General features: G+C 37.1%; 5 protein-coding genes and 2 pseudogenes across 5 annotated transcripts; 5 read left to right on the plus strand and 2 right to left on the minus strand.

Moving 5' to 3' along the window:
- The first annotated feature begins 3,410 nt into the window (after positions 1-3,410).
- LOC140615274 (olfactory receptor 52A5-like) lies at positions 3,411-8,280 on the plus strand (annotated as a pseudogene).
- A 6,262-nt stretch (positions 8,281-14,542) lies between these two features.
- LOC140615275 (olfactory receptor 52A5-like) lies at positions 14,543-15,493 on the plus strand. Its single transcript, XM_072795192.1, has one exon. The coding sequence runs from the start codon at positions 14,543-14,545 to the stop codon at positions 15,491-15,493; it is 951 nt and encodes a 316-aa protein (XP_072651293.1).
- An 8,299-nt stretch (positions 15,494-23,792) lies between these two features.
- LOC140615276 (olfactory receptor 51V1-like) lies at positions 23,793-24,734 on the minus strand. The gene has a single exon (XM_072795193.1). The coding sequence runs from the start codon at positions 24,732-24,734 to the stop codon at positions 23,793-23,795; it is 942 nt and encodes a 313-aa protein (XP_072651294.1).
- A 4,115-nt stretch (positions 24,735-28,849) lies between these two features.
- LOC140615277 (olfactory receptor 52A5-like) lies at positions 28,850-30,018 on the plus strand (annotated as a pseudogene).
- A 6,134-nt stretch (positions 30,019-36,152) lies between these two features.
- Positions 36,153-37,091, plus strand: LOC140615503 (olfactory receptor 52A1). Its single transcript, XM_072795367.1, has one exon. The coding sequence runs from the start codon at positions 36,153-36,155 to the stop codon at positions 37,089-37,091; it is 939 nt and encodes a 312-aa protein (XP_072651468.1).
- Positions 37,092-49,557: 12,466 nt separating this feature from the next.
- Positions 49,558-50,511, plus strand: LOC140615278 (olfactory receptor 52P1-like). The gene has a single exon (XM_072795195.1). The coding sequence runs from the start codon at positions 49,558-49,560 to the stop codon at positions 50,509-50,511; it is 954 nt and encodes a 317-aa protein (XP_072651296.1).
- A 6,918-nt stretch (positions 50,512-57,429) lies between these two features.
- LOC140615504 (olfactory receptor 52A5-like) lies at positions 57,430-58,481 on the minus strand. The gene has a single exon (XM_072795368.1). It carries the CDS (start codon positions 58,479-58,481, stop codon positions 57,531-57,533), a length of 951 nt encoding a protein of 316 aa, XP_072651469.1. The 3' UTR covers positions 57,430-57,530.
- Positions 58,482-68,604: the final 10,123 nt, after the last annotated feature.

A 68,604-nucleotide genomic window follows, 5' to 3' on the forward strand; every position in this document is an offset into this window, starting at 1 on the left:
TGAAATATATCTAACAAGGACTGGTCCTGACAGTGATTCTAAAAATAGACAGAATAGGAAATCAATAGGGAGACAGAAGATGAAACTGGAAACCTTTTACACCATCCTCAACTGTCAATATGCCATAAAATATCTAGTCTAGAGTCCAGATTATCCTAGTATTGTGGCCTCCAAATCATCAGGACCAGATCCAAACTGAGACCTGAAAAAGGAAAAAAGAATATAATGACCCTTATTTTTTTTTTTTTTTTTTCTCTCTTCCCACCCGCAGCCCTTCTGGGCCTGCCCAGACAGGGCCTTTCAAGCTTTTTTTTTTTTTTAATTTATTTTTTATTGGTGTTCAATTTACTAACATACAGAATAACCCCCAGTGCCCGTCACCCATTCACTCCCACCCCCCGCCCTCCTCCCCTTCCACCACCCCTAGTTCGTTTCCCAGAGTTAGCAGTCTTTACGTTCTGTCTCCCTTTCTGATATTTCCCACACATTTCTTCCCCCTTCCCTTATATTCCCTTTCACTATTATTTATATTCCCCAAATGAATGAGAACATATAATGTTTGTCCTTCTCCGACTGACTTACTTCACTCAGCATAATACCCTCCAGTTCCATCCACGTTGAAGCAAATGGTGGGTATTTGTCGTTTCTAATGGCTGAGGAATATTCCATTGTATACATAAACCACATCTTCTTTATCCATTCATCTTTCGTTGGACACCGAGGCTCCTTCCACAGTTTGGCTATCGTGGCCATTGCTGCTATAAACATCGGGGTGCCTGTGTCCCGGCGTTTCATTGCATTTGTATCTTTGGGGTAAATCCCCAACAGTGCAATTGCTGGGTCGTAGGGCTATAATGACCCTTATAATGGGTCATTATAAGGACAGAGGATAACCAAGACCCTCTATCCTCCCACACATTCTCCAGGATGATTATAGAGAACCTTCTTGGACAGGAAATTGCCTGAAAAAGAAAAATACATTTTGTAGAGGGTCATTTTAATGATTTCTAGAAACTTCAAACTGGATTGCATCAAGTGCAACAATGACTAATAACACTTGTATCTCTGAATCCTCAAACACTGGTTATGATTGAGATTTTTAAGCTTTGACAGTCAGCTTGGTGAAATATGATTCTTTTTATAACTAGTATTCACAAAGAGTGCAATAACTGTTGCTTTTTCTGCTAGCATATCCTTCCCTTGAAGTGCTTCATTGTTTCCTTTAATCACCTGCTGATTTGTATTCATTTCTTCTTTGTGCGTTTAAAATCTGATAAATAAGCTTTTCCATGATCCCCTCCTCTCTGCATGGTAAGGACTATCATTTTACATCAGACAATTCCACAAATAGTATAGGCATGGCCAGTACCCACTATTTGGTGTTTCCCATAATTCATGTAAACCTGGTATCTTCTCACTTGATAAACTTTATCAACCATTGAAGTAAAAGCCATGCAACTCCATTCTTAACACTGTTGTAATAAAATTAAACTTTTGTTTCTCGTTTTCTCTGGAACACGTGTAGAATGAAGAGCCACTGATGAATACCTGCACCCTATATTTCCTATTACATTACAGTAAGATAATTATTCCTATTGATATAAGGAGTTCTAAGGAACTGTATTTGCCACCAAAGGAGTCATATTGCTTCTAAAACCTCTTATTCACCTTAGCACTAATGTTTTTTTCTTTTTTAAGATTTTATTTATTTATTAATGAGAGACATAGAGAGAAAGAGAGAGGCAGAGACTTAGCCAGAGGGAGAAGCAATCCCCCTGCTATAAAATTCACCCCTTCACATGTACAAAACACTATTTTGTATTTTCAGAAATTTATGTTACTGTCTCTTCTCTAATTCCAGAATACTTTTGTGACCCAGATGCTGAGTTCATGATCTTAGCCAACGGCAGATGCTCAACCACTGAGCCACCCAGGTGCCTGCCAGCACTAATGGCGTTTAACTAAGCATTACCTAAGAGTAATTTTTTCTTTAACATTCAATAGCATTATGATTCTGTGAGGTTCAAACAGTTTTTGCATTTCCCAAAAATATCTTGTGGGTCATTCAACATGCTTCTAATACTCCAATTCTCTATAGAGAGAGTAGTGTTTGAATTTCAGAACCTGCTGGCCTCATAGCAGCCTATATCATATTCTATGTGCAAACTATTCTTTTGTTTTCTCTGAAGATATTTTATTTTATTTTGAATTCATCAGATGCTATTCTGTTGGGTGGCTGGCATTCTGATATACATTGTTTTCTGGTGTACCTATTTCTACTATGGTTGATTTGAATTTACCATGTAACTGAGTGCAGAACTGGGAAGAGATGCACACAACCAGCTCCCCTAAGCCCCTGTGAGGTAACCCAGCCCATGAAGTAGCCGTATTACAGGATGAAGATAACTTTATGGCAATTTAATGACAAGATGGGAGTCAGAGAGTCTCTCAGTACAAAAAAGAACATGTCTGCTAAATGCAGCCAGATGCAATCAATGACAAAAACCATGTAACTCTAAGTGAGGCTATCATGTCTGTCACATAGATGCATGTAACACAGCCTTGTTAGATATTTTTTTGTACCACGCAGATTCAGAATCTTTTCCTTTCCTCTTCTTGATCCCAAAGCTTAAAATCCTGTTTAAGTCACAAACTCCCCCTCAACCCCCCTCTTTTTTTTGTCAACTAAGTAAACACCAGCCATAAAAATAATTCATAGTTGGGAAGTTGATATATATATGGCGACTGGCAGTAAAATCTAAAAACACATAACATCATTTCATGATAATTCTAAAGAAATAGAACAATTTCTATATCACATAGATATATTCCATTTAGTTCTCTGTTATCATGTCTACATTGATTACTCTGAATACCTTTAGATGTTTTTATTTCCCTTCATTTGGCTCATTATTTAGTATATAAGTGTCATTGACTGCATTATCTTGGGGTACTATTTTCTCTTAAAAGCTTCTGAAAGGACAGTTGTTTTGGTTCCCAGTCCTCCCAAGGACAGCAGGAATGGAGAATTTTTATTAGATGCAGATCTGCTATGAGACAAGTTCTCCTAGGGTTTGAACCATATTGTGCCTGCTTTTCACCTTTGTCTGAAGCTGATTTATAGCTCACCAGTGATTAGTGCAAAATAGTCCCCCAGGTGGCTCCTATAGTACAAAACATCCATCCTTACTATATGAAACACCAAAAGAGTTTCACCCTGTGGCTTCTATGTATGTTATCATGGAGGATTCCAGGTAAATCTTTGGGCCTTAGATTCTGTACTGAGTGTGGGAAATGGAGGACTGGTTTCAAAGAGAACACAACACCCTTATGAGCTAAGAAGATGCCAGGATCTTAAAAAAAAAAAAAAAAAAAAGCCACAGAATCTTGCAGTAGCTGATTGCTCAAACATGAAGATTCTGTTTCGTGTTGCCCTTCAGAATATTTCTGAATCACTGAATCACACAATCGGTGACAGATTATAAAGTAGGCCTGAGAAGAGGAAGACCTGAGAGAAGAATATGGGTTAATAAATGTGTAATAATTTTGTTTCTGAGAATCTACCCCTGGGGGCTTGAGACAGAGATCAAAGGATGAATGTCACAAACTCTGCATAGGGTAAGATTTCCTGAGATTGTAGGGAGAGTAGCTTTAGACCTCAATCCCTTCATTCTTTTAGGTTTTGAGAATCAGCCCGAGTCAGAAATGGGTTGTAAGTAACCCTAAGAGTTCAGGGTTGATGCTGAAAATGAGAACCCCTGATTGTTTACCTGGCCCACACATTTCAAGGTTTAAGATATGTCTCCTTCCTCTTCTAAACATGTACATATCTGTACACACACAGTTGTTTCAAGCTTGTCTTGTGATCTAGTGCCGTTACTCTCAACCCAAAGGTATCTTAGTCTCACCTCCCATGATTTCCATCCATCAAGTCAGTGAGCAGCACAGACATTGTTCCCATGTTAGTCTTCCAATGAAGCCAGATCACTTCATCCTACCCCATCTGGACTATCACAAGTATCCTTCTAACTTCATTTCCCTATGCCAGATCTCATCATTGTAAGCCATTTATCATTCTGCCAACAGAATGGATTTTTAAAGGCAAACATAAACCAAACTTGTTATTCCATCTAAGGTTTTGAAATTATTTTGCTTAATAAAATTGTAACGACATTTGTTATTCTTCCCTTTTGCTTAGCCCCAACAACCATCATTTCTGTTTATGCATCAATTCATATGTGAAAATTACTTATTGATTTGTGATCCCACTGTACATTTCACGCTTCTTTGATTTTGTTCAACGTATTTCCTCAGGGAATGCTCTTCCATCTCCTTTATTTGGTGAAGGCCTATTAAAGAATGATTCCCCTGCCTAGTCAGATTTATTGTGCCCATTTTGATTAAAGCTCCAAAACGTTAATTTTCATTTAATTAAAGACTCTTTTTCTTCAATGAAAGACTCTAGAACAATAAGTAGTAACCAGGTATGTTGTGTCCCTCCCCACACATGCAGGTGACATTTGGCATTGCTTGAAACATTTTTGATTTTCATGATAAGAGAGAACAATTGGCATAATGAGTAGGAGTGGGGATACTGCTAAGCCCCCTACAATATACAGAGTTACCACAGAACACAACATTTATCTGACTAATAAATGCCAGTTGTTGAGATCTCATGAAGTTAGAAATGTAAAGCTATCAGGAAGAAAACTAACTGCTTTCTTCATACAATTTTTGGCCTCTTAGATTGAAGGAATGTTTTTCAATTTCATTTACCTGCTCCTTTGTTTACTTTCTTCCTTCCTCTTTTTTTTTTTTTTGCTTTCCTTCTGATTACTCATGATATATACTGCTATTGAATTTCAGTTTGCACATTATCCTGTAAAGATTCTCTAAGACAATAGTGACCCACATGGCCATGATAAATCTCCCAAGGGATAAATATCCCGGGGATATTCCTGATAAAGATAGTAGCACACAATTTTGAGCCAAAAACTTAGTGCTATCTATTATACAGATTCATGGCATAACTAATGTGGTTTTATATCAGACATGTAGCATATAATAAGAATATGTGTAATGTATATGTTACGTCCATTTAGTAAAATAAAGAAAGATATGTGAGTTGTTTTCATCACAATCTCAACAGGCTCAACCAATTAAAATTTGTTGTATGTTTTTACACAACCCCATTTCATGTGGTTACACATTGATATATATCCCATATCCTTACTGAAGTATAATTATAAAATCTCAGAGTATACAAATTAACTTTTGTTCTTTCTGGGTCAGTATGCCATGGAATTTGGATCCTAGTAGATTTACTTACAAGTTAATTATTCATTAATATAATATACGGTAATAATGTCAATATCAGAAGTTAACAAGATAAAATATGCAAAACTATATGAAAATATGAAGGTGAATCATATAGTACATATTTAAGAAATGGTGGATATTAGCTTTGAAATTCAATCACTGAGCACAATTAGTTATTGAATAAATATATTTTACTTATTCTCAAATTACTTCAAAATACTTGGAATATAGTGAATTCTTAATTATTGTGTATTGAATGAAATCATCAGGATATAAATTTCTGATTTTGGGGTAGTAATGTTATTTTAGGAAGATTTGAGGAAGATCTAGTTTGGCATACTGTATATTTGTTAAAAGGAAGGGTTCAAGAACAAAGAGTCTCAGAAAGGAAATCCTTTCTTAGAGTTGAATACTTTTAAAGAAAAGGAGGCAATAAATGCTCCTGCAGTTGATCTGAGGTGCATACTAGGTAATCTTACATGGTTAGAGGTAATCTAAGTTTATAGATAATCTATGTTACATAAAATACTGAAGAATCAATGTTTTTTCAGGATTAGGAAGGTAAAAATGTTTATTAATGGGAAGAGAGAGAAGAGCAGAGGACACAGATTGGCACTTGGGAATAAATACAAGAGATGTGCAAATAGCAGGTCATAGTAAGAACAAGATCTGACAGGGACTGCCAAAGAAAACAGTCACGATTAACTTATTTTCTGAGAGAATAAGTTGGAAAACTTGCACATTTTGGAAAAATATGGAAACTTTGACAAATTAGGTTGCAAACATTCTGAGTCTATGGGAGAGAGATTAGGCTATGAAGACACTATTCTGAGATGTTAAGCTTGTGAGCTGCAAAACCGAAAAATATTCTGTTCAAATTGTCTTCGAATTATGAACAGCAGAATTGTCTACCACCACTCTGGTTGCTTTATGTCATCCCATTCGAATCCAGTTTTTGAAATGTGTATGCTCTGTATCTAATAAGCATTCTTCACAGTCGCCAAAATAAGCACAGGCGATGAGGAGCAAACATGAGATAAAAAGCACTCTTTGGTCCACTAGTCAAAGACTAAAAAAGAAGCAATCTCATCTGCTTAATTTTTGTCTTTGATGATTAAGGCATGTAGAAGCATAGAACCTGATGGTTGTTCTTATAATGACTTTGTGAAAAGAGAAAATTTGAAAGGAGTCATTCAAAGAAAATAATAAGATGGTTAATATTCCATTGCATATATATGTCACATCTCCCTTATCCATTTGTATGCTGATGGGCAATAAGGTTGTTTCCATGTCTTGGCTACTGTGAATAATGCTGCATTAAACAGAGTATTGCAAATATTTCTTCAATTTCTGTTTTCCTGTCCTTTGGCTATATACCCAGAAGTGGAATTGCTAGATTATATGTAGATAATTTTTTCAAAATTTTCATTGAAACTTATATTGCTTTCCAAAGGGGCTGCATTCCCACGAATTATGAGCAGTGGTTCCTTTTTCACTAAATTTCCTAAATACATATTATCTTTTCCCTTATTGAGGATAGGCCTTCTTACAAGAGTGAGGTGATATCTCATTGAGGTTTTGACTTACATTTGTCTGATTATTAATTTATTAAGCCACGAGAAAGAAGGAAATCCTCTTATTTGTCACAATAGTAATGAAAATTGAGAACATTATGCTGTAATATTAGTCAAAGACAAAGACAATGTGTATATATATATATATATATATATATAAAATGTGTGTATGTGTGTGTGTGTATATATATATATATATATATACACACACACACACATAAACATAAGACATCTTCTGGTTTCATTTGGCAGAGATTTCCTTTGCAGCCTGCCTTCTACAAATGTGGCTTATTCACTCATTCCAGGCAATTGAATCAGGCATCCTACTGGCAATGGCCCTAGATTGTTATGTGACCATCTGTGACCTCTTGAGACACACCACTGTCTTCTCCCAACAACTCTTTTTAAAAATATTTTATTTATTTATTCATGAGAGACAGAGAGAGAGAGAGAGAGAGAGAGAGGCAGAGACACAGGCAGAGGGAGAAGCAGACCCATATAGGGAGCCTGACATGGGAATTGATCCCAGGTCTCCAGGATCAGGCCCTGGGCTGAAGGCGGCACTAAACCACTAAACCATCCGGGCTGCCCCTCCCAACAACTCTTGACTCACACTGGAGTTGTGGTGACACTCAGGACTGCCATTCTTATTTTTTTTTAAATTTGTTTATTTATGCACAAGAGACACACAGAGAGAGGTAGAGACATAGATAGAGGGAGAAGCAGGCTCCCTGAAGGAAGCCTGATGCAGGATTCAATCCTAGGACAGCGGATCATGACCTGAACAGAAGGTAGATCCTTAACCACTGAGCGACCCAGGCATCCAAGGGCTGCCATTCCTGTAACACCATGCCTAGGACTCCTCAAATGTCATCTTAAACTCTACCGAACTACAGTCATCTCCCATACTTATTGTGAGCACATGGCCATTGTGAAGGTGGCCACTGAAGATATCTGTCCGGGTCAACAAGATATATGGTCTTTTTGTTGCCTTCAGTATCTTGGGGTTTGACACAATCTTCATCACCTTGTCTTATGTTCAGATCTTTATCACTGTGCTTCAATTGCCTCAGAAGGAGGCACGATTCAAGGCCTTTAATACCTGCCTTGTCCACATCTGTGTCTTTTTACAGTTCTACCTCCTTGCCTTCTTCTCCTTCTTAACACATAGGTTTGTTTCTTACATACCACCTTATATTCATATCCTCTTATCAAGCCTTTATCTGTTAGTCCCTCCTTTCCTCAACCCGATAGTCCTGGTGTGAAGACCAAACAAATCTGTGATCATGTCCTGAAAATATTTTTCTCCAAAAAGCCATCTGGATTATTGTTGAATATTTCTATAGGCATTTTAAGAGGATTCAAAGGAGCAACATCAATATGTTAAATATTAATATCTACCAAAAATATCTGTGTTCCAAGATATTTAATTTTATATGCTTATAATAGAATGAGGAGTTCAATAACCATAGATGTCTTAAGAAATTTGGTTTGTTGTTCATATTAGAGCAAAAGAATGCTGATATTTCAAGGTTTTTCAGTTATTTCTGTGTTTTTGCCCTATTTCTTTAAACCTAGAGGTACCTCTCTGGCAAAACTTAGACGTACATAGAAGCCAAATTACACAAATTACACAAATTATTACAGCACAATTCCAGGTAACTTCCAGGGACCAGGTCATACATCAATATTCTCAAACTGGTAACCCAGCCCAGAGCTATATTTTTCTGACTATATCTCATTTTTAATATTTGCTTGTGTATTTTATTTTGACAACTTTGGAATCACCTATGTTTGATTATATTCTGCAATACTGAAAAAAATAAAAATAATATAAAACCAGTGATAAAAATATTAGCAACACCAAAAATATATAAACATAGACTATAAATGGTGATGAGTTTGCTAAGAGAGGTATACTGAAAAGATTTATGGAAAAGGTAAGCATATTCACTAATATGCTTTTTTAACAGTTTATCATGTATAATAACTGATTCACACCTATGAATCCATCACTACAATTAATAATAAACTTAAGCATCACTCCCAAATATTTCCTCATGCTCTTTGTGCCAGAATTCTACTGAACCTCCTTACACACTGGACAAGCCCCATCAACCATTGATTTACTTTCTGTCACTACAGAGCAGGTTTTAGTCTCAAGAATTTTATAAAAGTTGATTCATAAACTGTATAACCCTTTTTGCTTGTCATCTTCCACTCCCTAATATGCTTCAGAAATGAAAATATAATCAATACTTTCACAAAGATAATCCTTCTATACACACAAGTTTCATGATTTTACCTAATTCGAATTTTGTACAAATTTGAAGGTGGAAGATCTAAAAACGAACATACAAAACGGACTTCCACTACTGCATGAGGTAATTGCCTAATGCATGTATCTTGAATATAAGAACTGTGTCAAGGATGCATGGGTGCCTCAGTGGTTGAGCATCTGCCTTTGGCTCAGGTCATAACCACAGGTCCTGGGATCGAGTCCCATATCAGACTCCCGGCAGGGAGCCTGCTTCTCTCTCTGCCTGTCTCTGCCTCTCTTTTTGTATCTCTCATGAAAATTAATAAAATCTTTTAAAAAGAGACTTCTATTGGATTTATACTTGTTATCAGCAATGCATAGGGCAATCAATGCCTGAGGCTTCTGAGAATCTCAACAAAATGAGAATAATGAACAATTTGAACATTTTGTTGATCAATGGTTTTCAAAAGGAATCAATGTGATGACTTAAGGTAATATGTGACATCATTACCTAGAATATCTGCATAGAAGGGAGTTTATTCTGATACCGCCAAGAAAAACAAAGATGATGACTTGAATGAACCATGATGAGACCCTGAAATAAAGTATGATCCAAACACAAAACTGGCATATGAGAGACTGACTCTAAAGAAGTGATTTCAGACCTTCACTCTTTGTTGTTCCTCTGCCCACCTACCTTCCACCACTTTCAGGATGCACCAACAACAGATATCTGGTTAAATTCTATTCATTCAACTTTCGAGACTGTGAAACAATAAGATGATTATCAAAAAAAGAAATGAGTATACAGAGAGACATAGCTTCTTCTCAAATTTTGGACTTCTACATAGTCAGAGGAAGAAAACACCCAAGAAAACATAGCATTACAGAAAATGGAAGGGACAAAGGCATTCAAAAGGCAGAGGTGGTAGAGGATATTTTTTTTAGGAAAAAAGTCTTGTTGAATAAAGCAAATAAATTTGAGCCTTGTTGTTCTTGATGTTTAATAAAATGTATGTGAACATGAAATATATACAAAGTAAGAAATGGCAAATACCATGACAAAAGGAATGAAACATATTGGTGGATATTAGAGAAGGAAAAATATGATTTTTGTGAGATAATAAGCATGGAATTGACACATTTTGATTCTGTTTAGGGGATTAAGTGTTTCAGGAAGTTGTGGCAATCATAGTACATACTGAATAATTGATGAGGACATTATCCTTCCAGGAGAAGACAAAGGCAACCATATGAATTTTAGAGATTATATACAAAAAGGATGATTAATGGATATAACTGTGTGATATTTCTGAATAAGAAGTCAAAACTAATACAATATGATACTATTGCTATAATCTGGACCTGTGTACACTGTTGAATAAAGGTATTGACAAAGAGGCATCCTGGCATCTCTCTCAATCTATGGAGAAATTTTAGTTTTACACTTTTAAATATGGTATTCAATAGATTTTTCATGGATATATTTAATCAGTTGAAGAAGTTTTTTATTACTCCTAGTTCTCTGATGGTTTTTACTTTAATTGGATATTGAATATTTTCATATGCTTTCTCTGAAGTTATTGAAATCATGGCTTTTTTCCTTCCTTTTGTTTACAATGTTAGTTACATTGATTGACTTTCTTTGTTTTTATTTACCTAATATTTAATTGACACATCTAATTATAACAACAAACATAGCATGCATCAATTGAGATTTAGAGGAAAACAGCTGACTGCTGACCAGCTCCAAATTCAGCTGGTGAGGAAAGGAGAGAAAGACTGAGGGGAGAGCAGTTCAGCTCCCTGGAACATCAACTGGCATGTGTCTGGCAGGGGAGAGTGGCAGTGAGCTGCATCAGTCACTTCAGAAGTCAATGAAGAGCTTCTGTTGTTGTATTCTTATCTTACCGATGATGGCAGTGAGGCTTGGAAGAGGTAAAATAAGTATTCAGAAGCACAAACAGCCCAAGTTTGAGTCCTGGCTAGGAAGGAGCAGAGCTGTTTCCTTCCAAAAGTTGGCTTTTAACCACCACATGCTGCTCAAATAACCTCACAGTATTATGTAAAGTATACTTTTGCCTCTGGCATTTGGTTTCTCTCAGGTAGTCAGTGGAATGGTCTGCACCAGGTAGCACATGATCCCAAGAAGGGTAATTAGCAATTGGTATTGATCAGGACTTGAGAGTCCTGCATTTTATTATATCTAAATCTACTTCCACTCTCCCTAGAGATGGTTTTTGTGACCTCCTTGATGAACAAAGACCAGGCAGGCTACTGAGACCAACTGATTGAGTCCCCACGTGGATCTGTTGGTATTTTGGTTGCCACTTAGTCCCCTTTTCAGGTGAAATCATTCCAAGCTGCAGATTCAGGAACATATCAACTTTTGAAGGTATAAAGAGGACCTACCCCCAGAATCGTGCTGCATGTATAGTCATTGAAGAGCTTCTTCACTCCCATCTTGGGGGTCCCCTTGAACTGGGTATTCCAGCTAATTAGGTGCCGAGTCCAGGGTAATAGGAAAACACATGTATAGGTTAATGGGTTGAGATATGTGTCACATTGACATAGGCCCTATGTATGATGCAAGGAATGAGGGACTTACTCCAAAAAGCTTGCTATGAGAGCATGAAGGGAATGTCCGAAGATAAAAAAGGACAAATGGTATAGCCCAGGAGTCAGGCAGATGGACAAGAGGCTTACTATACAATAACTCCCTGCAACTTCTAAACTTCCTCCTACAACTCTATAACACGCGCCTCCCTGGGATCACTGAACTGCATCTGGAAATCCTCTGAATCTCCATGGGATGGTCAAGACTAAGTAAGTGGGATAAATAGGAAGAGGCTACCATTTGTGTGAAAGCAATTTCCTTTCCTTAAAAAGCCTGGGATAAAGCTGGCCACTTTACTCAGGCAAGACTTGGAGTTCCAGCTTTGGAGTCCCCATTTTGTGTTCCATTTCTCCATCATATAAGTAAGTAAGAACAAGGAATCACATATGTGGTAGTGTGAAACACACTACACTGTTTGAATTAGAGAAGATGCTTCAACAGTACCAGCTCCTGGCTGCCCTAGATATAGCAGGTCTCCTGGGAATTGAGTAAGATGTTGTCCTGAGAAATGATGGTTGTTCCTGTGGCTCTAACCCTCCTTCTTTGCCACAGGGAGTAAAAAAAAAAAAAAAAAAATCTCACGATATGCAAGAAGCTTATGAAGTTTGGTCATAAGGGAAAACTATGTTAGAAAACCCAGACAATCCACTCCTAGGAAAAGCAAAGATCAACCTTCTCCTGATCCAGTCACCTCCCACTGCTGCTTCTGGATACTAAGTAAGTATGACCATCATGAGGAAACTTCTCCTGTTCTAGCCACTTACCTCTGCTGCTTCTATATACTAAGTAAGTGAGTAGCAGTTTAGCTCAACTTGAAATTCTAAAAGTTGAAGTATAAACAAAGTACAATCAATGAATATAGACTCCACAGCAAAATTGCTAATCATTAAGGAATACAAATAAATTTTTGGTAGACTCTTACTTTGAGATTTAGAAAGTACAATTCAAAAGCACTCATGATAAACTGGAAAATCTGTGTTACAAAATAGAGAGGTTAAGGAAGTTAGCAACATGCTGCCGGCCAAGATGGGTAGAACTGCATATGTTTTAATTGAAGGAGAACAGATCATGAGTAACTTGAATCTTATGATATTTTTACTGAATATCTGTAATTCAAAAAGGGGGATGGTGGTTTCAGAAAGTTTGTCTCTTCCACACGAGGATAAGTCTTTCTAAAAATGAGCATTGCACAGTAGACAAACAGGCATGAAAAGGCAAAAGCACACATAAAGTCATCTCCAGGATTCCCTACTAAAGAATTCTCCTTTGGGAGGGTGATATAGTGGAATAATATCCACATCATTCCAAATTTGAATTTTTAGAGGAGTCATTAGGTTGTTGGGGGCCAGGGAAAAGCTCAGATTAATATTGGGACGTCAAGACTTAATTTATGGGCTGATGTTTCAAAATGCTTCAGGAAAGAATAATTTAAAGATACACAGATCAGCTTCATTTAGATCTCAACAACTGATCACTTAGGCAACCTCTGTGTCCTCACTTAAAAAAAATGACCAATGTGTAGTCTAGTGAGCCTCACATCTGAACTATACTTCATTGCTGGAATGCAGTTACTGGAGAGTGTGAAGTGTCCCCAGTAACAGTCTGCAGATTGCAATGAGAATTGTTTTTGGAAACTTCTCTTCCCATCTCTGGTGCCTCCCCAGGCACTTCCACATGAATGTACCTATATGTTTGTTAACTATTATCCATGGAATCTCTTGATTAATTTTGAAAAAAAAAAAAACCCCACTTCTTCATCTTCTTCTTATGTCGGCTTCTGTAGGAGATAAAAACTAGAACTTTTTACTTGCCCTCACTGGTATGTACCCCCAATATCAATGCAAGGATCATCATCTCTGCTGACACTAGGCTCCCAATCTCATTCACTTAACCTTATCCTACATCAGTCACTTCAGCTTCTTCCTTCTGGCTGTCTTGGTGAGACACCCAGGATTTCTCTTTTATACCAGGTACCCTTTAACCCTTTTAATTTTATTTAATATTGTCAAACTGTCCTTCCTCTATAATATGTGCAAAAAAGAGTGTGAGAAGCTATGGGCGCCTATTTCACCAAACTATTTGCATTGAGCATTTGTGTCCTGAAACAGAATTGCCATAGAAATTATGCCGCTGCCATTGTCTTTCTTGATAGAGTCTGGTTCCACAGCAGTGTCATATTTGCAAAACTTTAGTGAGGAGGAAATTCAAGATCATGAATGGTTATTATATTTATGTATGATGGGATCTTCAATTGATACTTTATCAAAGAAAAGTTGGTATATTCCATAGAAATACCCAGATTTCTAATCTAGGTTGTATACATGATAGAAAGGAGACAAAAGATGAGAGAAAAATGAGGCTCAAGGTACAGTGGATTTTGGTGTTTCTCTGTTTACAGTATCATTCCAATTTTTTATTCTCTGATTTCTATGACCAGGTTAAAAGGGGGAGAAGATGGAATGGGGCAGGAAGAAGAACCCCACTAAGAAGCGTGATTACCGTGGCCCCATCATAAGGATGTTGCCCAAATACTCAGTTTTCTTGCTGTGGGTATCACTTAGTGTGGGTGGCTGATTTTGGTAAACTACACACTGTTAACCTTTCCCTTGACTTTTTCTAACTCTTTAAAAAATGATAACTAAGCTGTTGAATTGGTTCTCCTATTCTTCTCATTCAGTAATTTATGACTGGATAAAAAATAGGACATATTAGAATACACAGAATTATTTTTGCTAAAGCTAGCCTCTTTAACAAAGAGACCCCTGGACTGCCATGCCTATTACAAATGGCACCATGTTCATGCCCTCTGTGCTGATCTTCATTGGGATCCCTGGTCTAGAAAGTATACAGTGTTGGATTGGGATTCCATTCTGTGCTATGTACGTCATTGCTTTGGTGGGAAATTCTCTGCTATTGATCATCATCATATCTGAACCCAGTCTCCATGAGCCTATGTATATCTTTCTGGCCATGTTGGGAGCCACAGACATTGCACTTAGCACCATCTTTGTCCCCAAGATGCTTGGAACTTTTTGGTTCCACTTGCCAGAGATCTTTTTTGATGTTTGCCTCTTTCAGATGTGGCTCATCCACACATTTCAGGGTATTGAATCAGGAGTCCTGCTGGCTATGGCTCTGGACCGCTATGTAGCAATCTGTTACCCTCTGAGGCATGCTACCATATTCACTCGACAACTAGTCACTCACATTGGAGTTGCAGTGACACTGCGGCCTGCCATTCTGGTCATCCCATGTCTGTTGCTCATAAAGTGTCGTCTGACACTTTATCGAACCAAGTTAATATCCCACACTTACTGTGAACACATGGCCGTCGTGAAGCTTGCTGCTGAAGACGTTTACATTAATAAATTCTATGGTCTCCTTGGGGCTTTTATTGTTGGTGGCCTGGACTTCATGTTGATCGCCCTCTCCTATGTACAAATATTTATCACTGTCTTCCGCCTGCCTCAGAAAGAGGCACGTCTTAAAGCATTTAATACATGTATTCCCCACCTATGTGTCTTCTTCCAATTCTATCTCCTTGCTTTTTTTTCCTTTTTCACTCACAGATCTGGATCTTATATTCCATCATACATACATATCACCCTGTCCAACCTTTACCTACTGGTTCCACCTTTCTTCAATCCTCTTGTCTATGGGGTGAAGACCAAACACATCCGAGAGAAAGTAGTAAAAATGTTCCATTGCAAAGACCAGGTTTGACATTTATGGAAACAGTTCCTCCTACAGATTTCATGGCTCGTTTATTGGTCCTGTGTGATGTGAAAGTCCAGCCAATAGATAGGAATATCATTATGCTTTGTAAATAAACAAACAAACAAACAAAAATCATATAAACAAATACATTATTGTGTTAAAAAAAAACCCAGCCAATATCAACTTTAAGTTAGAAGGCAGTTAGAAGAAATAAGGGAAATAGAAGATCAGATAAGATACTAAAAAACTCTATGTTGGCTATAAGACAGTCAGAATTCATCACTCTCCTGATTATCTGAGATTGCTCTGAATGGAGTAGATAAATTAGAGATCCTTTTGCAAACTGTAGTGGCACATAATACAATGACTTTTTTGTCCTTAGAACAGCAAGATCAGCCCCCTTTATATACTATACAAGTCCCAGTACATTCTTTCTCCAGTTCTTCTAAAATCTTTGGTGTTTACTTTATCCCATAAAAATACATCCTTTGAATATCTCTTTGTTAAATATAATCTGAACTTTGAAAGAAATATCTATAAATATCTCCTTCTTCTCAAAGCTTATCCCTATTAAATACTTTGTTTTTAATCAAACTGGTGCTTCACATGACCTAAACTATGTTTGCTCCAACACATCTATGATGAAGGCATATAATATCATGCTACTGTTCATTATTATTAAGTTTTAATTTAATTTATTCATTTGTATAAAGAGGAAATTGATAAAAGCTCTAGTATTTGGTGATTTTTTTTTTAAGATTGTGAAGACAAGTTGTAGAGGTACTGTAAATGAGTTATTCTAAACATCAGGAACAATCATTTTCCTGATTCAACCAACGATAACCCTTTGGTCTAAGAAACCTGGACAGAAATTCTGGAGGCTAGGATTCATGATATACTAGTTTTCCAAAGCATCTTTTGCTTTTTAATATAAGCAAAGTAATTGCATTAAGATTTTGTTATGCATGAAGATGCTCATACACTAATGATAATATTTCATAAAGAAGCTGCATTGCGCAAGCCCATCATATATGAGGGCAAGTCGCCAAATATAGGTCAAGACTCTCTTATAGCAAAAGCAGATTGCAGTATGGTAGGCAAAAAAATCATTGTGGAAGCTGTTACTTGCATGAGTTCTAGAGTCAAAATGAGCTTGGTTCAAAATTTTGTTTTTCCAATTCCTAACTACATGCATTGGAATACAATTTGTTGTCATAAATTCAGCCGCCTAAACTATCAGCAAGGAAGAACAACATGCATTTCATTGGGAACTGGAGACAGTGGTGGGTAAAACATAATGGATATGCTTATGTAAGGCCCTTCACATTGGGTTTCATAACTGGTAAGCACTCAGGAGATATTACCATGGCCATGATGGTCATCATCATCATCATCCTTTTCTTGTGAAATCCACATCACTACTATTAAAACTTAATAGCTTAAGAGCTTAAACTGAACTGCTGGGCCATGACTTTCCAAATAGTTTCTTAATATCACACTGAAGTTAATTGTAAAAATACAGATTAAAGCTTTATATGCCTCAGTTTGTGTTATGCTTTATTCACTTGTACTTATTGTTTGAAGTGCTATTTATAAGTCTATCTATATCTATATTTATCTAGCTGTATGTGCATAGTCAAGTTTGTTAATTTTAAGTGATCTTATTTGTTTCCTTATATTAGTTTGCTTGCATTTTCAGCTTTTCATAGAGGTGTGTTAAAATGTTCCATTACAAATGTGCATTAGTCAATTTCTCCTGTTAGAGCTGCTGATTTCTTTGATTTGTGTATTTTTAAGCTATGGATAGTTAGACACTTCCACTTATTGAGCGCATAAAGATCTAAAGTTAAGGGATTTTCCTTGCTGACTGACCTTTTTGTAACCATGAAACCCTCCTATTTCCTTAGAAAGGCATCATGCCTGAAAGTCTCAGGTTTGTTATTTTCTACTAACCTTTAGTTTAGCTCCATAATCTTGTCTTCTACTCTGTAATTCTGCTTTCCCGAATTATTAGGTTTGCCTCCTGTGCATTAGTGTTTTCTAATGTCTATCTGCTCATTCTTCCTATCTGTCTCTTTTTCTTTGAATTTTAACTTTTAGTATATTGTATATTTTTGGTAAAATTTCCCATATTTTTGTATTTTAAAAATATATACTTTTTTTTATCATCCAATCCTCTATTTCCTGGAATGCATTAAACATTGTTACTGGCAAATCTCTGACTGCTATTTACAATAAATACATTTGTGGGTAGGTCTGTCTCTTCAGGTTTTCTCTCTGCTTTTGAACTCATGTTCTTGTCTCTTGCCATGTCTACTAATTTCTTATTGAGTATTTAACATTATTTTGAAAAATTATGGAGGGCAGATGAAGTTATATTTTCCTCCAGTGATAATTCACTTCTTCCTCTGTGATAAGCACCATATAGGATTTTTACATTGATCTAAAGAAAACTCTGAGTTGAAGCTTATTCTATCACTTTATTGACCAGTGGCACTTTTGAACTCACTTATGGCTTGATCTGCTCAGGCTTTCAATTGTGAGACGTGGTGTCAAGGAAACAAAGACTGCCCAGAACTCCCTCTTATTTTTCAAATGCTTTCTGCATACTCTTTTGCCCCCCATTCCATGATGTCTGAGAGTTTAGTAAATGTCTCCTCTGAAAACTAACACGTCATCAGTGTCAGGTCTCTGTTCCTCCTTTCTTACCTGGAATGAGATCTTTTAGTTGTTTACTTTTGTCTTTTATGTTCTGCCACAATCCCAACATCTGTTTTCTGACCCTCAGAATTGGCTTTGTGCAGGAAAATCTTCCCTCTTGGCCAGAAATAGTTGATGGCTCTTGGCAAATGTGGCTTCAGAAAGTCAGCTTTGTATGACCTCTGAAATACTCCTTCCTGAAATCTTATTGCTTCAAAATGTCTCTGATGTATTTTTTTTCCATCTCTGTATACCTTCATTACTTGTTAATTAGGTGTACTTTTGTCTCTAATTTTTTTCTTCTTTGTCCTTTTGGAAGGTAAGACAGAATTATAATTTGATTTCATGTACAAAACATTTTCATTTCCCTTAACACATTTGTGATTATGCTTAGAAAACTTTGCCAATCACAAAATTTGTATAGGCGTTTAGTGTATATGAAATGGTGCGTGATGCCTATGTATCGGTTAAAATGCATCAAGGCAACAATTAAAATTATTGCATATCTCAAGATAATTCTCTTTTGATAAATATATATGTTTTAAATTGAAACAATACCATTAATTGTATATAACTCTAAGACTGTAAAATGCTTTTGTTCTCTCCTCTCTCTCTCTCTCTCTCAGTAGAGTTAATTAGTGAGTGTATCTTCAGATTTTTATATATTGGAGACTATATGTAGAGTTATTTTAAATAAAAATAGATCATATAATAAATTCTGTTCTGCAGTTTTCCAACTAAATAGCTAATAATGAAGGCAATTCTCCAAATTCTGACTTATGGACTTTTTCACTTTAAAAATGCCTATGGCATTGAATATTCTAGCAGTGCCATAATTCAATTAGCTTTTTCTCTCAATAAACATTTTCTGAAATATATAATGATGTAATAAACATTCATGTGCATTTACTTATATTTTCCTAGCCAAAAGTGATTTTGCACTATGCGTTCAAGAAAGAATTGCAGTGTAAGTATAGATATAGCCTATAGCCTATTTTTATTATTTGCTGCAGTTATGTTCTGTGAAGTCACTGCACACATTGCAATAATAAATTCTGAACCACAGCATTAAGTTGCTTTTCAGCCTCTGATCACAATTTCAATAAGAAGAAGGAGAAGAAGAAGAAGAAGAAGAATAAGAAGAAGAAGAAGAAGAGATAATAATATAATATATTATCTATAATATGTAATAATAATATAATGAGATAATTGCATGGTCCTTCTGTTCAAAGACACATTTTAATATATAGTTCTTACAAATAATGAATTTCATAAAGGATCTCATTGTAGTGAAACACTAGCTGAGATGTGTTTGACATTTCCTTAGCCCTGGGTGATGTGTCTATAGATTCCTTTGAATTTCACCCTCACAATCTGCTACCCATTAAACTTTTCTTTTTCTTTTTTTGCTACCCATTGAATTTATTTAATCCCTCATAATCCCTTGAATTCACAAATTGTTTCACTTTTCTTTTACATAGTTTCATCGAACACCTTAGATGTCACTATAGCACTTGTAGAATCAGCCTCATACACAAATTGCTAAACCTCTGTTCTGTTTTCCGGATGTACAGTATTTTTATCTCCTTAATATTGATCTCACTATCAAAGAAGCTATAACTCACACCTATGGGCAGCTTAACTGCCACACTTATTTACTGGATAAAATAGATCACAGCCTTGTGTTTAGGAGCCTGGACAGCATTTCCATAACCTGATTAGGGGGCTATCTTCAACAGTCCCCTTCATCATACGACCAACAACAATGAAATGAGAAGAATAAGACATTAAATAGATCACAAAAAGGGATACTGACTGAGTCATATAGGAGATGACACCTAAAGGTAGAACTTCACCTTGTCTAAACTCAGCTGGGAACATATGTTAGGCACCTCAATTTTTTTTGTGCTCTGCACATGTCCACTGATGGTGACAATACTGGGATACTGATTTTAAGGTTTCAAATACATTTAAACAATATGGTGAATTCACACAGAATCTGTAATAATAAGAATCAACTAAATATATATATATATGTAGATATAAATATGCATATATAGTTATATATCTGTATACACATACATAATGCATTAATAGCTAATTTCTCATTATGTTATCAATTAGTTACAATTCTTAAAAATAAAGTATAAATGTGTAAATGCAGAATTTTGACCCTAATAGTTTATGAATCACCACTTGAATTTTTTCCCTTTCACTAGTATTCACTTCGGCTCATTTAGCTTTTTGTATCTTGTAGTCAGCACATAGAGGGAAGAGTTTGAAATTTTATAAAAAACTGTAAGAAAACTAATTTTCTTAGAAATATCCTATGAGAGGGCAGCCCAGGTGGCTCAGCGGTTTAGCGCCGCTTTCAGCCCAGGGCCTGATCTGATCCTGGAGACGTGGGATTAGGCCCGCATCAGGCTCCTGCATGCAGCCTGCTTCTCCCTCTGCCTGTGTCTCTGCCTCTCTCTCTCTCTCTCTCTCTGTTTCTCTCATGAGTAAATAAATAAAATATTTAAAAAAAAGAATTATCCATGGAGAAAAACAAAAGCTCAACTTATGCAAAATTCAAGTTCCCAAACCCATTTTAATGTTGTATAAAATGGGCATAATATTATTGCCCTTGGATAACTCAAATAGTTATTCTTACTTCAAAATCTAACTTATAATATCTATAAATGTTTCCATTTAATGTCAACCTTTATGCATATATAATAGGGATCATTTATATTTTTATCATCAATCAATAGTATAATTGAATGTAAAGCTTCTTCCACATCCTATTTCTCTAATTCTTCTAACAAGGAGAAGAAATAAGACATGTTTTTCCCACTGTAACTAGAACAAGTCAATTACCAATGATTTGCAAGAAGAATCTTTACGAAATGAGCTACAGAGGAAATGACTGATGGGAGAGCCAGGCACTCTGCCATAAAGAAGTACCACCACAGAGAGCCCAACAGAAAGGAGCCATCAAGGTAAAGTCATCTGACAAGGGCAGAGCTGTTTAGGCAGGCAGACTGTAGGGATGCATGGGTTTATACAGTAACAGTTTGAACAGAAGAATAACAAACATCAACTTGATGGCTTCTAATTTAAAAAAATCGTATTGGGGCACCTCAGTGGCTCAGTAGGTTAAGTGTCTGCCTCAGCTCAGGATAGGATCTCAGGGTCCTGGGATCCAGTCTTACATCCTGACCCTATGCTCAGCAGGGAGTCTGCATGACTCCCTCCCTCTGCCTCCTCACCCCCACTCATGTGGTCTCTCTCTCTCTCTCTCTCAAATAATTAAATAAAATATAAAAAAATCAACTTAAATTTCTAATAAAACACTAAAAGACAAAGATAACCAAACAAACATTGTTTTTCAAATTGAATTCTCCCATTTGTTAGAATATTGATGATGGAACTTCATACACCTGAAGATACATGTGCAACAATTTGCTTCCTCCTATCTCTAGAGTTTAACTGTAATTAATCACTGCTGGTAACTACTGCCATAGGCATTGCTAGTACATAGCTCTGAGTAAGTGATAATATTCAAAGAAATAAAATAAATATTGAGACTGATACTATGGGTTGTGTTTTTTTTTTTAATTTCCTCTTTTTTCTATTTTGAGAAGTCAGTATTTTTTAAAGGTGAGAACCAAAAAATATATATCTGGATTTTATGATTGAATTGAAATTCTTAATTTTATCTATGAAGAGGATAAAAGCTGGAAGTGAAATATACACTGAAAAAATTCTCAAAAGCACAACCCCATGCCCAGCTGAGCTACTGATATTTTACAGTCTGTACCTCTGCATCCTCCCTTCAAAATAAAGAAGTTGATCAAACTCTCTTTTAAAATGTCACATAGCCATTAGAAACGACAAATACCCACCATTTGCTTCGACGTGGATGGAACTGGAGGGTATTTTGCTGAGTGAAATAAGTCAATCGGAGAAGGACAAACATTATATGGTCTCATTCATTTGGGGAATATAAAAAAATAGTGAAAGGGAATAAAGGGGAAAGGAGAAAAAATGAGTGGGAAATATCAGGGAGGGAGACAGAACATGAGAGACTCCGAACTCTGGGAAACTCAATTTATAAAAAATAAATAAATAAAATAAAATGTCACATATGGAGACATCAAGATTATAGTCAATTGACAAATCTCGTGAGTACCAAAATCTATGTAGATTTGGGGGTGCACAGTAGAATATGTAGGAGTGTGATAACTGACTTCATCACTGTTCACCAAATCTTTTGCACTAAACTATGTAATCTAACCTACCAGTCCTGCATTCTGTTAGGTCAGACAGAATGGGTTTTCCAGATGCTTTTGTTTAATTATAAGCAGAAGAGGTGTGAATGACCGTGTGAGGGTCAGGAAAGGCCACCCTCAAAGTGTGACATAAGGTCATAAAGACTATTTTGAACTAACAGCTTCTGCAGAAAGACTGACTCTTCTTTGTCTCCAGAATTCAGTAAAAACATCTCCCCTGTGAAAGGTCCCCTCTTTCCACCAAAAGGTAAAGAGACATCCTTATCATCAGAGGTAGGAAATGCAGGGCCAAAGTAGCCTATATAAATAAGCCTTGTAAAAAAAAACTAAGAAAGAAAAAGCTAAAACTGAATAAACTTTGTAAATATTACTAATAAATTACTCCAGCCTGGATTCTAGTCAAATTTAGAATTCCTTACTAAATGAAGCTGGTAAGCATAAGATTTATTTGTCTTGTAAATTCCTCACAGCTTTGTATTTCTTTGTCTAAAATCCATAAAACTTTCATGCCAAGGCACCTGGAAGGCTCCGTTGGTTAAGTGTCCACTGTTGGTATCAGCTCAGGTCATGCATGACCTTTCAAACAGGATGGAGCCCCACCGGGGGGCTCTGGTGCACAGCCAGGGATCAGCTTCAGAATCTCTCTCCTTTTCTTCTCTCTCTCTTTCTCTCTCTCTCTCTCAGATAAATAAATAAATAAATAAATAAATAAATAAATAAATAAATAAATAAAATCTTAAAAATAATAACAGCTTCATGCCTTGGCCATTTCTTTAGGTCTTTACCACTGTGCCTCTGTGTGCATTTAATTAAATTATGTTTGTTTTCTCCTGTTAATCTTTCTCATGCCAATTTAATGTTTAGACCAGTTTAGGAGAATCTTGAAGAATAGAGTAAAATTTTCCTTCTCAACAACCTCAACAGACTCAACTTGTGACACCTGATGCTAATAAGTAAAGGCTACTTGTCTCATAAATATACAGATATACCAGTTACATGAAAAAGTAAAATCATACTGTAAATTAGAATTCAAAAACATGGATAGGACTGCAAACTTAGTAATTACCCAAGCAAGTGCTCATTAACACACTATGGAATATAATTCACTGCAGTTAACATTATACTTAACTTTAAAATTAGGAAATGAGATCAGCAACACATGCTCTGCTTATTTCTCTGGCTTTGCCAAACTGTATTAGAAAATGATGATCATATGGCTTTAATCTGTTAAATATTACATATAAATGTATTACTTCTGCTACAAATTGTCATTAGTCATTCCTCTTAAAAATACTACTTTCCCATCGTAAGGACACAAGGACCTCTAGTACTCAGTTTTGTTTGGTGAACCATCTCTGGAACCTGCTGCGTATTTGTTGGGTTTTGACACTGTAGATGATGGGGTTCATCAAGGGTGGGAAAAGGATATAGATGTTGCCCATGAGAACATGGACCACAGGAGACAGATGCTTTCCAAAGCGGTGCACCATGGTCAGACCAATGATTGGGATATAGAAAACTAGCACTGCACAGATGTGGGAGACACAGGTCTGCAAGGACTTGAAGCGCTCCTCCCGGGATGCAATAGTCAAAACTGAGTGCAGGATCAAGACGTAGGAGATGAGAATGAGCACTGAATCCAACAACAGTGTGCAGATCACCAGGGCTAAGGCATAGAAGCTGTTGAAGCGAATGTCAGAGCAGGCCAGCCGAAGTAGGTCCTGGTGCAGGCAGAAAGAGTGGGAGAGGATATGAGGACGGCAGTAATGGAAGAACTTTAGGCGGACAATGGGAGCAGTGATGAACAGGAAACTCCTCCCTACGATGGCCATGCCCATGTTGATGATTCTGGTATTGGTGAGGATGGATGTATACCTCAGAGGATTGCAGATGGCAGTAACGCGATCAAAGGCCATGGCAAGAAGGACTCCAGACTCCATGCATGACAGACCATGAACAAAGAAGGTTTGAGCAATGCAGGCATCCAGACCTATCTCCTGGCTGAGCCCCCACAGGATGCCCAGCACCGTGTGCACTGTGGACAGCCCCATGCACAGGTCAGTGAGGGCCAGCATGGCCAGGAAGTAGAACATGGGCTGGTGCAGGCTCGGTTCAGTCCGGATCACATGCAGCACCAGGCAGTTCCCAGACAGTACCATAGCATAGATACAGGAGAAAGGGATGGACAGCCAGGGATATTCTTGCTCCAGTCCAGGGAATCCCGTAAGTAGAAAGGTGAAGTTATTGACTTTGGAAACAGATTGAACAGACATGGATCTATAAAGACAGAAACCTCTCAGGAAAACAATATAGTTAACTGTTCATTTAGAATCCTGTGTTTCCCATTGTCTTAGTAGAAATTTTGAAGTGACAGCTATGAAAGAATGACTGGATTTAGCACCATGGCTCATTACATAATAGACCAAGGCTTGTATTTTTTCGGGAACTGCTATTTGCTATGAAACTGGTTTTATGCCTGCATGTGAAACCTCTTTGTTATTAGGTCTACATCAAAGTTTCTGTGTTCATATCCACAATCTCACTGTCACTTCCTAATTCAATGCTTCATACTATAAATAACAGGGAAAAAATGTGATTTCTGGCTTGTGAAAGTATAATAGTGAAGTTTACGTATACCTAGTAGAGAAAGAAAAAACATTTGAATCCTTGCCCCTAAAACATGGTAATTCGAATTGCTAATCACTGCCATGGAGTGGAAGATTAACCTGCTTCTTCCAAAAGACACTCAGTCACTTGTAGAATTCATCTCTCAGCCATTGTTGTCCATTCTGATATGTCCATTTCATGGAACTTCATAAAGACCTCATCAGTGGAAATGGTCTCACCAATCTTGCAATGAACTGTTTCTTCTCTCTTTTGCCCCAGCGGCATCAATGTTCTAGGACTAGCATGATTTATGCAGGTGTGAGAGTCACCAGAGTAAACCCCGAATCCTGGGAGGTGCTGAGTGAGTGATGCAACATATAGTGGCTGTGTTCCTTTGGGAGAATGAGGGCAAACACAGGGTTAGTGTCTGCACACTACACTCTCCATTCTATCAAATTCTGAATATCTTACAATTGCAATTTTTAAAATATAATTCCTTTACCCAGGGAGATTTGGAAATGAACTTTGGACTTACAGATTAAGAAATATCTTGTAAAAAAAAAAGAAAGAAAGAAGAAAGAAGAAGAAAGAAGAAAGAAAAGAAAGAAAGAAAGAAAGAAAGAGAAAGAAAGAAAGAAAGAAAGAAAGAAAGAAAGAAAGAAAGAAAGAAAGAAAGAAAGAAAGAAAGAAAGATCTTGTAGCTTCCTTCCTCCTTAACTGGTCTATACATGTTTTGTTTTGTTTGTTTTGTTTGAAGGGCAGCAGTAATAGCTGATGTAAAACAGGCCCTTGTCATTAACATAAAATTTGATTTTATTTTTCTCCATTTGAGTTATAAATTTTTATTCTCTTTTAGAATCCTGGCTTCAGTCTCAAGGAATCACCTGCTGGCAAAGAAAGCCTCATGAATCATAATAGTTTTGTATAAGGCTGATAATCCTTATAAGCTGCTTGAAATCTGAGTCTCTATTCTCAAAGCAACAATATTACTATGCATTTCTTTTTGGCATTTAATGAGGACTAGGAATCTTAGCATTATTTAATTCTCAGAATTAGAAATTTGAATCAGAATTATTGAAGGATGATATCTTTTCTCTCTAATAGGCAGTAGACCATACAGATAAAGAATGTGCTTATAGAGCCTGACTTTCTGGTTGGTAAACCCTTCCCCAACACCTGAGTACACTGTCCTTGGGCAACATACTTAACTTTAAAACAGTGTTCTCATCTAAGGTGGAATAATATTATTATTTCATAATTGTCCTGACAATTTATTTAGATGAATTTATAAACCATTTGGATTGTGAAAGAAAAAGAAAACACTTAAAGGAAATTGTTATTTTTTCCATGGTAGAGAAAAAGAAACTGAGTTTAGGGTGGCATTCTTTAGGAAGTTATCCATGAACCACCAGGGACTATTGAGTACTTGGAATGTGGCAAGTCCCAATTGAGATGTTATGTAAGTACAAAATACATACTAGGTCAAAGACTTAGTGTGGAAAGGATGATTTAAACTGTCTCCCCATATGGTCTCATTCATTTGGGGAATATAAAAAATAGTGAAAGGGAATGAAGGGGAAGGGAGAAATAATGAGTGGGAAATATCAGAAAGGGATACAGAACATGAGAGATTCTTAACTCTGGGAAATGAACTAGGGGTGGTGGAAGGGGAGGTGGGTGGGGGGTGGGGGTGACTGGGTGATGGGCACTGAGGGGGGCACTTGATGGGATGAGCACTGGGTGTTATGCTATATGTTGGCAAATTGAACACCAATAAAAAATAAATTTATTAAAAAAATAAACTGTCTCCCCAAAATGTTTATATTGACCACGTGTTGACATAGTATTTTAGATGTAGTAGGTTAAAGAAAACATTAAAACTTGTTTCTCATTCAATTTTACTTCGAATACCTAAAGCTGCATAAGTGGTTCACATTGGATTGCTCTGGGATGACACTTGGTTAGCGATAAGTACTAGAAACTTTCCCAGGATCACTTAGCTATGTTGTTTAACATTGTTCCAAAAACTTTAATGAGTCTTTTGGACCTAACTGTAGAATATTTCTACCTTAGAAAAGAACTTCAAGTATGTTGAGAATGTTCAAGTCATTCATCCGGATCATTTCCAGTGTGTTGAAAATTCTAGTTCAGGAACTCTACACTAAGGAAACTCACTGTGGAGAGACTTTAATGGTGTGGTTTCCTTTAATGTTGTGGTATAAACACTTTAATATTCATTCCCCTGTTATAAATACTTAGAAATACTGGATGAGTTTGAACAAAACCTTTTTCAATTACCAGAAGTCAAGATTTAAAAGGTAAATGAAAATGACAAGGATATGTGCCAAAAATTACATTGTTTGCTTAGGTCAACTGATATTGGCAATCCAAGACCTGTGAATGATATTCACAACACAGGACTTGTGTCCCCACACTCATTTAGGAATAGAGGAAAGATGGTTAAATTTGAACTGAGTTCCCATGTAAAACCAGAGAAAGAAGGAAATCCTCTCCTTAGTAATAATAATAATGAACTTTGAGTACCTTAATGCTGTGAAATTAGTCAAAGAGAGAAAGATAATGTATGCTATCTTTTATATGTAAGTGGAATCTTAAAACAGCTGAACCCCGTACGATATCACATATATGGAATCTAAGAAACAAAAAGAATGCCTGACAAAGAATAAGGAGAAACAGATCCATGAATACAGATCTGGTGGTGGCCAGAGGGGCAGAGGTTGTGGGCGGCCAAATTGGTGAAGGGGACTGGGAGACATAGGCTTGTAGTGATGAGATGAGCAGTTACATGATAAAAAGTACAGCATGGGAACTATAGCCACGGTTAGTATACGTGTTGCCGAAGCGAGCACAATATAGCCACGGTTTGTAATAGCCTTGTATGGAGCCACCTGGTAGCTAGATTAGTGGTGATCCCCTCAGAGTGTATTGACTTGCTGAATTACTATGTAATATCGGAAAATAAGTATCATCACGTACTGGGAACACTTCAATAACAACAAATAGCCAACTCATAAAGACAGATACAATAGTTGGTATCAGGGGCTGAGGGTGAGGGAATACAGCAGACACTTTATTACTAGATAAATAAGTCCTAGAGATCTGATGCACAGGAGAGTATAAATAATAATATTGTATCAAAAATATTAAACTTACTAAGAGACCAAATCTTAATTATTCCCACCACAAAAAAGAAAACAGAATTATGTAATGTGATACAGTGTTAACTAAATATAATGGCACTCACATTGCAATATGTGAACATATAAAATCAACAAGCGCAGTTAAGCTTAAAAAAGTTCAGTCACCTATAATTCAAGAATAAAGGACAGAGGAGATTACCATCTTTTATCTAACTAAATTATACATTGCTAAAACAAATCACATGGTACTATTTTTATTTTTTTTTAAGATTTTGTTTATTTATTTGAGAAAGAGAGAGAGAGAACAGGAGGAACAGAGGTAGAAGGAGAAGCGGATTCCTCACTGTACAGGAAGCGCGACACTGGTCTTGATCCCAGGACTCAGAGATCATGACCTGAGCTGAAGGCAGACACTTAAGTGACTGATCCATCCAGGTGCCCCTTATTTTTAATTTTCATTTCAATGATAAATAAAGGAAGGAGAGGATGATACATGCTCTACAGAAAGTATACTTTACTGCAGTAAAGTGATTTCCTCTTATTTTTTACATATGTAATCTTGACGGGGACTAGAAGGTGAAACAGCAGCACTACTACATGATTCTACTGACCATATCATCATGCTCACTCCCAATGCTTCCATCTTCATGCCCGCTGTGCTAACACTCACTGGGATTCCTGGGCTGGAGTCAGTGCAGCATTGGATTGGGATTCCATTCTGTGTCATGTATTTCATTGCTGTATTCGGGAATTCCCTAATTTTAGGTATAATCAAATATGAGCACAGCCTCCATAAGCCCATGTACATATTTTTGGCCATGTTGGGGGCCACAGACATTGCACTTAGCACCTGTATTCTTCCCAAAATGTTAGGCATCTTCTGGTTTCATTTGCCAGAGATTTCCTGTGCAGCCTGCCTTCTACAAATGTGGCTTATTCACTCATTCCAGGCAATTGAATCAGGCATCCTACTGGCAATGGCCCTAGATCGTTATGTGGCCATCTGTGACCCCTTGAGACACACCACCATCTTCTCCCAACAACTTTTGACTCACACTGGAGTTGGGGTGACACTCAGGACTGCCATTCTTATTTTTTAAAAAGATTTTATTTATTTATTCACGAGGGACACACAGAGAGAGGTAGAGACATAGGCAGAGGGAGAAACAGGCTCCCTGAGGGAAGCCTGATGCAGGATTCAATCCCAGGACACCAGATCATGACCTGAACAGAAGGTAGATCCTTAACCACTGAGCCACCCAGGCATCCCAGGGCTGCCATTCCTGTAGCACCATGCCTAGTACTCCTCAAATGTCATCTTAAATTCTACCGAACTACAGTCAAGTCCCATACTTATTGTGAGCACATGGCCATTGTGAAGGTGGCCACTGAAGAGATCTGTCCAGGTCAACAAGATATATGGTCTTTTTATTGCCTTCAGTATCTTGGGGTTTGACACAATCTTCATCACCTTGTCTTATGTTCAGGTCTTTATCACTGTGTTTCAATTGCCCCAGAAGGAGGCACGATTTAAGGCCTTTAATACCTGCATTGTCCACATCTGTGTCTTCTTACAGTTCTACCTCCTTGCCTTCTTCTCCTTCTTCACACATAGGTTTGGTTCTCACATACCACTATATGTTCATATCATCTTGTCAAACCTTTACCTGTTAGTCCCTCCTTTCCTCAACCCTATAGTCTATGGTATGAAGTCCATGGTGTGAAGACCAAACAAATTTGTGACCGTGTCCTGAAAATATTATTTTCTGAATCAATTCGTAATCACTAGTAGCTCTTTCTATGGGCATTCTAGGTTGATGCAGAGTAGGAACAGGAATATGGTAAAAATTAAATCTCTTAGAAATATCTGTGTTCCAAAAAATCTTTACCTCTCAGGTGCTCATAACTCAGAGAGATTATATATACATATATATTTATATATTTATAAATTAAATAACATGGTCTTGAAGACCTGATGGCTCGTGGCTTAGAAAACAAACAAAAAGGGTAATTAGAATGATGAAATGAAAACACATCAAATTGAAGCCTATGGGATGCCACAAAAGTAGTACTAAATCGGAATGTAATAAGAAGAAATGTCTATATTCGAAAGGTCAGATATCTCAAATAAATAATCTAACTTTACACCAATGAACTAGTAAAAGAAGAAAAACTGAACCAAAATTAGCAAAAGTGAAATAAGATTAGAGTAGAAATAACCATAGTAGAGAACAGAAAAAATAATTGGGGGTAAACAACAAAAGTAAGAAGTTGTTTATTTTGAAAAGATGAATGGGACTGACAGAACTTTAAACCTAAAAAGAGAGAGAAGACTGAAATGAATAAATCATAAGTAAAAGAGGATACATTACAACTGACAGCACATAAATACAAAAAATCATAAGAGACCATGATGAAAGGTGATATGCCCACAAATTGGATAAGCTGCAAAATAGGGTTGATTTTTTTTTTCCACAATAAAAAAAGAAGTCAAGAGAGTCATTTCCCTTGAAGAAGGGATGACTGTGAAGGGGAATGTTACAGAATGGGAAGAGGTGGGTCCTTCTGGGGTACAAGTAAGCTTATAGTCCTCATTCAGAGGCTAAGTCATTTATGTTTACTTCATGACAATTATCTCAGTTGGACAACATATGATTTTTGTATGTATGCTAGAATTCAGTAAGATATTTTTTAAATAAGTAAATAATTACTCAGCAACAACCCAAAGCAACACAAAAAGAAGAAAAAGATATATTAATGATCCATTGCACAGGAAAGGATTCTGAAGGGACATCAATAGAAAATGCACGGGGGGATTCTGCTTATTCCAAAACTGCAATCATTGCTTCTGATGTTGGGCGTTACTGAACACCTATTTCATCATTAATCTTAGTGACTGTGCATTAAATAATTCTAAAATATAATCTCTCTTTTATATCAGTACTTATTCCCACTTTAATCTTCCAGGAACCCTTCTGAGAAATAAAATATTTTTCATTATTCATTTATTGGTATTTCTTTTACATGTCTTACTTCTGAAAGTTATGAAAGTTAGCTTTCTAAATTTGAAAACTAGTCTGTCATCTCTGTATATTATGTAATATTTGTTTTAAAGCAGCTTTAGATCTCTTGCTTCTTTTAAACTTTTTTAAAGATTTTATTTATTTATTCATGAGAGACACACAGAGAGAGAGAGAGGCAGAGACATAGGGAGAGGGAGAAGCAGACTCCCTGCAAGGATCCTGATGCAGGGGTCAATCCTAGGACCCTGGGATCATGACATGAGTCAAAGGCAGAGGCATAACAGGCTGAGCCTTCCAGTTGCCCCAGGAGTGTCCTTTCATTAGGTAACATTGATCATTTCTTATGCTTGGTTTTCTATACCCCTTCTAAGGCTTTCACAGAAGATAATCACATTATCTCCCCCCCCATTTCTTCTTTATGCTACTTCTTCTTCCACATAGATCATGTCTAATCTATCTGTGCTCATGACCTGGATAGCACACAACACATTTTAATGATAAATGTATATTGAATGAAGAAACGACAGAATAAAAGGGGAACCCTCTTGCACTCTTGGTGGGAGTGTGAACTGGTGAAGCCACTCTGGAAAACTCTGTGGAGGTTCCTCAAAAAGTTAAAAATAACACTGACCGGTAGCCCTGATGGCTCAGCGGTTTAGCGCCGCCTTCAGTCCAGGGCGTGATCCTGGAGGCCTAGGGTCCAGTCCCATGTCAGGCTCCCTGCATGGATCCTGCTCCTCCCTCTGCCTATGTCTCAGCCTCTGTGTGTGTGTGGGGGGGTGTCTCATGAATAGATAAATAAAATCTTTAAAAAAATAAAAATAAAAATAAAAATAGAACTGACCTACGACCCAGCAATTGCACTGCTGCGGATTTACCCCAAAGATACAGATGCAGTGAAACGGTAGGACACCTGCACCCCGATGTTTACAGCAGCAATGTCCACAATAGCCAAACCGTGGAAGGAGCCTCAGTGTCCATCGAAAGATGAATGGATAAAGAAGAGGTGGTTTATGTATACAATGGAATATTACTCAGCCATTAGAAATGACAAATACCCACCATTTGCTTCTACATGGATGGAACTGGAGGGTATTATGCTGAGTGGATTAAGTCAATCGGAGAACGACATACATATGGACTCATTCATTTGGGTAAAACAAAACATAGTGAAAGGGAATAAGGGGAATGGAGAGGAAATGAGTGAAAATATCAGAGAGGGTGACACAACATGAGAGACACCTAACTCTGGGAAACGAACAAGGGGTAGTGGAAGGGGAGGAGGGCGAGGGGTAGGGGTGACTCGGTGACGGTCACTGAGGGGGGAACTTGGCGTGATGAGCACTGGGTGTTATGCTATATGTTGGCAGATTGAACTCCCATAAAATCCAGTTCCACAGTCAAAAACAAACAAACAAACAAACAAAAAAACTTACCAAATTACACCCTTTAAATGTAATTTTATTGGATATCAATCATACCTAAATAAAGCTATTTTAAAATTTTTAAAAAATGAATGACAGAATAAATACACGTTACTTTTTTAAACCAAAACCAAAAACCAAAGCATTAATTTTCATAATAATATTATTTCCATATTTTCTAGTTTGAAGAACAAATAGAGGAAGAGGTGTTCAAACTCAAATAACTTAATCAGATCGTATTTTATTGACAACAATAGTTCTATGTCACAATTTTAATTTCAAAGAACATCAATCCCGGGATCCCCGGGTGGCGCAGCGGTTTAGCGCCTGCCTTTGGCCCAGGGCGCGATCCTGGAAACCCAGGATCGAGTCCCACGTCGGGCTCCCGGTGCGTGCAGCCTGCTTCTCCCTCTGCCTGTGTCTCTGCCTCTCTCTCTCTCTCTCTCTCTCTCTCTCTCTCTGTGTGACTATCATAAATAAAAAAAAAAATAAAAAAATTAAAAACATCAATCCCCAGGATACACACACATATACACACACGCACAGACACACATACATGTATGTGTGTGTGTGTGTGTATAGTGAGAGAGTATAATGTCCCCAATACAAAGTTAAAAGTTAAACAATAGCAGAATCTGGATTCAAAACTAGACAGTCCATTTCAAAACTAATTTTTAACCAACTACATCATGAGGTGTATCTTAACTGAAAAATCAAATCCATTTATCTTTAAATTTGAAGGATATCAGGAAATCATAAAAACCATTTTTTGTTTTGAGACTCAGTGAAAAAAGGGTCACAAGGATGTTTATTTACATAGAACTCAAGGCATTGGAGCATGTCTACTTCTACATGCTCTTTATATCATCTCATATGAGCACAGCAGAAAAGGAAATGAACTAATCAAAATATAATTTATGCCTATGAATCTGCCTGCCATTTACTTTGTGGGGAAAAAGAAGAGAAGAGAGCAAGGAGGTTCCGCCAATTTTAGAGATGATTTCAGATGCATTAGGGGTTTTTTGAATCCCAGAAGTCTTCATTATGAACTGCTGGGCCCCTTGTGGCTTGGGCTAGTGGTGAGGAAATCTCTCAGCCCATGTTCAGGCTTCCTCCTTCACCACATTCACTGGGGAGCATTACAATTAAGTGCCAGCAGCTTTCTTCTGTAATCAACCTCAATAAATTTATGCTTTTGCCTCAGCAGGATACAGACCTTCTGGGCACATTGTTGGAGATGAACACACCAATATGATCTCAGACAGACTTACAGAAGAGGGAGCAAGTCTGAATTGTAGGGACAGAAGAAAAGCAGAAAGGCTATCCCAGAGATGTCCACATATTGGCAGATAGCCCCAGCGCCAAGTGGATCCGAGTTTATGATGCTAACACTGACAAGGGCTGTTACAGAGGGTCCAGATGGAAAAAAGAGGCACTTCCCAGCACAAGATACCAGGGAGTGAGACCAGAATCTCAGGAGGAGGAAAGGTGGATGATAGGTAAGCAATGAGGGATGGTGCTATGAAGATTGATGTTGGTCTTCAGGTATCTGGTAGAGCAGACGTGGTTCCCAACAACAAAGGGCAAAGAAGTCTCACCATCCCCAAGTATATTCCTATACTGTTTTGCTGCCAGCTCTTCCAAGGATAACCACTCCATCCCACCTGCAGTGTACTCACATATGTCTTCTCCACCTGCCTTCCCACCATCTGTACCTGTCAGATAATGCTCCCATGGCAGCTCCTTTCAATTGAATGAGTCAGACAATGTGATTGTTACACTAGGATTCCTATTCTAATCCTAATTAATATAAAAGAAAAAAGTTAATGAAAGAATTCATGATCTGTGAACCTGTACAGTTAAACATTGGGGAGCAAAGCTTTGGAAATCAAGGATTAGGTGGCTAACTGGTCTCTTCTAAGTATAGGTCAGCTGACACAGCCTCTCTTTATAGAATGATTCTTGTTGACTGAGTTCCTCCGTTGGAGGTTTAGCCCCATAAACCATGGCTCTTCCTGCATTACTGGCATATTTGGTGACATTGGGTATATGATTATATGATCAGGAGCTTGCTGACATAAAGCAGCAGTGTTAGAGAGTTTAAGAAAGAGTGAAATAACTGTACCCTATTTTTTACAGGCTAACAATTTATTTTATAGCTTGAGAGTTTCTTGATTCAAGACTGTAATTTTTAAAAATCAATGTTTTTGAATCAAGAATGACTTTATGTAAGGACTAAGACCCCACATTTCCAGAAATCCAGTAATCTTTACTAGGAAACAAAGAGGTCATTAAAATTCTCTCCAATTGCTCTACGGCTCTCTCCTGAATCATTTCTGGTTTCCCAACGTTTGCCCTCTGTCTTGCATTTCTACTTCTTCATTTGACTCTGGGTGAGGAGTCTACTCTTTCCCTCACTTATGTTCTATACATCTCTTAATCCTGAGCTCACAAAATGATTCAGTAGTTCAAATGATCTGTATTTTATTAAGAATTAACTAAACTAAATTAGCCAAGTCTCAGGCTAATGACCGCTCTGAACTATGAGGCCCCCAAACTGGCCTCTATTCTTCTAAGTTACCCATTTACTCATTTTACCACATCCTGTCGTCAGCAAGAATGAGTCCTCCTGCCTCCTCACTATTCCTGGCTCCTAGGTTTTCACTAATGTGTATTACAGAATGTCAGTTATTTTAAGCATGCAACTAATTTTTAGAATTTTGGTTGTTAATAATACAGGCAAAATAAGATGCAGCCTTATAAGAAATGTAAAACCAGTATGGGATTTTGGCCGAGAATAGACAAAGTACTATGATTTAGACAATCTTTCCCGAAAGTCCTCCTTCACAATCCATTGAAAGGGAATCCAGTCTTACATAGATACAGACAATATATAGATAGATGTAGATATCTACATATATTACACATATATATCTACATATATGATTTGGAAGTCAGTATTTGCTGTCTTCTCTGTAATAATGAGCTTTTATACTATATTCGAGTCAGAGTTCTATTTGCTGGGTCAAACTGACAATTCCGGACCTAAGGACAGTGGAAAATAATAGAGCTTTAGGGTAGCTGCAATGGGAGAAATAGAGAGATTCATCAACTCTGATTCAAAGGCCCTTTCCAAGCAAAATAAACAGGTATAATTATTTTGTCCACAGGTCCAGAAGGCTATAACAGATAGGTCAGCAGTTGATTCCCTTACTCAGATGATCTGGTGGTTCTAATGCATTTGGCCTGCCATGCACATGACCTCTAATTGTGGACTAGTGCTTGTGGAAGTCCACTCTGAAACAGTGACGGTAAAGTTTTTTACTTTCAATAATATAAATGATATGGATACTATGTTCTTAAAATTCTGTCAAAATCAGAGAGACTCCTTCTGATGACTGGATAAAAAAAGAAAATAGAAGAGTATCACTGACTGAGATACTTCTTTCATTTCTATCTGGAGACCCAAAGACATTATGTCCATCTCCAACATTACAATCTTCATGCCTTCTATGTTGACACTAATAGGGATCCCAGGCCTAGAGTCTGTGCAGTGCTGGATTGGGATTCCATTCTGTGCCATGTATCTCATTGCTATGATTGGAAATTCCTTGCTTCTGTTCATCATTAAATCTGAGCGCAGACTTCACGAGCCCATGTATATTTTTGTAGGCTTGCTAGGAGTCACAGATATTGCACTTGCTACCACCATTATGCCCAAGATGCTTGGCATATTCTGGTTTCATGTGCCACAGATTTACTTTGATTCCTGTTTGCTTCAAATGGGGCTCATCCATATGTTTCAGGGGATAGAGTCAGGCATCCTCCTGGCCATGGCCCTGGACCGTTATGTGGCCATCTGTTATCCACTCAGACACAGTGGCATCTTCACCCATCAGCTGGTGGCCCAAATAGGGGCTATTATAACACTCAGGGCTGCCATTCTAGTGGCCCCAGGCCTAGTACTGATAAAGTGCAAGTTTCAATTTTATCATACAACCACCATCTCCCACTCCTACTGTGAGCATATGGCCATTGTGAAACTAGCTGCAGAAAATGTGCGGGTCAACAAAATCTATGGCTTGTTTGTGGCATTCGCTGTTGCAGGGTTCGACCTCACCTTCATCACTTTGTCCTACATACAGATCTTCTTCACGGTTTTTCGTTTGCCCCAGAAGGAGGCCCGCTTGAAAGCATTCAATACCTGCATCGCCCACATCTGTGTCTTCCTCCAGTTCTACCTCCTCGCCTTCTTCTCCTTCTTCACACATAGGTTTGGTGCTCATGTCCCTCCTTATATCCACATCCTCTTTTCTAGCCTCTACTTGCTGGTCCCCCCATTTCTTAATCCACTTGTCTATGGTGCCAAGACCAAGCAGATCCGCATTCACGTGGTAAAGATGTTCTGTTCCTAAAATCCACAGCGATTAACACCCTCAGCCTTCCCTTTTCTGAAATAGTAACAATCTCTCAAAACTGCATATAATAGTTCACAATCCACATTAATCGAGACTCTTCAGTGTTGCATGTTTGTTTTGTGCAATTTGTGTGCATTCTATGGTTTTTGCATCATCATACCCCATAGCAACTATCAGTTAGGCTTTTGGATGCAACCGGGGAATGAGAAGGAAGAAACACAAAGAACAAAATACCGAAGATATAATGTTTCCTATTCTCTCCTCTTTTTCAGTCCCAGGTGCAGCTTTCTTTTCTTTGGATTCTTCTCCAGAAGGATTCACAAATATGCATCTATCACTGAATTTAAAGGCTCCCAAATCCCTTGTTCTAGAGTGTCCAAGTACTCCATAAAAACAAGGTGTTGGTGTGTCTTGAACTTTCTAGTCATCTAAAAATTTTAAGCATGGGTGTCAAAATAAAGAGACAAACATATAAACAAAACCAAACCTTTATGGATATAAAGAGATCATAATATAAAAATTTCAGTACAATCACCAGAGTCATTCAGGAATTTTGAGATGGAAAAATCATGAGAATTCAAGTGCTCCATGTTACACACCCATACTTTTTCTCTTGCATCCGCCAGGTATTTAATTATTACTCCACCAATCAAGTGTTATTACAGCATCATATATTAAATATTGTACTAGGAAATGAGGGGCAGGGTGGCAAATTTAACACATCACTTAAGTTTCATCCACCTGTTTCCTTATATTTCTGGGAGGGAAGGAGAGAGAAACAGAGAGGGAAAGGAGTAAGACGTTGTAGTCGTATATGCACTGATTGTTAGGTAAGGGAACATTGAAATCCAACTGAAAGCAGCAGACAGGAGAGTTAAAATCCTGTTCTTTGGTTTTCAGTTAGGAAGCCTGATTCTTAAGGAATAATGGAAGATTGGCCCAGTAAGGAAGGACACACCATGCCAGGTAGATGATACAAGAGACATAAACTAGAGAATGTGCTTAATGTAACTGCACAGATGTTTTTCCAATGTAAATTACGATTTGGAGAGATGAACATACTGTGGATATCAAGAATGGCCGTGGAGGACAAACTGGTTAAAGGAGAGCAGGAGATACAGAACATACTTGTGATAGGAATAAGTCATGGGGATAAAAAGCACAGCATAGATAATAGAGTCAAAGATATTCTAGTAGCACTACATGGTTACAGATGGTAGCTACATTTGCTGTGAGCACACCATAAAGTATAGATTTGCTGAATCACTGTGCTGCATCCCTGGAAATAAGGTAACACGAGTGTCTTATCTATTTCAATTAAAAAACAAGAAAGGCCACCACGGACACACTGCAGAGATGTTGAACTTTATTCTCAAAGTTATTAGGTGGCATTACAGGTTTCTATATAAAGTAAACACATGTATTTAGTGTGCATTTGTAAGCACGTATGTGTCTATGGGGCATGTGACGGTGTATCTTTTCAGTGGATATAAGACATCATGCTTTTTAATCAGGCAAGGCTATTAATTTAATGAAGAGATGGAGTAGTCATCTAGATTATGATTTCAGAGCTTAAGACTAGGGGACTATTCCTGAAAACTTCAGATCATAGACCATTTACTGACAATTGTGGAAAATATGCACACGTAGGCTGATGTCTATGATTTCTTTTAAATTCAATACATCTATAAAACAGACTGCAAGTCACAAAAATGGAGGATACTCTGGCTTGTTTAAAGGATTCAGGCTGGAGACACCTGGGTTGCTCTGTGGTTTTGCACTTGCCTTCAGCCCCAGGGTGTGATCCTGGAGACTGGGGTCAAGTCCCACATCAGGCTCCCTGCATGGAGCCTGCTTCTCCCTCTGCCTATGTCTTTGCCTTTCTTTCTGTGTGTCTCCCATGAATAAATAAATAAAATCTTTAAAAAAAAATGATTCAGTCTCGTAACCCTATCAATGATTGATGAGGATGAATGACTACTTGTAAATCTAGGGGATTTCTTGTGGCATCTTTGAAAATGTTCTCAATATCAATCTTTCTTGTATAATTAATATATGATATGATTAGCATGGATTACCAATAGGGGTGTTGTTCTTAGAGAACATAACTTCTTTAGGAATAAAACTGAGATGGATCAGAAGTGATTTCTTAATGTATTAGCAGGGTTCAACAACATTCTATGAAAAGGAACAAGTACATAGCTTAGGCTTTGTGGGCAAAGAGGTAATTGAAGACTATTACATAGGTTTTTAGATACCAAGAGATAAAACATGTTTACACACAGAAGTTGAACGAGGTCCAAAGTCTAATATGAGAAATAATAATCAAGATTGTGTAGATTTTCTATAATTCAGTCTAAAGTAGAAGAATGGAATTCATTTTTCTGGTGGAGAACCTTCTGCTTATGAGGGGCTAAAAGTCAGACTTTCCCTATCACCACCTTGAGTGCAGGAGTTCATCTTGTAACTCTCCTGAGCTAGTGGGCTAAACAAAAACAGACAGCAGACTAGCTTAGGGTGGTGCACTGTAATTCCAAGTTTATTTGGAGAAGTTTGAAATATATCTAACAAGGACTGGTCCTGACGGTGATTCTAAAAATAGAATAGGAAACCAATGGGGAGACAGAAGATGAAACTGGAAACCTTTTACACCATCCTCAACTGTCAATATGCCATAAAGTATCTAGTCTAGAGTACAGATTATCCTAGTATTGTGACCTCCAAATCATCAGGACCAGATCCAAACTGAGACCTGAAAAGGGAAAAAAGAACATATGGATCATTATAAGGACAGAGGATACCCAAGACTCTCTATCTTCCCACACATAGGCCAGGATGATTATAGAGAATATTCTTGGACAGGAAATTGCCTGAAAAAGAAAAATACATTTTGTAGAGGGTCATTTTAATGATTTCTAGAAACTTCAAACTGGATTGCATCAAGTGCAACAATGACTAATAGCACTTGTATCTCTGAATCCTCAAACACTGGTTATGATTGAGATTTTTAAGCTTTGACAATCAGCTTGGTGAAATATGATTCTTTTTATAACTAGTATTCACAAAGAGTGCAATAACTGCTTCTTCTTCTGCTTCCATATCATTCCTTGAAGTGCTTCATTGTTTCCTTTAATCACCTGCTGATTTGTATTCATGTCCTCTTAGTGTGTGTGTGTGTGTGTGTGTTTGACAGCAAACTTTATTTTTTTAATAATAAATTTATTTTTTATTGGTGTGCAATTTGCCAACATACAGAATAACACCCAGTGCTCATCCCTTCAAGTACCCCCTCAGTGCCCATCACCCACTCGCCCCCACCTCTCCCAGCCCTCCTCCCCTTTCACCACCCCTAGTTTGTTTCCCAGAGTTAGGAGTCTTCATGTTCTGTCTCCCTTTCTGATATTTCTCACACATTTTTCTCCCTTCCCTTCTATTCCCTTTCACTATTATTTATATTCCCCAAATGAATGAGAACATATAATGTTTGTCCTTCTCCAATTGACTTATTTCACTCAGCATAATACCCTCCAATTCCATCCACGTTGAAACAAATGGTGGGTATTTGTCGTTTCTAATGGCTGAGGAATATTCCATTGTATACATAGACCACATCTTCTTTATCCATTCATCTTTCTATGGAAACCAAGGCCCCTTCCACAGTTTGGCTATTATGGACATTGCTGCTAGAAACATCTCGGTGCAGGGGTCCTGTTGTTTCATTGCATCTGTATATTTGGGGTAAATCCCCAACAGTGCTATTGCTGGGTCGTAGGGCAGGTCTATTTTTAATTCTTTGAGGAACCTCCACACAGTTGTCCAGAGTGGCTGCACATTCCCACCAACAGTGTAAGAGGGTTCCCCTTTCTCCACATCCTCTCCAACATTTGTAGTTTCCTGCCTTGTTAATTTTCCCCATTCTCACTGGTGTGAGGTGGTATCTCATTGTGGTTTAGATTTGTATTTCCCTGATGGCAAGTGATGCAGAGCATTTTCTCATCTGCATGTTGACCATGTCCATGTCTTCCTCTGTGAGGTTTCTCTTCATGTCTTTTGGCCATTTCATGATTGGATTGTTTGTTTCTTTGGTGTTCAGTTTAGTAACTTCTTTATATCTTGGAAACTAGCCCTTTATCTGATAGGTCATTTGCAAATATCTTCTCCCATTCTGTAGGTTGTCTTTGAGTTTTGTTGACTGTATCCTTTGCTGTGCAAAAGCTTCTTATCTTGATGAAGTCCCAATAGTTCATTTTTGCTTTTGTTTCTCTTGCTTCGTGGATGTATCTTGCAAGAATTTACTGTGGCCGAGTTCAAAAAGGGTGTTGTCTGTGTTCTCCTCTAGAATTTTGATGGAATCTTGTCTCACATTTAGATCTTTCCTCCATTTTGAGTTTATCTTTGTGTATGGTGAAAGAGAGTGGTCTAGTTTCATTCTTCTGCATGTGAATGTCCAATTTTCCCAGCACCATTTATTGAAGAGACTGTCTTTCATCCAGTGGATACTCTTTCCTCCTTGATCGAATATTAGTTGACCATAAAGTCCAGGTCCACTTCTGGTTTCTCTATTTTGTTCCATTGATCTATGTGTCTGTTTTTATGCCAGTACCACGCTGTCTTGATGACCACAGTTTTGTGGTACAACCTGAAATCTGGCATTGTGATGCCCCCAGATATGGTTTTCTTTTTTAAAATTCCTCTGGCTATTTGGGGTCTTTTCTGATTCCACACAAATCTTAAAATAATTTGTTATAACTCTCTGAAGAAAGTCCATGGTATTTTGATAGGGACTCCATTAAACGTGTAACTTGCCCTAGGTAACATTGACATTTTCACAAAATTAATTCTGCCAATCCATGAGCATGGAATATTTTTCCATCTTTTTTGTGTCTTCCTCAATTTCTTTCAGAAGAGTTCTATAGTGTTTAGGGTATAGATCCTTTACCTCTTTGGTTAGGTTTATTCCTAGCTTTCTTATGCTGCTGGGTGCATTTGTAAATGGGATTGACTCCTTAATTTCTCTTTCTTCAGTCTCATTGTTAGTGTATAGAAATGCCACTGATTTCTGAGCTTTGATTTTGTATCCTGCCATGCTACCAAGTTGCTGTATGAACTCTAGCAATCTTGGGGTGAAGGCTTTTGGGTTTTCTATGTAGAGTATCATGTCATTGGCGAAGGTCACAAATCGGGTTTGAACTGATACCAAAAGATTGGGATTGTCCCCTGCTTATTCTCAGATCATAATGCCTTGAAATTAGAACTAAATCACAACAAGAAGTTTGGAAGGGCTTCAAACACGTGGAGGTTAAGGCCATCCTCCTAAAAGATGAAAGGGTCAACCAGGAAATTAAGGAAGAATTAAAAAGATTCATGGAAACTAATGAGAATGAAGATACAACCGTTCAAAATCTTTGGGATGCAGCAAAAGCAGTCCTGAGGACGAAATACATCGCCATACAAACATCCATCCAAAAACTGGAAGGAGCTGACACTTTGTGTTTCGGCGACAGGCAGACAGACAGGCAGTCTCAAAAACTGGAAGGAACTCAAATACAAAAGCTAACCTTATACATAAAGGAGCTAGAGAAAAAAACAGCAGATAGATCCTACACCCAGCAGAAGAAGAGAGTTAATAAAGATTCGAGCAGAACTCAACGAAATCGAGACCAGAAGAACTGTGGAACAGATCAACAGAACCAGGAGTTGGTTCTTTGAAAGAATTAATAAGATAGATAAACCATGAGCCAGCCTCATAAAAAGAAGAGAAAGAAGACTCAAATTAATAAAATCATGAATGAGAAAGGAGGGATCACCACCAACACCAAGGAAATACAAACGATTTTAAAAACATATTATGAACAGCTATACGCCAATAAATTAGGCAATCTAGAAGAAATGGACGCATTCCTGGAAAGCCACAAACTACCAAAACTGGAATAGGAAGAAATAGTAAACCTGAACAGGCCAATAACCAGGGAGGAAATTGATGCAGTCATCAACAACCTCCCAAGACACAAAAATCCTGGGCCAGATGACTTCCCAGGGGAATTCTATCAAACGTTTAAAGAAGAAACCATACCTATTCTCCTAAAGCTGTTTGGAAAGATAGAAAGAGATGGAGTACTTCCAAATTTATTCTATGAGGCCAGCATCACCTTAATTCCAAAACCAGACAAAGACCCCACCAAAAAGGAGAATTACAGACCAATATCCCTGATGAACATGGATGCAAAAATGCTCAACAAGATACTAGCCAATAGGATCCAAGAGTACATTAAGAAAATTATTCACCATGACCAAGTAAGATTTATTCCTGGGACACAAGGCTGGTTCAATACTCGTAAAACAATCAATGTGATTCATCATATCAGCAAGAGAAAACCCAAGAACCATATGATCCTCTCATTAGATGCAGAGAAAGCATTTGACAAAATACAGCATCCATTCCTGATCAAAACTCTTCAGAGTGTAGGGATAGAGGGAACATTCCTCAACATCTTAAAAGCCATCTACGAAAAGCCCACAGCAAATATCATTCTCAATGGGGAAGCACTGGGAGCCTTTCCCCTAAGATCAGGAACAAGACAGGGATGTCCACTCTCACCACTGCTATTCAACATAGTACTGGAAGTCCTAGCCTCAGCAATCAGACAACAAAAAGACATTAAAGGCATTCAAATTGGCAAAGAAGAAGTCAAACTCTCCCTCTTCGCCGATGACATGACACTCTACATAGAAAACCCAAAAGCCTCCACCCCAAGATTGCTAGAACTCATACAGCAATTTGGTTGCGTGGCAGGATTCTTTGTGTGTTTAAAATCTGATAAATAAGTTTTTCCATGATCCCCTCCTCTCTGCATGGTAAGGACTATCATTTTACATCAGACAACTTCACAAATAGTATAGGCATGGCCAGTTCCGACTATTTGGTGTTTCCCATAATTCATGTAAACTTGGTACTTCTCACTTGATAAACTTTATCAACCATTGCAGTAAAAGCCATGCAACTCCATTCTTAACACTGTTGTAGTAAAAATTAAACTTTTGTTTCTCGTTTTCTCTAGAACACGTGTAGAATGAAGAGCCACTGATGAATACTTGCACCCTATATTTCCTATTATATTACAGTAAGCTAATTATTCCTATTGATATAAGAAGCTCTAAGGAACTGTATTTGTCACCAAAGGAGTCATATTGCTTCTAAAACCTCTTATTCACCATAGCACTAATTTTTTTTTAAGATTTTATTTATTTATTCATGAGAGACATAGAGAGAAAGAGAGAGGCAGAGACTTAGCCAGAGGGAAAAGCAGTCCCCCTGCTATAAAATACACCCCTTCATGTGTACAAAACACTAATTTTTGTATTTTCAGAAATTTATGTTACTTTCTCTTCTCTAATTCCAGAACACTTTTGTGACCCAGATGCTGAGTTCATGATCTTAGCCAAAGGCAGATGCTCAACCACTGAGCCACCCAGGTGCCTGCCGGCACTAATGGCGTTTAACTTAGCATTATCTAAGAGTAATTTTGTCTCCAAAATTCAATAGCATTATGATTCTGTGAGGTTCAAACAGTTTTTGCATTTCCCAAAAATATCTTGTGGGTCATTCAACATGCTTCTAATACTCCAATTCTCTATAGAGAGAGTAGTGTATGAATTTCAGAACCTGCTGGCCTCATAGCAGCCTATATCATATTCTATGTGCAAACTATTCTTTTGTTTTCTCTGAAGATATTTTATTTTATTTTGAATTCATCAGATTCTGTTGGGTGGCTGGCATTCTGATATACATTGTTTTCTGGTGTACCTATTTCTACTATGGTTGATTTGAATCTACCATGTCACTGAGTGCAGAGCTGGGAAGAGATGCACACCACCGCTCCCCTAAGCCACTGTGAGGTAACCCAGCCCACAAAGTAGCCGTATTATAGGATGAATATAATTTATGGCAATTTAATGACAAGATGGGAGTCAGAGAGTCTCTCAGTACAAAAAAGAACATGTCTGCTAAATGCGGCCAGATGCAATCAGTGACAAAAACCATGTAACTCTAAGTGAGGCTATCATGTCTGTCACATAGATGCATGTAACACAGCCTTGTTAGATATTTTTTTGTACCACGCAGATTCAGAATCTTTTCCTTTCCTCTTCTTGATCCCAAAGCTTAAAAACCTGTTTAAGTCACAAACTCCCCCTCAACCCCCCTCTTTTTTTTGTCAACTAAGTAAACACTGGTCATAAAAAAATAGTTCATAGTTGGGAAGTTGATATATATAAGGTGACTGGCAGTAAAATCTGAAAACACATAATATCATTTCGGGATAATTCTAAACAAATAGAACAATTTCTATATCACATAGAAATATTCCATTTAGTTCTCTGTTACCATGTCTATATTGATTACTCTGAATACCTTGAGATGTTTTCATTTCCCTTCATTTGGCTCATTATTTAGTATATAAGTGTCATTGTGTTATCTTGGGGGTACTGTTTTCTCTTAAAAGCTTCTGAAAGGACAGTTGTTTTGGTTCCCAGTCCTCCCAAGGACAGCAGGAATGGAGAGTTTTTATTAGATGCAGATCTGCTATGAGACAAGTTCTCCTAGGGTTTGAACCATATTGTGCCTGCTTTTCACCTTTGTCTGAAGCTGATTTAAAGCTCACCAGTGATTGGTTCAAAGTAGTCCCCAAGGTGGCTCCTATAGTACAAAACAGCCATCCTCACTATATGAAACACCAAAAGAGTTTCACCCTGTGGCTTCTACGTATGTTATCACTGATGATTCCAGGTAAGTCTTTGGGCCTTAGATTCTGTACTGAGTGTGGGAAATGGAGGATTGGTTTCAAAGAGAACACAACACACTTATGAGCCAAGAAGATGCCAGGATGACTAAAAGAAGCAACAGAATCTTGCAGTAGCTGATTGCTCAAACATGAAGATTCTGTTTCGTGTTTTGCTCTTCAGAATATTTCTGAATCACTGAATCACACAATCAGTGACAGTATATAAAGTAGGCCTGAGAAAAGGAAGACCCTACAGAAGAATATGGGTAATAAATGTGTAAAAATTTGGTTTCTGAGAATCTACCCCTGGGGGCTTGAAACAGAGATCAAAGGATGAATGTCACAAACTTTACATAGGGTAAGATTTCCTGAGATTATAGGGAGAGTAGCTTTAGACCTCAATCCCTTCATTCTTTTAGGTTTTGAGAATCAGCCTGAGTCAGAAATGGGTTGTAAGTAACCCTAAGAGTTCAGGGTTGATGCTGAAAATGAGAACCCCTGATTGTTTACCTGGCCCACACATTTCAAGGTTTAAGATATGTATGTCTCCTTCCTCTTCTAAACATGTACATATCTGTACACACACAGATGTTTCAAGCTTGTGCTTGTGATCTAGTGCCGTTACTCTCAACCCAAAGACATCTTAGTCTCACCTCCCATGATTTCCATCCATCAAGTCAGTGAGCAGCACAAATATCACTCCTGTGTTAGTCCTCACTTCATCCTATCCCAAATGCACTATCACAAGTATCCTTCTAACTTCATCTCCCTATGTCATATATCATCGTTCTGGATCAGATGGAGTGGATTTTTACAGGGAAAGAAACCTGCTGTTATTCCACCTAAGGTTTTGAAATTTTTTTGTTTAAAATTATAACCTTGGGTGCTGGGAATTCGGAGGGCAGTTGATGTGATGAGCCTTTGATGTTGTACACAAGTGATGAAGTATTGAAAACTACACTTGAATCTAATGATGTATTATATGTTGGCTAATTGAATTTATATTCAAAAAATTGTGAGCTTAAATGTGTTATTCTTACCTTTTCCTTAGCCCTAACAACCGTCACCTCTGCTTATGAAAGAATTCATATCTGAAACTACCTTTTGATTTTCAGTCCAACTATACATTTCATGCTTCTTTGACTTTATCCAAAGTTTTTCCTCTTGAAATGCCCTTTCATCTCCTTTATCTGGCTAATATCTACCAGAGAATGATCCCTCTTCATAGCCATATTTAGTCTGCCTATTTTGATTAAACCTACAAAACATTATTATTTAATTAAAGACTATTTTTCTCCAATGTAAAACTCTAAAGCAATTGTTAGCAACCATATGTGATGTGTCCTTCCCCACACATGCAGGTGACATTTGGTTTAGCATGAGACATTTTTTATTTTTGTGACAAGAGAGAACAATTAGTAACTCATGGATAGAAGTGGGGATGCCGTCAAGCCTCCTACAATATAGAGAATTAGAACACAAAGTTTATCTTATCAAAAATGCCAGTTGTGCTGAGAGTGAGAAGACCTGTTCTAGAAGAATATCAGTTAAGCCTTATGAAGCTGGAAATGTAAAACTATCAAAAAGGAAGGTAACTGCTTTCTTCATAAGATGCATGTTCTTTGAAGGCACATTTTCCCATGTCACCTACCTGCTAGTTTGTTTCTTGGCTTCTTCCCTTTTTACTCTCTTTCTTCTGACTAACCATGATATAAACCTCAGCCACACTTCAGTTTGCACACTATCCTCTAAGAATTCTTAGGTCAAGTATGACTCACATGGTTATGGCTATGTTAAATCTCCCAAATGACTATGCCTAAAAAAGACAATAGCACACACTTTTGAGCCAAATCACAGAGTGTTAGCCAGTACATGGGTCATCTGATGTGCAAACTTGGACTTATATGTGCAGCATATAGTAAGCCTGTATATAGTTTCTGTGTTTTATCTATTTGGTGAAATAAAAAGGTAATATGAAAGTTTTTTATCCATCAGTCTGAAAAGGCACAAGCTGACCAAAATCTTTTGTATATTTTTGTATAATCCAGCCTGACTTATTCACACACTAATATGTAGCTCATAATTCTTACTGGATTCAGTGGTAAAATCTCAAAAGACAAAGTATTTTTTGTTCTTTCTGGGTCAGTATGCCATGATAGATTCACCTATAAAAATAAGAAGTCTTAGTTTTTCATTAAGATAATGGGCTAATGATGGGAATATCATAAGGTAAGGAAGATAATATAATTAAAAATGCTTACATGTCTTAGGAACATGGATAATATAATACGTATTTAACGAATCATAAGTCCTAGTTTTTGAATTTCAAGCACTCAAGGTAATGTAGATTCTTCAAAATATAGGATAAATAAATTTTACAGTCTGTACCTCCGCATCCTCCCTTCAAAATAAAGAAATTGATCAAATTCCCTTTAAAATGTCACATATGCAGACACCAAGATTATAGTCAATTGACAAATCTCATGAGTACCAAAATCTATGTAGATTTGGGGTTGCACAGTAGAATATGTAGGAGTGTGATAACTGACTCTATCACTTGTTCACCAAACTTTTGCACTAAACTATACAATCTAACCTGCCAGTCCTGCATTCTGTTAGGTCAGACAGAATGGATTTTCCAGGTGCTTTTGCTTAATTATACACAGAAAAGGTATGAATGACCTTGTGAGGGCCCAGGGAAGGCCACTCCCAAAGTGTGACATAAGGTCATAAAGACTATTTTGAACTAACAGCCTCTTCAGGAAGACCGACTCTTCTTTGTCTCCAGAATTCAGTAAAAACATCTCCCCTGTGAAAGGTCCCCTCTCTGCACCTAAAAGTAAAGAGACATCTTTATCATCAGAGGTAGGATATGCAGGGCCAAAGTAGCCTATATAAATAAGCCTTGTAAAAAAAAAATAAAAAGCTAAAACTGAATAAACCTTTTAATATTACTAGTATTACTCCAGCTTGGATTCTAGTCAAATTTAGAATTCCTTACTAATTGAAGCTGGTAAGCATAAGATTTATTTGTCTTGTCAATTCCTCACAGCTTTGTATTTCTTTGTCAAGAATCTGTGAAACTTTCATGCCGGGGCACCTAAAGTCTCAGTTGGTTAAGTGTCCACTGTTGGTATCAGCTCAGGTCGTGACCTTTCTTCTTTGTTTTTTTTTAATGTCTGCAACTTCTTAGCAGAGAATATGGAATCTAGAAGTGTATACATAGACCACATCTTCTTTATCCATTCATCTTGCGATGGACACCGAGGCTCCTTCCACAGTTTGGCTATTGTGGCCTTTGTCTTTCTTAAAGCAAAGTTGATGTCTATATCACACAATTCAAAAAATCCTAGGCACAAAGAAGCAGAAATTTTATCACTGCTTGTATACTTAATAGATAATGGAAATATAAAACTAGAACAGAAAACAAACACTGAACAGAGAAGAGAAAATTTAAAAAGAAGTCCATCTTATTTGCAAATAAAGATACCGGGTCCATAACGGGGAAGTGATTAACCCAACAACTTACGGAAGTTTTAGAGAAGAGTCAGCCCTTCACATAGGCTATTTTAGTGTGCCTGGAATCTCCATACATAAATAATTATTCTGTCAACTTGATTTCTTCCTATAGGAAACTAGCCTCACTACTTTGCACCAGAGCATGCAAACTCTCCAGTTTTAATATGGCAGACAATGCTACACATAGCTACATCTCATCTTTTTTCCTGGTTGGTATTCCTGGTTTGCAAGCTTTTCACTGCTGGATTGGCATCCCTGTCTGCCTCCTGTTTGCCCTGGCCCTGCTGGGGAACAGTGTAATCATCATCACCATCAAAATAGAACCCAGCCTCCACCTGCCTGTGTATTTCTTCCTTTGTATGCTGGCAGTGAATGACATGGCTCTTGTCTCTTCCACAGCCCCCAAGATGCTGGGTATCTTCTGGTTGGATGCTCACAAGTTTGACTTTAGTATCTGTCTAGCACAAATGTATTTTATCCACACATTCTGCATAATTGAGTCAGCCCTCTTGGTTGCCATGGCCTTCGACCGGTATGTAGCTATTTGTATCCCACTGCGTTATACAACCATCTTGACAACACCAATGGTCACTAAAATGGGTCTAGCTGGTGTGATCCGAGCTACCTTTATGGTTTTGCCCTGTCCTCTTCTTATTAAAAGGCTACCGTATTACACTAAATATGTTATCAATCATGCCTACTGTGAGCACATGGCTGTGGTGAAGTTGGCCAGTGCCAACACCCTCATTAACAGAGCATATGGAATCTCTGTGGCCCTTTCAGTGATGGTGTTGGACCTAGGGCTCATCGCCACATCCTATATCAAGATCCTTCAGGCAGTCTTCCGGCTATCTTCTCAGAATGCCCGCTCTAAAGCTCTGGGCACCTGTGCTGCCCATGTCTGCACTCTACTTGGATTCTACACACCTGCACTATTTAGTTTCCTAACTCACCGTATTGGCAAGAAGGTACCTTCAAGCATTCATATAATCTTTGCAAGTTTGTATCTTTTGGTGCCTCCCACAGTCAATCCCCTGGTGTATGGTGTCAAGACCAAACAGATTCGTGACCGTGTGGTCAGTCTCTTCCTCTCAAACAAGATTATTTCTGGAAACTAAAATATGATGTAAATACAAACCCGTATTGGCAGATTCTGTTTTATGAAATCATGGTACATTAACAATAGTTGCAACTTTGTCCCCAACATACAATTTCTCAATTCAGTTTTATTTCTCAGCAGGGATATTTGATGTTGTACATTTTTCTCTCTTTTTTCATTTTTTAATATTTCCCTTTCTTTCTCTTGGAAATAAGCTTCATGGGAAGCGTTCAATAAATACTTGCAATAAATGTTATTGATTATTGACATTATTTTGTATTCTATATTTATGAATAATATTTCATGATATTCACAAATGTGAAATAACTAGGTTAATTTTTGTAATAATTTAAAAGTTCTCAGTATATTGGACAATGTAATTTATGAAAACAAATTTTTTTTTCCAATTCACACTCTTACATGTACTGATTAAAATTCTTCAGTAAAAGTCGTCATTTTCAAGTTTCAGTTATAACAGTTGTAATAATGGCTTAACAGTCACATAATGATCATTGTGGGTTTGGCTGTTTACTAAGCCTTTTACATTTATTTACTCCTTTAGTCCACAAAACTATACTGTGATGTGGGTAGTATTATTATTCTCCTCGTACCAAGTAGGAAACTGAGGCACAAAAAGGTTTAGTAAATTGCATAAAGGTAACTCCCCTAGCACAAGGCAATGTAATATTGAACCCAGGGACTCTGGTTTTCAAAATACATGCTCTGTATTATGCAATATTGCCCACTAATATGCTTATACTTACTTGCCTTATAAATTTGGAAGCTTATTCCTCTAAAACTTTTAATTTTTTATCCTCCTACATCTCCTCTTCTTTTCTATATTGTGATAGATATTTCTTAAGTTTCTTTAAAATCCCTTATAAGTGATAAATCTACTGCAATATCTTGACAACACCCCAAGCAAGAATTGCTTCTACTTTACTAGAAAACTGTCCAATCAGTACGGCCTGATAACACTATTACTATACAATCATTATATGGTTTCAGTCATATGGGGAATATAAAAAAATAGTGAAAGGGATTATAGGGGAAAGGAGAGAAAATGAGTGGGAAAACTCAAAGAGGGTGACAAAACATGACAGACTCCTAACTCCGGGAAACAAACAAGTGGTAGTGGAGGGGGAGGTGGGCAGGGAGATGAGGTGACTAGGTGATGGGCACTGAGGGGGGCATTTGATGGGATGAACATTGAGTGTTATATGTTGGTAAATCGAACTCCAAAAAAAATATACATATAAAAATTAAAAATTAAAAAATATATATATATAGTTTCAAAACTTAATGAAAACTCTAAGATTCTGAAAATACTATTTACCCATATGCCATTCCCCTCTCCTTTTTCCTTTTTAAAAAATTTATTTCTTCCCTCTTTTCCTTCAGTATCAATTTGTTTTGATCACATTCATTCAGTGCTGAAATTGAAAATGTTTCACTTCTAAGTTTAATGTTACTATGCATGGAACATAGAAGAAACTACATTGGACATATCTATAGAATGCTCTGTTCAAATGCTCTTTTACTTTAGATCATCATGGGATGTAGTGTTCATTGAATCAGAAATTGTTGGGTTTTGACCAACATTGGTATATTCTTTGTGGACTATTCATAAACATTTGTTTGTTCTCAAATGAATTAGTTCCTCAAAACTTTACATTTTTAGATGTTTCATCTACAGCCATATTCTTGTTTGTCAAACTCAAGTTTAAATACTGTTTCCATAACTGATAGCTAAGTGAGTGTTATTTTTAACACTATAAATCCTAACTTCATCATTTGTAAGTGTGGAAAATAGTTTTTAAACTTCATAGTGTTAAAGTAAGAATTCAATGAGACTACGGATGAAACAGTTTCACAATAGTCAACACAATCTTCCAAACACACCAATTCTCACTGCTATGATAGGTATTGAAACAATGAAGGTCGGGATCCCTGGATGGCTCAGCGGTTTGGCGCCTGCCTTCTGCCCAGGGCATGATCCTGGAGACCTGGGATCAAGTCCCTTGTCGGGCTCCCTGCATGGAGCCTGCTTCTCCGTCCCTCTGCCTGTGTCTCTGCCTCTCTCTCTCTCTCTCTGTGTCTCTCATGAATAAATAAATAAAATCTTTAAAAAAAGAAAATATGAAGATCATTATTAAATTTATTTTTTTAAATGTCTACATAGAGCTCCCAACTGAGTATATCTACTAGGAGATCCTATTTCTTTAATTTAGCATGCCCCAAAGTGGACATTCTGCACTTATTCCCCCACCCAAACCATTCTAAAAAATTTCTTCTCTCAGTGAATCACATGCCAAGTCACTGCAATAAGTTACACAAAAACAATTAATGTCATAGAGGATTTATTTTCAAATATAAGGCAAAGATACATGAGAAACTAAGTGGTAAAAAAATATTAAGTAAGTAAAGAGAAAATAAAATTCACCAGCCATCCCAGATAATGTAGACAACAATTAAATATAATATAGTTAAAAACATGTAGATGATGGGTGTTGGGTAGCTCCATTGGTTAAGCATCTGACTCTTGATTTCAGCTCGAGTCTTGATCTCAGGGTCATGAGTTCAAGCCCAACATTGGAGCCCACTTTAAAAATAAATACGTAGATGATTATCAAACAAGAGAAAAACATCAAGTCTGAGAAAATTCTAATTGAAGAATATTGGAGGAGATGCCAAGGAAAGGCTGATTTGAGCATTGAAGAGTGATGGTAACATTACCAGGTAATAGGGGGAGGGTTTCCAAGTAGAGGTAACATCTCAACAGAAGTGAATAGACGTAGTAAAAAAAATAAAAATGCCTGCAGAAGACAGTGATGTTATAAAAACAAAAGGAAAAAAAGCTTCAAGGAAAAACATACAATTAAAAAAGCAGTTGGTACATCCAATAAGAGAATATCTGGTGTGTGGCACTATGAAGGTCATTGGTCACCTTGGGAAACAAAGAATAGTACAATGGTCATGGTGAAAAGTCCATACAATCTTTCGTATAGTGGATGACACTGGTTTCAGGTGATAAACCTAGTCCAAACCCTGAACTTATGAATTACACAGCTACACTATATTTTGTACTTATAAAGCCTACCACTGTTCTTAATCAATCACATAGATTATGAATATGTCAAATCCATGGGACAAATCATTGCACACAGATCAAATCCAGCATGCTGCCTCTTTCTGTAAACAAAGTTTTATTGGAGCATCACCATATCCATGAATGTATGTACTGTCTATGGAAGATTTGCCCTCCACTGGCAAATTTGAATAATTAGGACAGAGATCACATGACCAAAAAAGCTTAAATTACTTCCTGTCTGTCCTTCTACCTAAAAAATTGACTGGTACATAATTTAGAACTACTAATTGCATCATAATGTCTTTTTTTTGTTAAGATTTTATTTATTTATTCATGAGAGACACATACACACACACACACATACACACAGAGGCAGAGACACAGGCAGAGGGAGAAGCAGGCTCCATGCCGGGAGCCCGACGTGGGACTCGATCCTGGGTCTCCAGGATCCGGCCCTGGGCTGAAGGCAGCGCTAAACCGCTGAGCCACCCTGGCTGCCCTCATAATGTCTTATATTCCTGTACTATTATCTTTATTGACCTGCTCTTAAGCTTTAAACCTTTGATCAAAATTTTCTATGAGAATTATAAAATCCACAGAAACATATATGGGAAAACGCTAGAAAAGATAAAGGTCTACTTTATCACTCAGTATTTCCCATATATACACATTTATGTGTGAAATTTATTTTAGAGTTTAGTTCCAAGAACACATATTATTTTCAATGGCCAAAGTGGACATATAGAATACCAAAATGAAGTGTCTCCTTTGAAGAATTAATCATTTTACTCTTTAACTGATATCTATAGTTATGACAATTTCCTTTAAAATTCATTACACTTGGATATATCAATTCAAAGTAAATATGTAAACCACTAATGGGAATATATTCAGTATTCAAAAATCATTTAATGTTATCCTTTGCATCAACAGGCTAAAGAGGAAAAATCATATTATTATATCAACTGATTCAGTAAAAGCATTGGCAAAATCCAACACCCATTTCTGGCAGTGGGGGTGGGGGACCTCTCAGCAAACCAGGACTAAAGAAAGGGTAACTCTTTTTTTTTTTTTTTTTAATTTTTATTTATTTACTTATGATAGTCACAGAGAGAGAGAGAGAGAGAGGCAGAGACACAGGCAGAGGGAGAAGCAGGCTCCATGCACCGGGAGCCTGATATGGGATTCGATCCCGGGTCTCCAGGGTCGCGCCCTGGGCCAAAGGCAGGCGCCAAACCGCTGCGCCACCCAGGGATCCCAAAAAAGGGTAACTCTTCAAGTTGGTAAAGAACATCTACAAAAAACTTTATATCTAATATCATACTTAATGGCAAGGAACTGGATGTTCTTTCTCTAAAGTGAGCAACAGGGCAGATATGCCACCACTCACTATTCCCATTCAGCATCATACTGCAAGTCTTAGCTAGAACTATAATGCAACACACAAAAAAATAAAAGATATACAGATTTTGAAGGAAAGAATAAAACCATTTGTCTACAGATAAATAGGTGAAGTACATGTGATTTTTAGGTAGATCAAATTCTTTTGTATGATACTGTGATGGCAAGTACATGATATTGTACACCATTAGAAAAAGAACTTTACAACATAGAATGGATATTAATATATATAAATAAGAAATGATTACTTAGGGGTACCGGGGTGGCTCAGTCAGTTAAGCATTTACCTTTGGCTCAGGGCATGATTCCAGGATCCTGGGATCTAGGCAGCATTGGGCTCCCTGCTCAGTGGGGAGTCTGTTTCCCCCTCTCCCTCTGCCCTTCCCTGTCCTGTGCTCCTGAACTCTCAATCTCTTTCTCTATTTCTCAAATTAACAGATAATTTTTTTAAAAAAATAATTATTTAGCAAATTAGAGGATTCCAAGAAGGAACGTAGATTATAAAAAAAATAATCTACCTGTTTGGTAAATGCATTGAATAGCTTCACTGAATGGGATGGTGGGAAAAGATACTGACATAAGTTACTTTGGAAATGAATGGAATGTAGGCATAAAAGCGAAAAGAACTGTTCATAAACCCTTTACTCCAGTTGGTCAAGTTGTTTTCACAGGGGCATGGATTAACAACTATGATATGGCTTTAGAGGCATATTGGAAATCAACAAGTAAATGTGTGACAGATGGTTGAAGCCAGATTTTTCACTGTTGGAATGCGACTTTAGCAATAAGCAAATTGAAGTAGTTAGAAAGATCCTTGTGGTAACAAATTCATGTTGCAGATATTAGTAAGAACTATAAATTAACTTAATTTAGATGCAAGTGTTTACATACAGAAATATTTATAGATATGTGTATGAACATAGGTTAGCTAACACACAGAATTCCTTGCTCTGTCACCTGAGAGAACTTAAAGCATACCTAAGGCCCTGTTCTTTGTTTCTAATTCTATTCACCAATAAAAAGAAGAAAACATCCCAGGGAAATCATAATTCTAGAACTGAGGCAGGAAATACCCAAGATTAGCCTGGAGCATCTTCCAATGCCATTAAACAAAAAGTCACACACACACACACACACACACACACACACACACACAATGAGGGGTAAGCCATAAAGGAACAAGAGCATCCAACGGTCAGGTTGAAACAACATGAGCAATAAAAAAAAATAAAGTAATATTGGATTATACTCAAATTATGACAAAGATACCCATAAATCCATACTGATATAAATAAATGATTAAAGAAATTAATAAGTAAGGAGAATAAATCAATTGCCTTGTAAAAGAATTCTAAGTAATTTATTAAATTATGTATCTACTCCATCCTCAAGGAGAAGGAACATAAATCCCTACTCCTTAAGTGTGGGCTAACTAGAGCAATATTCCTTCCAAAAGCACAGTATGAAATGGTAATTAAACTGAAGAAACCTGACAAATACTATCTCAGATAAGTAATTATGCTCAAAATACACAGTTAATCAATTATGTTGATAATAAGTATCCTTGATATGTAATCAAATTGGAATTTAACATCTATGATTTTCCTCCCCAAAGCACATAATTCCAATCTAATCATTACATAACATCAGATAAATTCCAATGAAAGGGATTCCTATGGAATACCTGAATAGCACTCTTCAATGTTGTCAAGGTCATTAGAAACAAGGAAAGTCTCAAAAATTATAACTAAGAGAAGCTTACAGACTTGACAACTAAATGCAATGTGTCATCCAGGATGGGATCTTTTGAGGAAATAAAGGAAGTTAGGGAAAAACTAAGAAATTTTAATAAAATATGGACTTTAGTAAATCATAATGTATCAATATTGATTCATGGACTATAACACATATTAGTGAAAGATAACAGTGAGAAGGAAAACTGGGTAGGGGGTCTATGGGAACTCTCAGTAACTAGATACTTAAGTTTTTGTAAACCCGAATCATTTGGATTTAAAAATAATTCATCTTAATAGTCAGATGAATGTAAGTCAGAAAACAACTGAAAACTTGAAAGGCGATGACAATTAAAATGATAAAGATGATGAGTTGGAGGAGCAAGATTACTGAAATTAGAAGACAAAAAAGAAATTAGTTCACGATCCTTGGAATTATCAACTTTATGAATTAATTTATTGTTTTTAAAGAACACAATGAAAATGTTTTACTCAGAGGTTAACGACTTAAATTTACTTGTGTTTTTAGGAAATTTCCTCACTGAAATATTAAATTAAATTAAATTAAACTAAAGATTGACTAAACCAGAAGCAAATCTGCATGTTTTCTGCCTTTTATGTCATCTACTAATAAGTTGATTCTGTATACATAAATACTAATGGTTTAAATAGGAATGAGAGCCTGTCTCCAATGTAAAATCTAGAACTGTATCTTTCGGCAGCATAAATGAACTTGAGAAAGCACAAAACCTGATCCCAAACTACTATTTCTCAAATTGAATTTTATTATTTGAGAAAAAGTTAAATGAGAAGTCAAGATGAATCTTTAGAGTGGAAAACCTTGGACACTCGATCTCGAATCTGTTTGGTCTTCACCCCATACACTATAGGATTGAGCAAAGGAGGGACAAGCAGGTAAAGGTTGGACAGAAGAATATGAATGTAGGGTGGAATATGGAACCCAAACCTGTGTGTAAAGAAGGAGAAGAAACCAAGGAGATAAAACTCAAGGAAGACACAAATATGGGCAATGCAGGTGTTGAAGGCTTTGAGCCTAGCTTCCCTCTGAGGCAGATTGAAGACAGTTATAAATATTAGGATGTAGGAGAGGGTGATGAAGATTATGTCAAATCCAAGTATAGTGAAGGCCACAAAGAGACCATAGATCTTGTTGACTCGAATGTCTTCTGCTGCCAACTTCACAATGGCCATGTGCTCACAGTATGAATGGGAGACCACAGTGGTCCGGAAGTGTTTCAGCCGACATTTGATGAGGATGAGACATGGAGCTACAAGGAGGGCTGCTCTGAGTGTCACTCCCACTCCAATCTGAGTGAGAAGTTTGTGTGTAAAGATGGATGCGTGTCTCAGGGGATCACAGATGGCCACGTAGCGGTCCAGGGCCATGGCCAGCAGAATTCCTGATTCAATGGATTGGAAGGTGTGGATAAGCCACATCTGAAAGAGACAGGCATCAAAGTATATGTCAGGCAGATGAAACCAGAAGATGCCTAGCATTTTTGGTAGGATGCAGGTGCTGAGAGCAATGTCTGTGACTCCTAGCATTGCCAGGAAGAGATACATGGGCTCATGGAGGCTGCGTTCTGATTTGATGATGACCAGGAGCAGGGAATTCCCAAACAGAGCAATGATGTACATGGCACAGAAAGGAATTCCAATCCAGAACTGCACAGACTCCAAGCCGGGGATCCCAATCAGTGTCAGCACCGGGGGCATGAAGATTGTGCCATTGAGCTTGGACATCTTGGCTTAGAGCTGCTTGATTAATGTTGCAAATTTTGTATTGGGTTTCTCTTTATTTGTTCTCATCTAGATTTATTGAAATTTCTAGAAACAGAAATTGAATGTGTTTTTAAAGGGCATTTTGTCAAGCATAGCTGTTGACTGATCGTGTAATTCTAGGAATGCACAGACAGGCTCCCCAAATTCTCTGCCTCTGTCTCTGTGTCTACCTCTCTCCATGAAGGCACACAAATACACAGGACAATTCAATATGCAAAGCAGACCCACTCACTTCTGAAACTGTAAGTGCATTTGTGGCCATTTGTCAGTTAAAGAATGTTAGTTTGGTTTTATAATAGGTTCAAGAACTTAAGATGTTACATGTATCAATTTTGTTTTTATCCAAGTGGAATTCACAGGCAGTCATTAGTCTGCAGTCAATGCAAAGAGAGAAAAAAAAAAGAATATTCACCATTCTAAGCAGTATTCCATACCAATGGAAAATAGGTAGTTACAAAGTACTGACCTATACCTTAAAGTCAACAATCTATACAGGAATATTCATTGTTTAATAAAAAGTTAAAGGTCTCTGTCCTTAGGAAAGGAAAACAACATGATTAAGAGTCACTTGTAGACTTGAGGTACATATGCAATGTACCTCTCATCAAAATCCCAGCAGGTGACTTTGCATATATGTACAAACTGTTCTTCATTCACTTAATATGGAAAGGCGAAAGACCCAGAAGAGCAACAGGCACTAGAGAAGAACAAAATGGAAACAAACAGAAGTGAGAGCCCATAAATAGACACACACATATACAGAATTAACTGACACAAGAACAAAGGCAATTTAATGGAGAAGGAAAATCTTTTCACTAATGGTGCAGGAACGACTGCATATCCACATGCAAAAATAAATGGATGTAGACATAGACCTTACACCTTTCACAAAAATTCACTCCAAGTGGATCACAGTACTTCTAGGTGGGAAATAAAGTATAAAAATTCTAAAAGAGAGGATAGGATAACCTATAGGAGATCATGACCCCAACAGTCAACTTTTTGTTAACTTTCAAAGTATGATCGGTGAAAAAAGAAATTGATTAAGTTGATCTTCGTTACAGTTGGAAACCATCTGTTCGGTGAAAGACATGGTTAAGAGAATTAAAAGACAAATCACAGACAGGGACCAAATATTTACAAAGTATGTATTTGATTAAAGGACTTTTATCCAAAATGTACAAAGAACTCTTAAAACTCAACAATAAGAAAGTGAACAAATTAAAAATGGGAAAAAATCTGAACATAAACCTCAACCAAGAGGAGGATATATTGATGAAAAATGAGCACGTAAAAAATGCTCAACATCCTAGGGTACGGAATTTCAAAACGAAGCAACAGTGCAATATTACCATACACTTTTTTCAATTGCCTGAAATTCAAGACTCTGATGTGTTAAATGCTGGTAAGGAAGTGGGTCAACAAGAATTCTCATTCATTAAGGGTGAAGATGCAAAATGGCACAGCTACGTGGGAGACAGTGCACAAAGCTAACCATAGGCTTATCATGAAATCCAGTAACTGTGCTCCTAAGTATTATCCAAGTGAATTCAAAGCTTATGTAAACACAAAGCTTGTGCATGAATTTTATTTTATTTTATTTTTTTTTTTTGTGCATGAATTTTAATAGCATCTTTATTCACAATTGCCAAAACTGGGAAGCAACCAATATCTCTATCATGTATACACAAACTGTGATACTTCCACATGATGAAGTATTCAGTGACAATAAGAAATCAACTATCAAGTCCCAAAAGATTTGGAGAAACTTTAAGTCCATGTTGCTAAGTGAATGAGGCTGCCTTGGAAAAGCTACCTACATGGGATTCCTACATATAATATTCTAGAAAAGTAAAACTATAGAGACAGTATTCACCACGGTTTCAGGGAGAAAAAGAGAGGGGTGAATACGTGGAGCCTAGGACTTTTTTAAGGTAGAAGAATATTCTATAAGGTACAACAATAATGGCTATAAGATATCATGCATTTGTCCAACCCCGAAGAAATGTAGAACACAAAGAATGAGCTCTAATGTGTATTATGTACTGTAGTTAATAGTAAGTATATAAAAAATAATTAATACCAATTTGCTCATCAGTTGCAACAAATGTACCACACTAGTACAAGATGTTAATTGCCAGAGAAAATGTAGGATGGGAGAGGAAGAGAGTTTGTCTGTAAACCTGAAACAAACTCATTTCAAATAAACTGTATTGGAAGTCTATTCAAATATACCTTAGGAAAAGAGCCTCCAGTATCCCAGATAAAATTAGATAACAGTACAAAATAAAATTGATGATGGTAAACGGGAAATTAGACAGATTCGACTAAAACTTGATGCAAGGATAAATGTTCTTACTGAAATTCAGATAAACGTTTTGTATATTATGTACAGAAAATAGTGCTTGATAGAATAATGGCCTAAAATGAAGTTATACCTTGTTGAATTTCTCTTGGAAAATTTTCTCATATCCATATCTGCTCAATAAATAATATTGTTTCAAAGAATACATGGTAATTATGAATTCTAAACAAGATAATTTTAGTAAAATAAATCTGATAATACCAACACAAGTATTTAAAATATCACAGAAGATATAAAAAATTTCTTTATTCAATGATATTCAATTGCTATGATTATTGATGAGAAATATTTTTCATATATTTCGTATTACAATTATTATATTCCTTGCATAAAGTCTCATTGGTTTTTGGTTGGATGGGTGGAATAAAATGCATGGAACACACAACTGACTTTAATACAGCCAGGACAAAAGAGATTAAAATTGTCCTGAACCAGGCAATGCTCAATTAGAAAATACAAATTTTGTGGAACTGTCCTCTTTAATCAAAGTGTGGCATTGTATCACACCCCTAACCCAACCCTTAAACCATTTCCTTTCTCTTCCAAATACCTGCTCCTCTAAAACCCACCCTTGGATGTCAATGCACAGCCCAGTTTCCTGTTTACTGTCATTCATTCCTCTGGGAGAATGTTAGTATCTGTTCCAGTTTAAACATTGCTTGCACATCACATAACTGTGACATTCTCACATTCACTTTGAAGCTTTTCCTTCTCTTTGGTACAATAGTAATACCAAAGGAATTCAGTTAAGTTCGATCTGAGTGCTTTTCCTGATATTTCCCATGTAAAAGACACTGTGCCAGGGGCTGAGCAAACACACATGACATCTGCAGAATTTGCCTGCAGCAAACAATGAGGCTACACTCTTGTTGACTCCTTTAGGTTGCAGCTCAATTCTCCCAACAGGACATCTGGCCCTGTGCCAAGATGTTTAGCACCGCCTTGGGTCCAGGGCATGATCCTGGAGTCTCTGGATCCAGTCCCACATTGGACTCCCTGCATGGAGCCTGCTTCTTTCTCCCTCTGCCTTTGTCTCTGCCTCTCTCCCTCTCTCTGTGTCTCTCATGAAGAAATAAATAAAATCTTGAAAACAAGAAAATACAAAGAATCAGTGTAAGAAAAACATTAGGAATTTTAGTTTCATGATGTGTAAGGTTTCTTGTTTGCATTCCTACATTATCTTTACATATACACGAGTCAGGACACAAACCCACTTTTTAATGAAAGATCTGGAGACATTCACTTTGGATAAGAGAAGAAAGAAGGTGAAAAATGTTCTTCCAAGAACTTATATCTTGGGTCAAATCTGACAACTGAAGTCTTATATTCCCTTTAAGGCTTTCTGCTCAGAGTGACTTCTTATGCAGAATTATGAGGTGCAGTTCCCCCACACTCCCTTTGCATCCTTTCTAAATATTTCTCCATCTAGATTTCAGAGACACCTATGAAGAGCACATACTCACAAGTTTAATTCTTCAGTCTTCTTATGTGCACTCACCTACTCATGTGGCATTGTTATAAACAGTGTAGTTATTTAAAAAAATCACTTCCAGTGAAATATAATTTTAGCCCCGGGCACGACTATGATGCAATTCTCCTGAGCACTGAAGAAGGGATCACATATGTTCCCTGTGGTCAAGACAATTAAATGTATCTGCTTTTTAATTTATTGTTTTAGTATAAAGATGGGATATAAAAAAAAAAAAAAACTCCCAAACTCTTTTGCCTCTACTCGCTGAATCGCAGCTATTTCTGTTCCTGCCCCACAAAATTTTTACAGAAGAAATCTCATTCTTTGGTAGTCCTTGAAGTTAGTAACAAACAGGGTGAGAAATGCCATCCTATGACATAAAGGCTTTAAATGGATTCTAAAATTAAATATATCAATGGTGGAAAGAAGTCAGACCTGATTCCAGGACAACATTTTCAATATAGTCAGACATTTATATCCACTCATTAAGTTGAAAATGAGAAATAGAAATAGTCTTTCCAACAATGGCTGATCATGTTGCACTATCTACTTGAAGGCGTGGATTTTTCTCGCTTATAATTGTCCTTTAACTTGAGAAACACCCTAGTCATGTTCAATTTTAGTGAACTAACAATAGGCAACTCTGACTATCCAGAATCAGCTACTCAAACTTTAATCTGAATTGGATGATAGAAGCATCTTATTGTTATTGTATCAGAAACTATTATTTTAACAAAATGGAATTAAACTGGTTCCTGATTCCTGCACTGCCTCCAGTACATGTATTTATTATTTTATTTTATCTTCAAATTTTATTTATTTATTTATTTATTTATTTATTTATTTATTTATTTATGAGAGAGGGAGCAAGTACATTACAAGTGGGGAAAGGAGAAGAGGGAGAGGGAGAGAGAATCTGGAGCATATTCTGCACAGAGCATGGAGCCCCAGTGGGGGGCTTAATCTCATGGCCTTGAGATCATGACCTGAATTGAAATGAAGTGTGGGCCACCTAATTCACTCATCTATCCTAGTAACCCATGTATTTACTATTTTATCTAGCATATTCTGTAGTATTAAAGTATAATTGATATAGATCTTGTTTTAAACAGGAAAAGAGTTGTTGACTTGGAAAGAGTACTTTGTGGTTTCTGAAGGAGGATTTCCTCATAAATGTATTGCTATTTTTGTCATGATTGCTATCATTACAAAATCAACCAAACCATAAAGTTAGGAACTCTGCAGTTATAACTCTTTCTCCTTAGAAATAATCTTTGAATAGATAATGAATTCACACTTCTCCTTCAGCCTTCCCAGTCTGAGACAGGAGGGGGCATACAGAATAATCAGAGCCATTTCTAGTTCAGACTTGGATAATTATACCTCCTGTTACTCATGACCATTTTTAATGATTTATTTAGGCCTTACTTCTCATATTTGTAAAGTGATAGCATAGGCTTACTTAATCTTGAAGCCCTAGGCCCTGAGTCCTTGCCTTAACTTTCTGCAATTATATGAGCTCACCAAAGAACTTCACATATATACAGAGAACCAAAAGATCTTCAGGTCAGGAAATGTGACAGAAGTCTTCATGAGAGAGTCAGGATCTTTCCTGCATAAGTCTGATTATTATTATTATTATTATTATTATTATTATTATTATTTAGATTTATTTTTATTTTTATTTATTGACACAGAGAGAGAGGCAGAGACACAGGCGGAGGAAGAGGGGGAGAGAAGCAGGCTCCATGCAGGGAGCCCGACGTGGGACTGGATCCCGGGTCTCCAGGATCACACCCCAGGCTGCAGGCGGTGCCAAACCGCTGCGCCACCGGGGCTTCCCTGATTAAATAGATTATATATATATGACATATATGTACATACTTTATGGATTATGTCATGTATGCACATTATACAAATATGCATATGTACATATACACCTTTTAGTTTATACATATATATACAGTACTTACTATTTCCCAGTGTCCATAGTATTAATGTAAACTGAAGACAGTGCTCCAAATGTGTGGATCACATATTTCCATTTAATGATCTGATCAGAGTTATGTCACTGGAGGAAGAAGAAGAGCAGCTTTGGAATTAAGTGATGAATGCAGGAAGAAAAGTCTGAGATTGGAATTTCTCCTATAACGGTGTGAACATAATCTATTTTATTATTAAGGGAAGATATGATAAAGATAAATTTGTAAATTTTTTCAAACTGGTGTTAAGTCTAGATCTCTCTCCGTTTTGCATGACATTGAACACATTACTTAAATCTGTGGTGACATTTCCTTCCTGTATGGAAGCAATAATATGGGGAATTATTAAAACAATGCCATAAGAAAGGACATATAGCACAATATGCAGGAAATAAAGCACTAAATAAATGATAGCTAATATGTGTGTGAAACTCAAAATTTTTCATCACTGGACACTTCTTACCTTTTGGATTTATACTTAACACTGATTTAACATTTCCACAAAGGTTTCAGCAATTTCTATATTACGATACGCTTTTACAAATCTAGGTAATCTTCAAAAAGTCATATATGGAAATCACAAAATGTATTTTAATTTGAGACAGAATTGTAATAATTTACCATTTTTAAATATAAGACCAGACAAAACTTATTCCTAAAATACTTTTATATTTCTAGGTATGTTTTTCTCTCATTAATCATACCCAAAAAAGCACTTTCCAAAAACTTTTGTCTCACTTTCCTGATAGTGCAACCATACCCAAAAAAGCACTTTCCAAAAATTTTTGTCTCACTTTCCTGATAGTGCAATAAGATATTAAAGACATATTTAAGGACACTCCTTTTGGAGCATATTAAATTCTCCTCAATTATTTACATTAATATGTTGTAAGTAAATTCAATGGAAATACTAAAAACTAATGTTATGCTGTATTCAAGGCTTTCAAATATTAAATATTGCTTTCATGGATATAAAATCGGCTATTTATAATGCAATCCCATTTATTTTTACATAATTTAACATTATACACCCTATTTACCTAACTCTTAAATTGTCAAAAGTATGTATTATATAACTCTTGATAAGTGTAGAATTCAACTGAAGGAAATACAATGTATTGGTATAGGAAAGAACAGAGTATAAGACATATGTCAGTAGTGTATCTTGGACATCTAGGAATCTCCTTTTTTCAGTTAAAAGGATATTGGTTAAGAGGGTATACTTGGTTTTCCCCCAAAGTTAAGATTCTCTTAAATGCTGCCATAATTTTACTCAGGATGGCTTTTCTAATGAACATGACATTCCTCTATTTTGTGAGTAACAATTATACTTCCCTTTAGACCTATAACTGTAACAGAATACCCCCTAATATCTTTGTTTCCTTTGCTATCATATTAAACGACCAATAAGTAAAATATGAAAAACAGTTTAAATAATTATCCCTATTAAAACTATGCATCCTGCAGGTAATCAATGCAATTACGAATCCGCCAATGTATTACGTAGTAAAGACCCATTTATTCTATAATCAGTTACCCTCCCAGAGTATGATGCTGAATTTTGAGAAAATTAAACTTAGGATGATATGTTCAGTTAATCATTGCATTCGGACATCATTTTCTGTAAGTGAAAACAATATAAAATTTTGTAAAAATATTTAGATGAGATATTGTAAGAGTGCATTAAAAAAAATATTCCTAAATGTAATCCAGAATTTGCAAGGTGGTATCTTCCTTAAGTTCTCAGAGAAAGATGTAAAATTCAGCTTATTAGTTTTCAGGATTAGAAAGATTAGTCCTAGATGATTTGTTACATTGTTTGAAGATACTGTGAGGTTGGGGATTTAGGAGTTAAGATTTTATGGCAAACTATAGTGATGTGCAGCATCAACAGGACTCATGACCAGAGAGCTGGGAAATTTCTATGAAAATTACATCATCAGGTTCTACAGCATTGACGAGCCATAGACTAATTAAATCTTTCTCTAACTTCAAAGCAGTTTACATCTAGTTGGAAAAGAAAGATGTATAGACACAAAGATTTATAACAGTAACGCTTTGGATCTAAAAAAATTGGTCCATATGTTAAACTCAAATTAACCAGAAAGGAGTTTGATAAATGCATAGATTTGAGCGATCTATCCTGTGATGAAGGCATCCTTTAGGCCTGGATATGGACGTATCTGCGTAAATGGTCATCTCATATGACAAAGTGCTAGAGCACTGGTCTTTTATTTTCTTTTATTTTTAAGATTTTATTTATTTTTCATGAGAGTGACAGAGAGAGAGGCAGAGACATAGGCAGAGGGAGGAGAGCAGGCTTCATGCAGGAAGCGCGATGTGGGACTTGATTCCAGGACTCCAGGATCCTGCCCTGAGCCAAAGACAGATGCTCAACCGCTGAGACCCCTAGGCATCTCTTCATGGAAAAAGCGAACAAAGACCATGGCAAAAGGACTCCAGACTCCATGCATGACAGACCATGAATATAGAAGTTTTAGGCAATGCAGGCTTCCAAATCTATCTCCTGGCTGAGCCCCCACAGGATGCCCAGTACCGTGTACATAGTGGACAGCCCCATGCACAGGTCAGTGAGGGCCAGCATGGCCAGGAAGTAGAACATGGGCTGGTGCAGGCTCGGCTCAGTCCGGATCACATGCAGCACCAGGCAGTTCCCAGACAGTACCATAGCATAGATACAGGAGAAAGGGATGGACAGCCAGGGATATTCTTGCTCCAGTCCAGGGAATCCCGTAAGTAGAAAGGTGAAGTTACTGACTTTGGAATCAGATTGAACAGACATGGATCTATAAAGACAGAAACCTCTCAGGAAAACAATATAGTTTACTGTTCATTTAGAATCCTGTGTTTCCCACTGTCTTAGTAGAAATTTTGAAGTGACAGCTATGAAAGAATGACTGGATTTAGCACCATGGCTCATTACATATAAGTCCAATGCTTGTATTTTTTCAGAAACTGCATTTGCTATGAAACTGACTACTTTATGCCTGCATGTGAAGCCCTTTGTTATTAGGTCTATATCAAAGGTTTCTGTGTCCATATCCACAATTTCACTGTCACTTCCTAATTCAATGCTTCATACTACAAATAACAGAAGAAATGTGATTTCTGGCTTGTGAAAGTATGATTGTGAAGTTTACGTATACCAAGTAGAGAAAGAAGACACATTTGAGTTCTTGCCCCTATACCGTGGTAAGGGATTAGTTACTACTTACAGGATTCCCTGGACTGGAGCAAATTGCTAATCACTGGCATGGATTGGAAGATTAAACTCTGCTTCTTCCATAAGATGATCATTAACTTGTAGGATTCATTTCTGAGACATTGTTGTCTGTTTTTACACGTTCACTTTGTGGACTTGATAAAGAACAACAGGGACACCTGGGTGCCTCAGAGGTTGAGAGTCTGCCTTTGGCTCAAGGTGTGATCCTAAAATTCAAAGATCTAGTCCCCTGTGGGTCTCCCTGTGGGTGGCCTGCTTCTGGCTCTGCCTATGTCTCTGCCTCTCTCTGTGTATCTCTCATGAATAAATACATAACATCCTTTTAAAAAGAAAAAAAGAAAAATTGTTGTGGTGGAGATGGTCTTGACAATCTTGTAAATGGATCTGGTTTCTTCCTTTGTTCTGGTTGTATTGAGATTCTAGGGGAAGTAAGGCTTATGTAGATCTGAGAGTCACTGGAGTAAAACCTGGGAAGTGCTGAGAGTAAGTGATGTGACATGCAGGGGGCTGTGTTCCTTTGGGAGTGAGGACAGCATCTGCACAGCACATGCTCCAGTCTACTAAATTCTGAATATTCTTACAAGTGTAAATATTTAAAAATAATTTCTTCATCTAAGGAGATTTGAAAATAAACTTTGGACAGACAGATTAAGAAACATCCTGCAGCTTCCTTTCTCCCTAAGTGGTCTTAAATATTTTTGAAGGGCAGCAGATATAGCCTATATAAAACAGGTTATTGTTATTAACATAAGTTTTGATTTTATTTTTCTCCATATCAGTAAAACTTTTCACGCTTTTTTTAAACCCTGGCTTTAGTACTCAAAGAGCTCACGTGCTGGCCAAGAAAACATTATTTATAAGCCATCGCAGTTTTGTATAAGCTTGATTCCTTATAAGCTCCTTGAATGCTGTCTCGATTTTTAAAACAATAATATTACTAAGCACTATTTTTTAGCACTTACTGAGGACTAGGAATCTTGGCATTATTTAATTCTCAGGATTATAGTACTTCTTTTTTGAAA

Source organism: Canis lupus, chromosome 23 (assembly GCF_048164855.1).
Source record: "Canis lupus baileyi chromosome 23, mCanLup2.hap1, whole genome shotgun sequence".
Classification (NCBI taxonomy): Eukaryota; Metazoa; Chordata; class Mammalia; order Carnivora; family Canidae; genus Canis; species Canis lupus.

Excerpts from the sequence above, each read along its gene's own strand:
- LOC140615276 (XM_072795193.1), bottom strand. The coding sequence starts at position 24,734 with ATGTCTGTTCAATCTGTTTCCAAAGTCAATAACTTCACCTTTCTACTT.
- LOC140615503 (XM_072795367.1), top strand. The coding sequence starts at position 36,153 with ATGTCCATCTCCAACATTACAATCTTCATGCCTTCTATGTTGACACTA.
- LOC140615275 (XM_072795192.1), top strand. The coding sequence starts at position 14,543 with ATGCCTATTACAAATGGCACCATGTTCATGCCCTCTGTGCTGATCTTC.
- LOC140615504 (XM_072795368.1), bottom strand. The coding sequence starts at position 58,481 with ATGTCCAAGCTCAATGGCACAATCTTCATGCCCCCGGTGCTGACACTG.
- LOC140615278 (XM_072795195.1), top strand. The coding sequence starts at position 49,558 with ATGGCAGACAATGCTACACATAGCTACATCTCATCTTTTTTCCTGGTT.